At 39.8% G+C, this 60948-nt stretch overlaps 1 protein-coding gene and 1 long non-coding RNA gene across 2 annotated transcripts; one reads left to right on the forward strand and one right to left on the reverse strand.

Annotated features, from left to right (window-relative positions):
* Positions 1-2301: 2301 nt before the first annotated feature.
* On the forward strand, positions 2302-60120 carry LOC129764658 (mucin-2). Its single transcript, XM_055763965.1, has 6 exons — positions 2302-2622; positions 2699-2803; positions 50369-50416; positions 54270-54313; positions 54369-54644; positions 55109-60120. Exons 3-6 carry the CDS (start codon positions 50383-50385, stop codon positions 58793-58795), a joined length of 4041 nt encoding a protein of 1346 aa, XP_055619940.1. The 5' UTR covers positions 2302-2622; positions 2699-2803; positions 50369-50382; the 3' UTR covers positions 58796-60120.
* Positions 45838-46795, reverse strand: LOC129764664 (uncharacterized). Its single transcript, XR_008741188.1, has 3 exons — positions 46564-46795; positions 46104-46420; positions 45838-46040 (listed from the first exon to the last, which is right to left on the reverse strand). It is a non-coding gene; the product is annotated as an uncharacterized LOC129764664 (long non-coding RNA).
* Positions 60121-60948: the final 828 nt, after the last annotated feature.

The following is a 60948-nucleotide window of genomic DNA, read 5'->3' on the forward strand; positions in this document are numbered from 1 at the left end:
TAGTAGTGGTGGATTGAAGTCAGATTGAATGTTCAAGCAACGTTCAAGGGAGTGCTGCGAGTATTGGCTGATGAAAAACGAATTGCAAGCCCGGCTTATATCTCTGAAACTGAATACTGAAAAACGAAAAAGATGTTGAACTGAAAATCGAAAAAGATGTTGTAGTTTCCGGAAAGTTTCTCGTTGTGTAAGCAAACTGTATCGGCTGAGCTAAAAAGTATAAGGGTTTGAACCTAGGGGCCCGGACAGAAGTTTGACGTAGGACTGCGATTGTTCAGAACAGTTGTTTTTGAAAATGTAATTCTTTTCATTGTTCAGAAATCTGTTAGTTCTTTCGAAACCCCAAATAGTAGCCCTGAAAAGGGCCGTTTGTTATATGTACTCATAACCGTCAAACGGTTTGTAACGAACAAAAAAAAAAGAAAATAAGCTTCTGGCAGGAAGTTCGACTGTCTAACTGAAAATGATTAATGAATATCAGTGTGACACATAACAATAGTAGATGAAATATATGTGGATAGGTAAACAAAAAAAAATATCGTAATTGAGTACATTGAAAATGAAGTTTATGGGGAGGAAACAAAAAACAATTTGAAAATATTTACGATTTCGTGATATTTTGAGGTTAAATACACATGAAATCATCAAGTTGCCTTATTTTTAATGGATAACTGATTTTTTCCATTGTCTTATTCTTATTATTAGTCTTATTCTAAGGCATCGGGAGCAGTAGTATTTTCGGTGATATAATGTTCGTTTGCAGACTTTATCAATCAAGTCGTATTGGTTCTACTGCTCAATCCATCATAGAAGGAATTGAGTCATTGAGAATTATGAATATGAGTCATGAAGATTATTATTATTTCATTCGTTTTATTTTTGTGATGCAATGTAATGCCGATCTCGATATGTCCTAGCATGATAATCACTGTCATTTACCTAGTACAATTGCCCATGTTGCCGCAGCTCGAAAGGCACTCGCTTAAGATGTTCGTCACCCCGTCATATACAGTAGTCATTCGCTAACTGGACTATCTTCAACTGGACTTATCTATAACAGGGCTTACGTTAACTGGGCTGCAAAGCAGTATCAGTAATAGATGACATCTTCAATTTGAAGTATTGATTTTGCTGTTTTGCAGTCCAGTTAGCGAGTAAAATTCGATAACATACCTCTCTTATATTTTAAATTGTTCACTTGTTTTATTATTTTCACTGTTGATGTCTCAGGCGAAAAAAATGCTGGATAAATGCATTGCGCAATGCGTAATATGCATTTGAAAACTCTTACTAAAGGTTACATTTTTCGTAGAGTGACCCTCCTATATAGAAATCAAAAACGTATTCCTACGTCAAACGTGAAACTTTCATAACTTCCGGAACTGTGAATTAAAGGGAATTAAAACGGAGAGGTTGTTATTAACATGAGATTGAATGCCTTATCTAACACGACTTTTTGAGATCTGTTGAAAGATACTGTTCGATTTCGATGAGTGCAATTATCCCGTAAGCTTAACTAATTTTTATTTTATTAAGTGAAAGCTTAATCGAGAAATATTGGGTAGTTGTTAAACGGAAGCTGAAGAAGAGTTGTGACAAGGGACGCTTCAGAGATGAAGAGAAGATGGTGGAATAAAATGGTCGGTCAAGTTGACTAACGGTGTGTCCAAAAATTGATGAAATGTATTCAAAGAAAAAAGCGTAATTCATCAAAACTAAGTTGGAATATTTTTTTAATGATTTTTTTCCCTGAATGTGCAACAAAAGATATTTTAAGCTCAGAACATGCTATCAAAGATATCCTGATATAGAGCTGATTATTTGGATTGGGGTGATGCAACAGATACAACTCTTACTTTAGCAGGAAACTCTTAATATTTGTTCCATTCAGAGTATTTGAACCTTTCCTCATTTCCCCTTCTTTTTTGGAAAGAAATGTAACGAGCTTTTTAAAAATTCTTAAGTGTGAGGAAATAATTATTTTCATTATGCTTTGGGATATGTCAAATTACAAATTTTGAGAAAAACAGCTTTTTCAAATCAAAAATCAACACTAAATAAGTGTGAATATGTTTAACCCATTATGCTTCATTTTTTCGATGCTGCGGAAAATCTTCTCAGAAGCACTATCTTTTGAGCGCTAAACTGAATCTCGCTTATTCTCTCCCGCTCTTGGACTTGATGAGCGTTTACAACATCCCAAACAATACCTAAAAGTAAAATGAATGGAGTTAAATGAATAGGCTGCATCGTGAACGAGAAGATTGTAAGATGTGTGTGAAACGTAATTTGTCTGGCAAAAAAAAGGTTAAAGAGTATACGGGTCGATTGTTTTGAAACTACCATCCAATGTAGTTTTTCAAATAAAACATTCTGATGCTGCTTGCGACAGTGTAAAGAGGTTCGTTTCTCATTACTGCTACATCTTTGTTCGAAAGCATCCGACTGTTTATTCGTATCCCAGCCGTCTAAGAGAGACGATCAGTCGAATTGGATGCTGCAGTGAAAAGCACAAGAAACGTTAGTCGGTTTCTCCCAATTCTGGAAGCATGGTTTCTAAGCTGTTTGGATCAAAGTGATGAAAGTGAATAATGCAAATACCTGCAGAATAAAAAAGTGAAAGTAAGAGCTATACAGCATAAGAAGAAGCATAAAGTTTGTGACATAAAACAGCAATCAAAACAATTTCCTGATATAGCCGCTCGAGCGTTCAACAGTTTTAACGGACAATAAGGATAATCGTGGTGTACCATAATTGGATTGTAATAATTGTCTATGCAATAACATCTTGTTTTTTGATTTGGTAAGTTGGAGTTTTTCATATGATAATGCGTTTAGTGTACAACAATATAGCAGAAATATTCACCGATTTTCAAGGAAATACATCCAAATACCATAAACTGATTAATACCAAGTAGCTGGTGAGACTTTTCAATTTAAAAAAAATCAAATACCGGGTTATCCATTTTATGGTTCGGAGAGTGAAGCAAAACAAATAAATGCATATTTGAAATTTGTTTTGAAAATAACAAATCTCAAAATGACATGATTCGGGAATTTTTCGGAAACAGGAAACGCAACCACGGTAGATTCACTATTTTTTCCTTGTCCTCCACAATTGACACTAGTTCTTAGTTCTTAGTTGAAAATTCAATGACGGGTAACACGCCTGGAACGTATTTTAAAAAAGACCCCAAATATACACTTTACCAATACGAGTAGGAGAAATTTTTTGACAACAAAAAATTATCGTCCAGAATGTGAATCGAACCTAAAGCCCTCACAATACGTGTGACGCAACTTCTTTTGTAAAATGTTGAAGAAATCACAATAGAAAATCTGAAATTAAAAATAACATGTTGGACGACATCTAAATTCAGCTGTTAGATTACAGGATCATATTTTTTCGAACCATGAATTGGATAACCTTGTGTTTTAATCTTATTAGAAGCATTACAAATAATAGTACGCGTGACCGAGTCACGCGTGAATGAATGGATACGTGGTAAAATACTTTTAATTCAGAAGTCAACCACTCAAAAAGACGCCCATTGCTTTTGATTGAGGTGGTATTCTACTGTAGAAGCATGAATCTCGGGCGTTTTTTCGAACTCAATGCAAAACAAATTTTGTCTTCCATTATCTTATTATTAGCTTATTAATCTTTTAAGAATACAGCAAGGGTTTTTTTTCAGATATCAGACCTTCTGTTTATCTGAAACAAAAAAAAATTAATTGTTATAAAGTGTGGAAGTAAAAACGTACAATTCCACGTTTTTTCGATGAAGAAAACGACGAATTTCATGCCAACTCGATTGGCTGTTGGCTGCACCATCTCAGATAACAGAGAAACGAAACACATGGGTCTTTCAAGCAACTTTGCATACTTGAAATATTCAAAAAAATATTAGACTACTTTTTGCAACGGGCCAAAAATTTGTTGTTATTTTTTACAAAAAAAATATAACTCAAAAACTAGAATACCTACAAAATTCTGATCAAATAATGAAATTTGGGAAATTGTTTGAATTTTCATAAAAAACGGATTTTTTTTAATGAAAATTTAGCTGGAAAAAAATTGATTTTGAAAATTAAAATTCATTTTACTCAAAAACGTATTTTTTTACGTATATTCTCGAAAAAATTATATGAATAGCCTTTATAATTTCCAACAAATTGTCCATATATCGGTAGATGAGCACTTTACAGGAAAAAAGTTGTTCTAACAACCATTTTATAATTCTTTTTAAAAAAAATACAGCTGATCCTAATTTTGTTTGAAGGCAAGATTGCGATATAGTGTATTAAAAAAAATTTATTTAGATTTCATTAAAATATAACTTTCGTCGAAGACGTCAACTTTCTATCTTTTATAGTTTCTGGAGTATAAGGCATTTTTGTATGTGTTTTGTATTTTGTATAATGTATGTTTTCCTCGTAACATTTTTGTGTGTAAATTCTCGCGTTGACATGTTCTTGACATGTTTCTAAACAGAAAAAAGTTAGCAGAGCATGTAAATTGTGATAATTCATACATGAAAATGTTACGAATTAAACAATAACTAACTGACCCGGCAAACGTTGTTCTGCCACATATTGTATTTCTAGAGAATATTTTTGTTGGTGAAATTAACGAATATACATCAAGAGAGTTTGTATGTTACCGTTCAGATCTGTAAAATTGATCTAAATGATGATTTTTACAGCGAAACATACATATGCATACCTCTTATTTTCGAATTTTCCATTTTTATTTTAAATATCCTTCTTATATGTAAAGATATGCGTAGTCAATGTTTTCGAATTTTTCTAATCATCTCAAATATTTTCCAAAGTAATCTATCATTGTAATTTGGGTGAAGATAAACTCGCAAAATATACGAATGACGCAGATCTGATCAGCCATTCTCCCGTGATGATATTTTACACGTACGTGGGAAAATACAATTTTTATATATAAAGATATACATAGTCAATTCTTTCGAATTTTGCTAATCATCTCAAATATTTTCCAAAGTAATCTATCATTGTAATTTGGGTGAAGATAAACTCGCAAAATATATGGATAACGCAGATCTGATCAGCCGTTCTCCCGTGATGATATTTTACACGTACGTGGAAAAATCCTTCTTTCATATATAAAGATGCATAGTCATTTTTTTCGAACTTTTCTAATCATCTCAAATATTTTCCAAAGTAATCTATCACTGTAATTTGGGTGAAGATAAACTCGCAAAATATATGGATGACGCAGATCTGATCATCCGTTCTCCCGTGATGATATTGTTCCAATATAGTCTATCATTCTAATTTGGGTGAAAAAAATCTCACAAAATATATGGACGACGTAGATCTGATCAGCCGTTCTCCCGTGATGATGAGTTATACGTACGTGGGAAAAACTCTCTTTTATATATAAATATGTGCATAGTTAATTTTTTCGAATTTTTCAAGTCATCTCAAATATTTCCCAAAGTACTCTATCATTCTAATTTGGGTGAAAACAAACTCACAAAATATATGGACGACGTAGATCTGTTCAGCCGTTCTCCCGTGATGATGAGTTATACGTACGTGGGAAAAAGTCTCTTTTATATATAAAGATGTGCATAGTAATTTTTTTCGAATTTTCCAAATCATCTCAAATATTTTCCAATATACTCTATCATTCTAATTTGGGTGAAAACAAACTCACAAAATATATGGACGACGTAGATCTGATCAGCCGTTCTCCCGTGATTATGAGTTATACGTACGTGGGAAAAAGTCTCTTTTATATACAGGGTGGGCCATTTAAAGTGGAAGCATCTGGCAACCCCATAACTTTTGACAGAGATGTCAGATTAACAAATGTCATACCACGTTGGAAGCGTCATTTCAGTACAATTTTAACCATGGAACAATACACACCTAAACAACGCGCTGAAATTGTTCAGCTGTACATTCAAAATAACTTCTCAATTGTGTTAACTAAACGTGCGTGGAAAAATAAAAATAAAGTTAAAACATCGCCTGGAGACAACACTATACGTCGATTATATGCCAAATTTATATCGTCTGGTAGTGTTGGTAATGCCAGTCATCTGTCCAGACAACGACCAAGACGTTTCGACGAGAATATTGATGCCGTTCGAGCCAGTGTTGCAGAGACTCCATCGACATCAGGTCGCCATCGTTCGCAAGAGTTAGGCATCGCTCGAACCACTCTCCGGCGCATAATGAATTGGACAATTACTGGTTCCAACAGGACGGCGCTACATGCCATACAGCGGCTGCCACGACCAAATTATTGCGCGAAATGTTCCCCGGAAGATTAATATCGAAAAACGGCGATTATGACTGGCCACCGAGATCACCTGATTTGACGCCTCCTGACTTTTTTTTATGGGGATATTTAAAATCCAAGGTATACACTGGTAAACCAAGGATCCTGGCTGCGCTGAAAGACAATATCCGACAAGAAATTGCTGCCATATCGGCCGAAACATTGGGCAAAGTGATGGAAAATGCCGAAAAAAGGGCACATTTTGCGGTCAAGGCCAGAGGCGGTCATTTACGAGATATCATAATCAAAAAGTAGTTTGAACAAATCTCCTTGGACCAAAATAAATGAATTTCAGAAAAAAAAATTTAAAATTCCACTTCTTTACTTTGCTATTGCAAAAACAAATCCTTCCACTTTAAATGGCCCACCCTGTATAAAGATGTGCATAGTAATTTTTTTCGAATTTTCCAAATCATCTCAAATATTTTCAAATATACTCTATCATTCTAATTTGGGTGAAAACAAACTCACAAAATAGATGGACGACGTAGATCTGATCAGTCGTTCTCCCGTGATGATGAGTTATACGTACGTGGGAAAAGTCTCTTTTATATATAAAGATGTGCATAGTAATTTTTTTCGAATTTTCCAAATCATCTCAAATATTTTCCAATATACTCTATCATTCTAATTTGGGTGAAAACAAACTCACAAAATATATGGACGACGTAGATCTGATTAGCCGTTCTCCCGTGATGATGAGTTATACGTACGTGGGAAAAAGTCTCTTTTATAAATTAAGAAGATAGTAATTTTTCAAAGATAAACATGAAAAAGTTGTTGTTCGAAGAACCTGTAAAAGTGCCCGATGTATGTGTGACTTATTGGGAATTGATGGGCTATTATATCTATTTTTTTTTCAGAATTAAAAGAAAAACATGTTTTCAAGTAAAAATAATTTTGATTTTCAAAATATTTTTTTTCGATGACTTTTTTTCCAAAATTTGCCTTATATTTCTTAATGAAAATATAAATACTTTCCTACAAAAATTATTTTAATTTTAAAAATAATTTTTTTTTTCAGCGAAATTTATTTATCAAATATGGGAATTTTTTATGAACATTCAAACAGTTAAGGGTTTCCATTGCGTCCTTCTCGGCTTTAGTAGTGTGCGCCGGTCCGTTGTCATGCCGTACTATCGCTTTATCGTATCGTTGTGCCCATTCTGGTCTTTCTTCATCACTGCAAAGTTTAAAATTATCATTTATTGTCGGTAGCAATCCATATTTCTTCGTTTCATCTTGTTTAAGCAGCTCATGGTACACCATAAATTCATAGTTTCCCCACACATAAACAACACACAAATCAAAATCGAAATAGATTGATTGAAACAATTTGGTTTTGTAGTGGATTCGCCAACTACACAAGGTGAAAGTGATGATTTTTTTGCGCTTAGGGTTCTCGAAATAAATTCTTTTTTCGTTGCCAGTGACAATCTGATGCAAAAACGGATTACTTAAAGAAGCATTTCATAAAATGGTTTTGAGATGCTTCATTTGCCTTACGTTCAACTTGTGTGACACCCGTTTTCCAAACTTCTGGATCATTCTCATGGCTTACAAACGTTAGCCATTTTCTGTTCGAGACACATTCAGTGTTTCTGCCAATTTTTGTTGTGTTTGGGTTGGGTCTGCATTCAACAACTCCTACAATGACTCGCCTTCCAACCGTTTCGCTGCACGATGGCCATTGTCCTCCAGATCGAAACCACAACTTTTGAATTGCCAAAACCATCTCTAACATGTTTCAACTGCTGGAGCATGTTCATCATGAGCTTCTTAATGCAATTGATGTGCTTCGACCGCTGTTTTCCTTCAAATGAAATAACGAAGTCAGCGAATGTTGCAAATGCTCTGATAAGTTTTTTTTTGCAAAACATATTTAAATATAACATATTTTTCAAAATTAAAATCAAACAAAAAAAAACATACATTTCAAATCGAAGAAATAAACACAACCCTGTTTGCAATATCTTAAACATCAACCGGACAATTTCAATTCGCACATCTGGTAATTAGTAAAGATGCTGCTACAATATGGACACATAAAAAACAAATTGAGAAAATAGTGCCTGTTTGAAAAAAAATGCACTTAGAGAGATAAGATATAAAGATGTATTCATCACCAGGTTCAAAAAAGTAGGTTTACTACGAGTGTTTACAATTTTGGCTCCATCTTGCTGTGAAGTGATTATTGGTGAACTTGCCTTTTTTATGGCATGTAAAGAATTTTCAAGTATTTTCCGTGTCGTGATAATGAGTTTAGCGACAGTTCCAATTTTGTTGGTGGACCGAATTTAACCAAAACATTGAGGTTTGGTGAGATTGATAGAATAAAGAGAATCTATATATATTAGGCTGTCAAAAAGTCTTGCGGTATTTTTTTCGAATTTTCATTTGTTCATAAAATTAGTTACAATCATCTGTTTTAAGTCAAATATGCGCCGTTTTGTTCGATGACTTGTTCCCAACGAGATGCCAACTTCATAATACCCCTGTTATAGAAGCTCACTTCCTTATTGGCAAAAAACTCGGATAGACAATTTTCACAGGCCTCTTTTGTGGTTAACTTCTGACTACCTAGCTCGTTCGCCATGGACAAAAACAGGTGGTAGTCACTTGGTGCAAGGTCCGGCGGATGCAAAAGAACCTCCCATCCCAGCTCCCGGAGCTTCTGGCGCGTCACCAAAGAAGTGTGTGGCCTGGCGTTGTCCTGATGGAAGACAATGCGGCCTCTGTTTATCAAAGATGGCCTCTTCTTCATGAGTGCTACCTTCAAGCGGTCCAGTTGTTGGCAGTACAGGTCCGAATTGAGCGTTTGGCCATAGGGAAGCAGCTCATAATAGATTATTCCTTGACAATCCCACCAAACACACAGCAGAACCTTCCTGGCCGTTAATGAGGGCTTGGCCACCGTCTGAGCCGCTTCAGCGGGCTTCGACCACGACCGTTTGCGCTTCACGTTGTCATAAGTGACCCACTTTTCATCGCCAGTCACCATCGGCTTCAGAAACGGGTCGTTTTTGTTGCGATTCAGCAGCGATTCACATGCGTCGACACGGTCAAAGATGTTTTTTTGCGTCAACGTGTGTGGCACCCATACATCGAGCTTCTTTGTGAATCCAAGCTTCTTCTAATGGTTAATAACGGTTTGATGACTTTTCTCCCCAGCTCTTGGTCGATGCTACGGCTGCTACTATGCCGGTCTTTCTCGGCTAATTCAGCGATTTTGTCGCAATTTTCGATGACAGGCCTTCCGGAGCGTGGCGCATCTTCGATGACCTCTACACCAGAACGAAAACGTTGAAACCATCGTTGTGCGGTGGAAATGGAAACTGTATCGGGTCCATAAACTGCACAAATTTTATTGGCAGCTTGAGATGCATTTTTGCCTTTGTCATAGTAGTACTGTAAAATATGTCGGATTTTCTCTTTATTTTGCTCCATATTTGCGACACTATAACTCACGAACGACTTAACCAAACAAAACACTGTCAAGGACTATAAAGGGTGTGTCACATCAAATTGCATCACGGAAAAAACGCTGTAGAAATTCGCCCAGTAGACCGATCCTTTTGAAAATTTTAGACAGTAAAATAAAAACTATTAAACAACTTTTGGCATTTTCTTTTTATTCATACTTCGAGCCCAAGCCCGTATGCTCGCACCTTCCTCTTTACCCCGTCCATAAGGTTCTGTACAACGTCAGGTTGTAGTTTTTTTTTAACAGAAATCCATTTTCTCTGGAAGTCCGCCTCCGATTTGACAACTTTTGGGTTCTTCCGGAGGGCCTGCTTCATAATCGCCCAATATTTCTCTATTGGGCGAAGCTCCGGCGCGTTGGGCGGGTTCATTTCCTTTGGCACGAATGTGACCCCGTTGGCTTCGTACCACTCCAACACGTCCTTTGAATAGTGGCACGAAGCGAGATCCAGCCAGAAGATGGCCGTGCCTTCGTGCTGCTTCAATAGTGGAAGTAAGCGCTTCTGTAGGCACTCCTTAAGGTAAACATGCCCGTTTACCGTGCCGGTCATCACGAAGCGGGCGCTCCGCTTTCCGCAAGAGCAGATCGCTTGCCACACCATGTACTTTTTGGCAAACTTGGATAGTTTCTGCTTGCGAATCTCCTCCGGAACGCAGAATTTGTCCTCTGCGGAGAAGAACAACAGGCCCGGCAGCTGGCGAATGTCCGCTTTGACGTAGGTTTCGTCGTCCATTACCAGGCAATGCGGCTTCGTCAGCATTTCGGTGTACAGCTTCCGGGCTCGCGTCTTCCCTACCATGTTTCGCCTGTCGTCGCGGTTAGGAGCCTTCTGAACCTTGTATGTACGCAGGCCCTCCCGCTGCTTGGTCCGCTGGACGAATGAACTGAACAAATTCAGGTTATTGGCGACATCCCGGACTTCTCGGATCACGTCTAAACTACTTAACTACGCGCTTGTGATCTTTTTCACTGACGGAGCATCCATTTTTGCCGTTCTTCACCTTCCGGTCGATGGTTAGGTTCTCGAAGTATCGTTTTAGTACTCTGCTGACCGTGGATTGGACGATTCCCAGCATCTTATCGATGTCCCGATGACAAATGAAACACAAATTTCTGCATTACTCGAGAAGAATCAATCAAGCAAACAAAACCAAATTTGGCATGTGGAGGTTTTAGGATGTAATAAATGTTTCTATGGTATTTCGACACTTCTCCCCTCTCTCTCTTAGGGTGGGCTGTCATACAAATTCTGCATAACTCGAACACTAAACAAACAAATGGAGCCATATTTGGCATGTCAATATTTTAGGTGTCACGAAACGTTCCTATGGTGAATAGACACTCTAGACACAGAAGGGTCTGTCTTTATTCTGTCATATTTTCTTTAACAAACATTTATTTCATGTAAAGGAGAAACATGTTATTTGCAAGTGGTTGAAAAATCTTGAACGAGAATTATGTCTGAAAATAATCTGATATTATAATGATGAGTTTTAGTAGAAATACTACGATTTTTTTTAGTAAAAGGTAAATTCAACGGGGTCGATTAGAAGATCAATCAATGAACAGTTCTGCGATTGAATTCATGAACTTGCGCTTAGTAAGAAAACGTGAATGTTTGAAGGTATTGATAACAACAAACACACGTTGCTGATTAATGGTCAGCTGCATCCCAATAGGAAGTAGCCCGTGTCGGGCACACGTATAGAGCATCGAAGACTGCAACATACCAATTATGAGAACACTTGTAATACTAACCTCGAGCCAACCGCGAGTAATCGGTTACATATTACTAACATAGTTGTAAGACAAAAATTGTCAAAATATTGGACTCCCGGCCCCGTCAGGCTAACGCCACATGTGCCTTAATAAAAAATATATTTTGGAAAAAAAAAACAAACAAATTTTGAGCGGGACGAAGTTTGCCGGGTCAGCAGTAATATATGAAAATAATAGCTTTCAAAGAACTAAATATAAAGAAAAAAATTTCGTTTGTTCAAAGAGCAATGTAGTAATTGTGCTTTAAGGGTGGAATGATCAAAATTCAGTTAAAGAAAAAGGCGCGTAGTCTTTTTTATTCAAAAATCATCTTATTTCTCTTCTAGTATTGGGTGTCCAACTTAATTCGTTCCGTTTTTTGCTCGAAGAACACATTTATTTGGATAATAATAATTATTAATACAAAGTATGGACCATCGGTAGCCACTGATTTCTCCCATCTTCCTGGCAATTTACGGATTCCGTCGCGAAAGAAGCGTTCATCTTTTGAAGCCAAAGAACGAATCCAGCTTATTTTTGGTACCCTGTACTAAAGTGAAGTGTATTTCACTCAAAGGATTTTGTATCGATCGAAACAAATGCAAGATCTGGGCTATAAGGCCCAAATTTCTCTTCCGCTATTTTCCCAATAGTTTTTAACACGAACACTAACATGAGACCGAGCGTTGCCATGATGGAATATGATCGACTCTTATCTGGTCGCATAATCTGGACGTTTTTCGGCAATAGCTCGATTCAAACGGATCAATTGTAGATGTCTCGATTGGTCGTTTACTGGGTTTTAGCAGCTCATAGTGGATCACACCCTTTTGATCCCATGTCGTAGTGAATACGTTTTTCGTACACATTTCCCGCGATCGTAGTTTGGTCGTCATTTCCTGCCTGTCATAGCGATCCGTAGTATGCGTCCTCTTTTAGGACTACATCCCAGTGCATTTCTTTGTTCGATGCACTGTTATATGCGAAACTCCCCAACTTGTACCCGACGTCTCGCATGAGAGTTTGTTGTCCCACTCAGAGGTGCTAGCCACTATTATGATTATCGCTGCCTTTTTCTTCCTGTGATTTCTCCTCAATCCAGGATAATTGGCAATATAGAAATGCTACCCAATCACTTTGATCATGCACGTTACAGTTGATTTGGCCACATTTAAAATTGGATGTCCAACTAAATTAATTAATTCCGTTTCCACAAGATGGCACCAGACGCTATAAATACTTGACGGCGATATTTGTCAACCAAATATTGTTTACAAGTTCGTGAGTTTTGCAGAACATTTCTTTTTTTACTGCATTGAAAACGTTTTGAAGCGCATCAAATGCTTGTGGAAGTTTAGACTGACTCTGCGTCGGGGTTACCCGAAAGAGTGAAATCGTCGGGGTTACCCGAAAAAGTTTGAAGACGAAGAATTATACACATTGCTCAGTCAATATTCGTTTCAAGCGCAAACAGAGCGTGCAGAATCATTGGGAGTAACTCGATAAGCTATTTCTAATCGACCCAAAGTCGCAGGATACATCCAAAAGCAAGGAAATTATGTTAAAATGTTCACGATGCGCGAGTAAAATTTTCAAGCGTTGTGCCTCTTGCTTGGACGCTATTTTGAAAACTGAAGAGCAAAATAAAACAGAGGAATTAATCTACACACACCCTACTACAAAATGGAAGTTGTTCAGGTTTATTAAAGGCAGGCTCAACATAAATACTTCAAACTTAAGTTGACTAAATTTTGGTCGTTCCACTCTTTATTATTGAAAAACATTCCTCTGAATTAATCATTCTATACTTTTTTCTGAGGCGAACCAGCTCAGGAGGCTGAAAGTCTCAAAAATAAAGAATTAAATCTATCTATACTTGCAATTATATTCAGTAGTCAGCACATGGTTCATTGGAAACATATTACTATAGATTCGTTGACTGAACTGTTTCTTATATTTGACCTCAAGGAACAAGATAAATTGAATAGATTTTTTTTTCATCTTAAGAGTCAATCGCTCGTTTAACACCAGGTGTTCAAAAGCCGAAACTGTGGCAAAGTACTAGAACATTGCAACATACTTATATTTACCAGTGAAACCGAATTGTACGATCATCAATTTAGCTTTCGAGGTACTCAGAAACTATGAGGTAAGTAGGTGCATGCCATTCGTGGGAGAACAATTTCAACAACGTCGATGGGGAAGATCGCTATTATAAATAAGTGTAACAAAGCATAAAGAAAATATGTATGGAAATTAGGAACTCTGTTGTTGAACTCAAATAACAGTGTTCGTTACTTTATTCAACGAGTTTTGATAATATAGTTAACAAACCGAATTTCGTTCGTTTTTGTATTTTCCCATCCACACATGTGTAACTCGGGGAGCAGGCGAGCTCGGATTTCTGCTCTTTTTTTTTTTAATCAGCGATAGCATTACGGCGGATTTTTGATACCTTGATCACGCCTGCAAATGCCATATCACTTGATGACGAAGGCAACAGGCAACTGGCATTTGGAAACAAGTCTGACAATGGAACGCATACCTTTTTTTTCATTGCTGGCAAGACTGTAAAAAATCGCAAGTTCTAGTTATCAAGGACATTTTGTGCGGTCTTCAGTGAGCTATAATCAAAAATCAAAGTGGATACTTCTTGTGTTTGTGGGCATAATTGATCAGAAATACAAGAAACTGAGCTATGCCCTAATGGGAAAGAATTTTCGAAGATAATTATAATTGAAGAATCATCAAATTCCAAGATTTTTTTTCCCAAATTATATAGTCTGAATGTTACATCAGTTTTAGCCATAATAAGTTAGTGCCTTTATTTAGAATTATTTTGTGTTCGTTTTCATTCAATCGAAAGCAATGTTGAGTAAACAGAGTATTTACATTTAGCAAGTCCAATAGCATCCAACAGTAAAGGAAGGAATTCACACACATTCGGACATCAAGTTTTGTAGTAGGTACAAAGTAAAGTTCGAAAGACATTCTGCTCCAAACACACTATAATTTTTTTTTAAATCAAATGAGAAATAGAAAATATTAACTTGTGATAGCATTATTTTTGCCTTGAAAAGCTGTTCATTTACGAAAAAATATAGGTACTAGCACTTTTTCTGGAACATATTTCACAGAAATTGCTTTACCACATGATTCTTAACGGATCTTCACTTCTCTGGCAGCGCTAGACTTGTAATTAATTGTAAATTTAGGATATCATGCAAACAAAAATAAAATATCCTACTAGAGACAAATATAAGCGATGCAGGCTATAGATTAATAAAATTAGTTGAATTTTCTCGTCAAATGCAACCAGTAGCATCTGTATTCATTTATTTTCCAAAAAGTTATGTCTATTGGTTTAAGTCCAGACCAATTCCCTTTTGTTTCCTATCGTTATACATATTTAACAAACGCGTTTTTTTAGGTCTTATTTTTTTTCCATCTAGTACAACATAATTTATCAAATATCAATTTATTCTTATTCTTATTCTTATAATACACAATCATTTTTTTTATAATTCGTTTATTTCTGCAGCCTCAGTTTCATAGGTTCTAGGAACCATATTCTTACCTATTTTTTATAACTACTAGCTGACCCGGCAAACTTCGTCCCCCCAAAATTTGTTTTTTGTTATCAATACCTTCAAACATTAACGTTTTCTTACTAAGCGCAAGTTCATGAGTCCAATCGTAGAACTCTTCATTGATCGATCTTCTAATCGACTCCTTTGAATTGACCTTTTACTAAAAAAATCCTAGTACTTCCACTAAAACTCATCATTATAATATCAGATTATTTTCAGACACAATTCTCGTTCAAGATTTTTTAACCATTTGCAAATAACATGTTTCTCCGTTACATGGAATAAATGTTTGATACAAAAATTATGATAGAATAAAGACGGTCCCCTTTTCTTTTCTTAGTGAGGGGGGAGGAGTGTCTATTCACCATAGAAACGTTTCGTTCCCCCTAAAATATTCACATGCCAAAATTGGCTCCATTTGCTCGACTAGTTTTCGAGTTATGCAGAAATTTGTTTTTCATTTGTATGACAGCCCACCCTAAGAGAGGGGGGAGGAGTGTCGAACCACCATAGAAACATTTATTGTATCCTAAAACCTCCACATGCCAAATTTGGTTTCGTTCGCTTGATTTATTCTCGAGTAATGCAGAAATTTGCGTTTCATTTGTACGGCAGCCCCCCCCCCCCCCTTAGAGAGGGGGAGGGGGGTGGAGTGTCTAACCACCATAGAAACATTTATTGCACCTTAAAACCTCCAGATGCCTAATTTGGTAGCATTCGCTTGAATAATTCTCGAGTAAAGTAGAAATTTGTGTTTCATTTGTATGGCAGCACCCCCAAGAAAGGGGGAGGAGTATCTAACCACCGTAAAAACATCTATTGTAGTCTAAAACCTTCACATGCCAAATTTGGTTTCGTTTGCTTGATTAATTCTCGAGTAATGCAGAAATTTGTGTTTCATTTGTATGGCACCCGTGCACCCGTGGCCGAGTGGTTAGCGTCTCACATTATCATGCCGGGTGTTCGGGTTCGATTTCCATTCAGGCCGGAGTATTTTTCCTTCGAATTGTACTGTGGTACAAGTAACACGCCTTGAATGTATTCAAGAGCTTGCCCCTCGGAATACATTCAAGGCGTGTTATTTGGCTTAAGAAATCTCAACTAAGTATTAATAAATGACGCTAGTTAATGCATACGTTGAGACGCCAAAAGTTCCACAGGGAACGTTAACACCATTCAAGAAGAAGAAGTTATATGGTATAGAATGCGGTCGATAATCACGTACAAGCGAGCCAACAACATGTTTGTTGTTGACCTTCAGTACAGCACTCTGCCGAAACGTTGTTCGGACACGTATTCCAACCATGCATCACATAAGCGGGTGGAGCCCGACCACCGGCGCACTAAAACTGAATGAGTCTTGTATTTTTTTTTTTTATATAGAGGTGAGGAACGCTCTACCAGCCTTATCTGGGAAGGGTTAACCCAGACGTCGAGTGGGGATCGCACCCACAAAGACCAAGCCCTCTACTCGTTGCCTTATTCCCCCTGGGACCACACCTAGGCGACTACTTCAGGGGGCGGCTGTGCTCATGCACTCTTCGAGTTTTCAACGCTGACTAGCGTTGTCCTTCCCTTTTTCTCAACATTTTTTCTCTCTATTCGCTTTTCATTCCACTGCGCTTATGTCCTCTTCGCAGGCATCCATTTACCCGTCGAGACGTGTACCGATTAGGAATTGCCCTCCAACTTGACGCGCAACCCGTCACAGTCACCCTCGCGGGATTTCTCACCTGTCGAGACGTGCACCGATTAGGAAGCGCCCTCCAACTTGATGCGCGCCCCGTCACAATCACCCTCGCAGGATTTCTCTTCCCAGCGGAGTGCCGATTAGGTAGTGCCCTCCTACATGACGCGCACTCCGTCACAGCTACTCTCGTGGGGTATACACCATTTTGATCATGGCTTCATCCTTCGCGGTGTTTCTCCATCCAGGCCACGATCAGGCGTTGCCAGGCAGGCATTTTTGCTGTTCTCCGCGGCAGTATCCGGTTACCTGTCGAGACGTGCACCGATTAGGAAGCGCCCTCCAACTTGACGCGCGCCCCGTCACAGTCACCCTCGCAGGATTTCTCTCCCAGCGGAGCGCCGATTAGGTAGTGCCCTCCAACATGACGCGCACTCCGTCACAGCTACTCTCGTGGGGTATGCACCATTTTGATCATGGTTTCATCCTTGATGCTCGCTCCTTCGAGCGTTCGCGGTGTTCTTCCATCCAGGCCACGATCAGGCGTTGTCAGGCAGGCATTTTTCAGTCATTCGCGGCAGTATCCGATTACCTGTCGAGACGTGCACCGATTAGGAAGCGCCCTCCAACTTGACGCGCACTCCGTCACAGTCACCCTCGCAGGATTTCTCTTCCCAACGGAGCGCCGATTAGGTAGTGTCCTCCTACATGACGCGCACTCCGTCACAGCTACTCTCGTGGGGTATACACCATTTTGATCATGGCTTCATCCTTCGCGGTGTTTCTCCATCCAGGCCACGATCAGGCGTTGCCAGGCAGGCATTTTTGCTGTTCTCCGCGGCAGTATCCGGTTACCTGTCGAGACGTGCACCGATTAGGAAGCGCCCTCCAACTTGACGCGCACCCCGTCACAGTCACCCTCGCAGGATTTCTCTTCCCAGCGGAGCGCCGATTAGGTAGTGTCCTCCAACATGACGCGCACTCCGTCACAGCTACTCTCGTGGGGTATGTACCATTTTGATCATGGTTTCATCCTTGATGCTCACTCCTTCGAAACGTTCGCAGTGTTTCTCCATCCAGGCCACGATCAGGCGTTGCCAGGCAGGCATTTTTGCTCTTCTCCGTGGCAGTATCCGGTTACCTGTCGAGACGTGCACCGATTAGGAAGCGCCCTCCAACTTGACGCGCGCCCCGTCACAGTCACCCTCGCAGGATTTCTCTCCCAGCGGAGCGCCGATTAGGTAGTGCCCTCCAACATGACGCGCACTCCGTCACAGCTACTCTCGTGGGGTATGCACCATTTTGATCATGGTTTCATCCTTGATGCTCGCTCCTTCGAAACGTTCGCAGTGTTTCTCCATCCAGGCCACGATCAGGCGTTTTTGCTCTTCTCCGTGGCAGTATCCGATTACCTGTCGAGACGTGCACCGATTAGGAAGCGCCCTCCAACTTGACGCGCGCCCCGTCACAGTCACCCTCGCAGGATTTCTCTTCCCAGCTCTCGGGGGGGGGGGGGGACTATCCGGTACTACAGCCGTCTCGATTGTTCATCTCTTATGGTCAGGCGTTATCCGCATGCTGGTCGGTCCTTCACTTCCGCTGTAGCTCGGACATGATATGTACGATTGCACTGCTTACTGCGTTCCAGGTGCCCTCGTCACGACACATTTCCTCCACGATGTTCCCAGCATGAAGGGTAGGCAGCCCCTCGCGCACTGTGGTGAATCTGGGACATTCGAATACGATGTGTTCCGGTGTTTCCTCCACATTTCCACACTCCGGACAAAGAGGCGATCTTGCGTGTCCGAACCGGTGCAGATACTGCCTGAAGCAGCCATGACCAGACAAAAACTGCGTTAGATGGAAATTTACCTCTCCGTGTTTCCTGTTCACCCAGCCCATTAGTGTCGGTATGAGCCTGTGCGTCCACCTGCCGTTTTGCGCCGCACTCCATTCTTGCTGCCACCTAGCCATCGACTCCACCCTCATTAGCTTCCGGATTCCTCTGGTTCCCCTCCTCCTATAGCACTCGCTGTCCTCCGCCAAGATGATGTCTATGGGGACCAACCTGGCTATGACGTAGACCGCTTCTGTTGACACGGTTCTGTACGCACTCGCGACTCGCATCGCCATGAGCCGGTACGTACTATTCAGCCTCTTCGTGTTCCGCTGAGTTTCTAACGCCGCGATCCAGGCTGGACCACCGTAACGTAGTGTCGATGAGGAGACACTAGCCAAGAGGTGCCTCTTGCTGCTGCTTGGGCCAATGTTGTTGGGCATGATTCGTGTCAGTGCATTGATTGCCTTCGTTGCTTTTTTACAAGCGTAGTCGACGTGACTGTTGAAGTTCAGTCGATCGTCGATCTGCACCCCCAGGTATTTTAGGTCACGCTTCGAGGTTATCGAGTGCTCTCCAATTGTGATTTCTGCACGTTGCACCACTCTGCGGTTGCTGACAATCAGCATTTCCGTCTTGTGGTGGGCTATCTGCAGTTTCACACTTTGCATCCACCTTCCGATCATGTCTATCGCCTCGGTCGCGAGCATTTCGACCCGTTCCAAAGATTCCCCTGTCGCGAGAGTAACGATGTCATCCGCGAAGCCAATGATCTCCACACCTCTGGGCAGATTCAGTTTTAGTACACCATCGTACATACTGTTCCAGAGCGATGGGCCCAGGATAGAGCCCTGCGGAACTCCCGCCGTAGTTTTAATCTGCGCCTGGCCCGTATTTGTCTCGTACACCAGCACACGGTTCTCGAAGTAGCTTCTCAGTATTCTACACAGGTAGTCTGGGAATTTCATCGTGTGGAGCGCAGTCGTAATGGCCTCCCAGCTGGCACTATTGAACGCGTTCTTAACGTCGATCGTTATCACTGCGCAGTATCGATTTCCTCTGAGCTTCTGTTTGGATGCTCTGTTGGCTCTTTCGACCACCATGCGAATGGCATGTACCGTGGATCTCCCTTTCCGAAATCCGAATTGATTATCGGACAGTCCACGAACTCCCTCCGTGCATTCCGTCAGCCTATTAAGGATGATTCTCTCCAAAAGTTTCCCAAGAGAGTCCTACAGGCTTATGGGTCTATACGATGCTAGACCACCCGGCGTCTTTCCTGGCTTGGGCAGTAGTACTAGCTGTTGTACCTTCCATCGATCCGGAAAGTAACATTCGTCTAGACACTTCTGCATGGCTGTCCTGAACATATCAGGGAATGCTAGGACTGCCGCTTTCAAAGCTACGTTGGGGATTCCATCTGGGCCAGGCGCTTTCTTCGTTTTTATGCGTTTGATAGCTGCAACTAGCTCATCGTTCGTCACATCTCTGCGTTCGATGCTATCCTCATCCTCTCCATATGGCGTGGGTGGCCAGGTCGTTGGGTCGTGCTGCGGAAATAAACCTTCCACGATAATTTTTAATTTTTCGGGACACATTTCGGAAGGTGTCGTTGGGCCCCTGAGCTTCGCCATCACCATTCGGTAAGCATTGCCCCATGGATTGACGTCCACGTCCCGACATAACTCCCTGAAGCAATTAGATATGCTCTGCTTAATCGCCCGTTTAAGAGTGGAGCCTCTCTGAATTCCACTCTCCGCTCTTCTCTGGTGTCTATGCTTGACTGTTCGAAACGTCTTCTGGCGCTAAGGCAGTTGGCCCGAAGCACGCCAAGTGCCTCGCTCCACCAATAGGCTGGAGGTCGCTTATACCTGGGTCCCCTTTTTCTTGGCATTGTTATATCACATGCTGTTGCTAGCGTTTCCGTCAGTTCATCCGCGTTCATGTTCAAGACGTCGCTTTCCACGCGTAGTGCTTCGATGAAAAGGTCCTTGTCAAAGGTTTTTGTCATCCACCTGCGCGGGCATGTCCTATTTATCCGTACTGCCACGGAGTTTCGTTGGCCAATGGTATAACGGATGGCTTGATGATCACTGTGGGTGTATCCTTCACATACCCTCCACCTCATTTTCGTCATTAACGACGGACTGCAGAAAGTCAAGTCGATGATGGACTCTAGACCCTCTCGGAAGGGTCTAGAAGGTACTAGTGGTGCCCTCGTTGCACAGGGTAACATCCAACTTGGCTAGAGCTTCTAGTAAACTAGTCCCTCTCGCGTTGGTGCATCTGCTTCCCCACTCTACTGCCCAAGCATTGAAATCCCCTCCTATAACGACTGGTTTTCGTTCGGCGAGCTCCTCGGTGAGGACATCCATCATATAGTGGAACTGGTCCATCGTCCATCTGGGAGGTGCGTAGCAACTGCAGATATAAATTCCGTTGATCTTTGTGATCACGAAACCTTCGCGAGATCTCGAGACTACCTCCTGAATGGGATATCGGCCATGACCTGGATGGCGGCCATTCGCACTTTATCCGTCACCCAATTGCCGTTACCGGGGGGAACGCGATACGGCTCCGCGATAATTGCGACATCACATTTTGTTTCTGTTGTTGACTGCCACAACAATTGCTGTGCGATGTCACAATGGTTGAGATTAATTTGGGTTATCTCCATCACTGTTGGCTTGCCCTCGCCTGTTTGTACACAGGGCAATTAAAGCCTCCCGTCATATGATCATTACTGTCCTCTTTTTCGCAGAGCATACACCTTGGTTTTCCCTTGCAGTCGCTGGCAAAGTGTCCCTCTATTCCGCATTTCCTGCACAGTTTGGATCTATCTGGCCCCAAGCAGCCTTTCGCCAGGTGGCCGAAGTTTAAACACTTGAGACATCGCTCCAGTTGCTTGGGAACAGGCGGAATGATTCTAAAACGACCCACAGCCCAGCAGACGTTTATACTCTCTAACTTCAGCAACTTGTTCGCTGCGTCCGTTGAGAGACGAATCGTTGCGGTCTGCGTCCCGCGATACGCCTTTCGTAGTCCGATTTTCATCGGAACTTTGCCCAGGATGTTTTCCTCCTCCAACTTCTGACGTAGGTCTATCTCGGTGGTGAACAGACTGAGGTTCCTGCATTCTATCGATGCCTCGGAGGATAAGGCCCTTACGTTCGCTCCATCGCCGAGAACCCTTTCTACAAGATCCTTGAATGCTGAGCTCCTGATTTCTGGGTCTCTCTTCAGCTCGAACAGCATTTCGCCGTTCTGGGTGCGCCTGGACTTCACCATGCTCTCCTCCAGTTTCTTGAGGCCAGGATCCTCTCGCATTTTTTTAAAGATATCAGCGTATGATACGTTGCCCTTCGCTTCGACGAGGAGTGCATCGCCTTTGTCTCTCGCCCGCCGAGGATTAGGCTTCTTGTCTTTTGGCCCCTGCCACTTTTCATTCTCTTTCTTATTTTTTTCCACTATTTTCACTTTTCTCTCCCTCTCTTTTTCTTCGTTCCTTTGTTTTTTCTTGTTTCTTTTCGTAACCGTGCTCCAGTCGTTTCTCTTGCTATCGGTGCTGATCTGGTTATCGCTGTCACCCAGCTCTTCGCTGTCGCCCTGGGCGGCACTATCGTCTTGATCATCGTTGTCGTGATCGTCCTTGCGTTTTTTGAGCATTTGTTCTTCTGCTGGTGAATCCTTTTTTCTTTTTTCCGAACGGTTTCGACGAATCTTTGGCGTCACCTGTCCAGCTGCAGCTCTTTGCAACGCTTCTGCGAGTGCCTTCTCGGCGGTTTTCGTCCTTTCGACGAGTCCATCGTGCTCCTTCAAAGTTCGTCCCAAGAGAGATCTTATACCCGACATCCTGGTCTTGATCTCCTTATGCACGTTGGGTTTGTCCTGCACGAATGTGTCTTTGACCCTCAACATGATCGTGCTCAGGATGCTATCTCCAGTTGGCCCTCCTTCCTGTGTTAAACTACCGCTGGACTTTGGCAGGAACAGGGGATTGATCCCCCGACTTTGCTGGGTCTCAGGTATTCCTCCATTACTGCCGCTAGGGCCTGGTGTTTCCACTTGTTTGAGTATTGGCGATCGCAGAAGCTTTTTACTACGAATGAACGCATTGGCTTGGTCACCTGTATCCATCATACTCTCTCTTCGTTCTTCGTTGGTTTTGTAGGTTGTCTCCATTTTGGTTGGGTCCCAACTTCGGGCCGCTATCTCCGCTCGTTGTACATAGTCGCCTTTTTGTGATCCCATGGTTATCTATGCAAGCAGTGAGGCCATGCAGGGGTTGACACGGTCCTTTATGGGGACCGTGTTCAGAGCCGGATCAGCGTAAGTCAGGAATGTGACATCTGATGCCTAGTACCTAGTGCCAAGGCCTAGACGAGCATCGAACGTACCCAAAGACTTGCCAAGTTGTTACCGGGACGGGGGCAACCGTACTATTAACCCACACGCCATTTCAGGTAGGTGTCACCCTTCCTTACTCAGGGAGCAGAATAGCACGACTGTCGGCTTTTAGCATCGCATGTTATCCGTTTTCGTGTCTTGTCCGTTTTCCATGTCATACCAGTATGTCGTAATCAGGATCTTACTGGCGTCGATCCTGATGTGCTCGGCACCCTCTCGTTGCTCCTGTACACGATATTTCCCCCGTGCATTCTCCATAGGCTTTACCGCGCCCTTACTCGCGTTGTCACCCGAATTGTCGCCTTCTACGACAGGGACAGGGACGTAGACCCGAAGTGCTATTCTAGGCCGGCAACTCCACGGCATGAGTCTTGTATTCACATGAGGCTTTACACTCATATACGAAGGTGTAATGGGTGATATCACTATATTCACAATACCGTACCTCTCATATGAAGAATACGGCCGGCGTAAAGTTTGACATCACCTTCTTTATAGTCCAGTACCTCTAACACAGAAGGTATGATCAGCATGACTCATATAAGGCTTACCTAACCTCTACACACTACAATACCTCTTACACGAGGGTTATAACTCTGATTGATGAAATATCAACTGGAATTTGGAATTGGTACAAGCAGTGGGACCTCGTGTTAACAACTCATCATTCCAGTTCGGATCTAAATAGTGTAAAACATCTCATCGGCCAACGTCTACTCGCATAGCTTTTCATTCCATGTTGATCACTTCAGATGGGAAGGCTCACTAGACTTGTACCGCTGGCCGGGATATCTTGTTCGATCGAAACAGAATTTCACAGAAATCAATACCAGATGGAGAGCTTAGGGGTTTCTTCGGTCTTGGGATATTGGATTTGGACTCAATGTTTATTCAATAGTTAGCACCAGCAGCGTAGTGTGCGGGTGGCAAACCCGGCATTTGCCGGGGTCTCTAAAGATTGAAGATAGTTTTCAGCTGGAGGTTATCTCTGTATTCGAGAAAATAATATTGCAGTTGGAACAGCGTGGATGAGCTATAGCCGATATAGCATTAGATTTGGAAGTATTCTCCAGACGTTGAGACAGAGGATTCCTGACTCAGATGAAGGACCTATTCCCTGAACTGAACTCTTCGACTCTTTTAGGCATCTTGAACATTATTTTCAGATGTTCTCTCGATGCAATTCATTCTAACATTGAGACGGCACCACGAATTTTCCTGAGACTTCCAGTTACAGTGGCATCGCGCAAACGCAGTTTCAGCAAGATTAAACTGATTAAAAATTATCTGTGTTTTGAAATAAATCAAGTCCTACCCAATGGCATAGCAATTCGTTCGATCGAGAAAGAATCGCTACTAAAGCTTGATTGAGATGTAATTGTGAATCATTTAACTAGAGAATAAGCGAAGCTAGTAATGATATTTCTGGCCTTCTAAATACGAATAAATTGCTTAAAGTGAACATTGGTATAAGCGAGTAGCTTTCTCAAAACATCACAATCCCAAAACTAGTGAAAAGATCGAAAAAGAGGGTTTTTGGGGCGCCATTTTCATAGTTTGCCGGGGGCCTGTCTACCCTCACTACGCCGCAGGTTAGCACTAATGCTATGTTGCACACATTGTGGTGCAAAATGCTTTATTGAAATAAAAGAAACCGGGAGTTCAATATTTTGACATTTTTTTCTTATTATCTATGTTAGTAATATGTAACCGATTACTCGTGATTTGCTCGAGGTTAGTATTACAAGTGTTTTCGTAATTGGGATGTTGCTGTCTCCAATGCTCTGGTCGTGTGCCCGACACGGAATACTTCCTATTGGGATGCAGCTGACTTTCAATCAGCAACGCCCCCCAGGTCTTTACCCCATATCTGGCGTGGTGCGTCTTCTCGACTCGAGGAATCCAGGATAGAATGGTCACTAGCCGGCACAATCATTAGCTCGTGTAGAGTTGTCATGAGCAGTACAACCTTTGACTCTTGTTGAATGATCAGTGGACAGCACAACCTTCGGCCCGTGTATCTGTAAAGAGTGTGTGTATGTACTGCCGCGACTAAGTAAAAGTTTATAGATCGGATAGGAAGGATATGAAACAGGGACACAACGAAGGAAACATCATTAAACGTTGACATCGGCGTTTCTGAGGAACAGGTATAGGTGAAGCAGAAGATTAGGATCACGGCTACCTAAGATATCCCGGACGATGATATCTGCTTGTCTGACTTGTACTCTCAATGCTCTAGAGAGCTGACACAATGCATCATGAGACAGCAGAATCACAGGTGCTATGCGAGGCGAATGAATAATACTCAGTTATCACAACTGTACCTGAAACAACTGTTGCGTTGAGTGTTCACAAAGTGATTCGCACGGCACGTATTTCGGATGTCAAAATTGAGAGCGAATTGGGAGCGAATGAAGAGCGAATTGAACTATCGACCGATAAACAATAGCAATCGGGAAGCCTACACTTAGAAAAATCCTTGGTCGAAAACTACCAAATACATTTGGTAATGCAAACATTAGTTGAATGTACTTTTTTTTTTGTACATATTGTCAACAAACCCGCATCCCTACCAGAGGTTAATATATTTTACTCGATAAAATTAGTAAAATTGGATGTTGTCAAATCTTAAAAGCGCGTATTAACCATTTCTATTGTTACCAATACGGAGGTATAATAAAGATATAAATCTAATACGTGCATTTTCAACGGGAAAGTGTAGCCGATATTGGGTTTACGAATCATGATTTTGCTTGACGTATATGTTTATTAGTACGGTCGAAAATGACTAGAGATTGGTAGCTTTTACCAAAAAATTCGTTATATTTACTCAAATCAAACTTTTTTATTAGCCGGTACAGAATCGGTGTAGTGTGCGCAGATGCATATCGCTCCATACTGATTAAGTCGTCTGACCAATCTATCGGCCGACAAAAGTCTGTAGGAGGCTCTGAAGGTGATCTACGATAACTAGAAGGAGATAATGTGCACGGTTCAAAGCTGTATGCTTTCTTTGAGTGTGGTGTTCGTTGATAGGTTCAGCTCGGATATGCAATCAACAGGCTTCGTTCTTTCCATCGTTTATTCACTCAGTGCAACACAGGTAAGTACTCTCATTCGGTCAAGTATCTGAGTCAACCACTCATTTTCGGTTATATATTCGTGGATGAACATGTTATGGCTTATTGTAAATTGACACACTTCCAAACACTGCGAGCAATAGATCCATTGGTACCCTTTTAATTGAGATATTGAACCTGCCTAACTTATTGGACACTATACTTTACTGATGACGATACCGGTGGCGATTGACTGACGGCGGCTACTGTGTCCAATAACTCTGAATAAATAACGTCATGACATTTCCAAAATATGCATAACATGGTGGGTAGATAATTTCGGTTTTTTAAAATTAAATTTCCATGCCATACGACTTCTTATTCAGTGATGTTCTCTGTATGAGACAGAAATCAAAATATTCGATACAACACTAGTTACATGCCTGGAGAGCAAGTTTTCAAGTTCGTTTCTCTCCTGCTTAACTTGAGACAATTCTTCACGTTTCATAAATTTGAACAATTGAATGTTTTGATATCAAATTCAGGTTTTGATCAAAGTCCCTGTAAGTTCTATCTAATTGGAACAAATGTATAACAAATAGCAAATCGGTTCGTAGGTACGGCTTCATTCACCGCATGACCAGAGTCAAAGTTATATCGTAAACTATCCTCATTTCAATTCTGATCAAAGAATGCTGCAGATTTGTGTTCGACTATTCGATCTGGGATTGCGGTTGGAAAAATCTTCACCTTCTTAGGCTACTTGAGGTCCGCTAGTGGCTGGATAGACAACAGCCCCTCCTTCTCAAGGGCACTGCCTCAAGAAATACACGTGAAGGTGATTTCGTCAAGCCGGCGCCACACGATGCTACGAACACCCCCGGATATTGGACGCTCGATGGTTCGACGCATCTTGTAGTCGATGGACGAACCACGAACCTTCAATGTAGAGCTCCGGATATTCGCGTTGAAAGGTAATCCGTTCGTTGTGGATTACCTTCCAACGCTATTGGCACGAGTTAAAAGATTTTTGTCATTCGTTGATTCGACACTTGATGACATTCGATATTCCGCTACACAATTCGTTCGAATCTATCTTTGACAGATTGGTTTGTTTACAAGTTGTAGATGGAGTAACTATAAAATTGATTCATAAAATTCAAATTCAAAATATTCGGCAAAATATTGCAGTTTGATAATGTTGATTTCAAGCATTTTTAATTTAGAGCCCGATATCAGTACAATTGCTACGGCAGCAATTTCAATACTCGCATCGTCATCCAGTTTCCAAACGTTTTTGATGGTAAATAAAAACAATAAACGTTCGATCCAAATACTCGTCCATCGTTTGGACCGATTGCATTGAATTGAACATTCACTTCATCGTGTAGCAGCACATTCGTCACAACATTAGTCGATTCATCGAGTCAAATGTTTGAGTCCAACATTCAAGTGAAACGTTGGACGAATAGTTTCCGTTCAAAACCATCCACTGTCAAAACCTCGTGCAGTCGCTGGTTTCAAGAACGATTCACTTGTTTGAGCTTGTTGAGCAAACTCTTTAAACAGCATACCTTCCCTATCATACCACTGACGATGAACCCGGGATCTTTAACGTTGCCGCTCAGAAATGCCGTTTTCACTCCGAAGTATAATATTTCTCACATTGTTCATACGCCAGTATCCCGTACTATCAGTACTCTTTTTATAATATACTCAATTTCTACACAATTTCTTGAATCGACAAACACTTCATTCAGTGCTTTCATGTGAATGGTTTTAAAGTACCGTCAATGAGGGGTGAGAATGGGTAAAAAATGTAGTTTTCGAACTTTTTGTTGAATAACATGTAAGTGTCTTGAAAGATTATTTGAGTTACGAAAATAGTATCATTCTACCTAGAAGTGCAATGGAAATGTTTATACAGGGTTTTCCATTTCGGGCTTCCGAAAGTATACAGCCCTGCGCTGACAACCGTTTGACATAGCTGTCAACCAAAGCGTCATATCGTTAGTTGAATGTCTGCCAATTTACAATATGGATCGTTTTAGCATCGCACAACGTGAAAATTTTGTTAAATTATACTATAAAAATGATGAAAAACCGGCAAATGTATTTCGAGCATTACGGACGGATTTTGGTTGTCATGGACGGCCTACAGAGCACACAATCGCTAATGTAGTGCTTAAATTCGAACAAACTGGATCCGTAGCGGATATTGTGAAACCTGTGCACCATCGTAATGTGCGTTCGGCCGAAAATATTGCTGCTATTGCTGCCAGTGTGGAGGATGATCCGAATGTTTCGATTCCACGGCGTGCTCAGCAATTGGGCTTGTCAAACACATCATTGTGGCGAATTTTGCATTTGGACTTGCATCTACATCCATATAAAGTCCAACTGGTACAAAAATTAGAGAGTGGTGACCATGGAATGCGTTGGGCATACGTCGATTGGGTGGACGAACAACAGCAGCAAAATGCTGAGTTTTCGCATCAAATTTTCTTCAGAGATAAGGTACATTTCGAGCCCGGTGGCTATGTGAACACCCAAAATTTCCGTATATCGGGCTCAGAAAATCCACACGTGATTGCGAAAGACCGTGTCTATGCCAACTCTCCGCAAACTCTTGAACATTTGAAAGACAACATTCGTAAAGTTATGACCGAGATACCGCCCCATATGTGCCGAAAAGTCATCGAAAATTACCTGTTCCGGATCAAGGTGTGCGAGGAAGCCCTAGGTGGACATTTGAATGATGTTGTATTTCACACATAATGGCATAAACCAAACTTTAATTTGAAATAAAAGTTTTATCGAAATTCGAATTCTAAGTGTGTTTTATTTCAATTTACTTTCGGAATTTAAAGTTGGAAAACCCTGTATATTAATATTTTTCTTAAATCTGTCGTCGACGATGTCTTCTGCTGTGATGCTGGTTCCTGGAAAGATATCATACTTCTTAAGTTACTTTCGTCCATTCCTCGTCGATTATTTGCAAGAGACGGACACACATTGTCCGTCCTCCGCTACAATATCGAAGCTGGAAAGTTTTTTTTTTCTCCTCCACCAAAGTGATTTTTGGTTCGTTTTTTTTCTTTCGCCTATTGGTTAAGAAACAAGTTAAGTGCCAAAGCATCTAGAACAGCGAGGAAGCAGCGCCTCTCCAGCGACGCTGGACCGGTGATCTGTGAATTGGTTCCATTGAGCGTCACATCTGTATCTTCATCAAACATCAAACAGAGAACTACAAAAGAATAGTTTTTGCCGTCACGCTATTGTGCTTATACCATAGCGTGCGGCGCTGTATAGCTCTCCGAATAGGGTTGTTCAGTTGTTCGGACTCATCAGATTGATTTTTTTTTCAAGTTTTTATTATTATTTTTTTTTCTTAAAGAAATTATTGTTTTTTTTCAAGAAGATTTTTTATTTGAACTAATTTTTAGTTTAATTTAGTTTTTACTCTAAGTTAGTTTTAAGTTGAGTTTTTGCGCGAGTGTGTGCGTGTGAGTGTGTGTGTGAGTTTTTTTTTGTTTGTTTTCATAGGCGGTTGCGCACCGTCTGCGCAACCGTTATGGCGTCCGCTGATGCTATTGTTGCGCGGACGCGATATTACCAACAGTCCTCAAAGGCACCATGGGTTGTTTTCTTTCGGCCCAAAGGGAAACCGTTGAGAACTCTTGACATTTCAAGAGATTTGCTGTGTAAGTATCCGGATGTCTTGATACGTAAAGAGAGACCGGACAAACTGTGTGTAGAAGCACCGACTTTTGATGTGGCGAACAAGATTGTTGACCACGAGATTTTCAACAGGGAGTACCACATTTACATCCCTTCTCGAGATGTGGAGATAGAAGGCGTAGTCTCCGATGCGAGTCTGAGTGTTGAAGAATTGAAAAAAGCATCGGGTGGTTTTAAAAACTCGCTAATTGGTGAGCTTGTGAAGATTCTGGATGTTAGGCAACTACATGCAGCATCTTTGGAAGACAACCAAAAAGTTTATAAGCCTTCACACTCGTTTCGGGTGACTTTCGCTGGTTGTGTTCTCCCGAACTATGTGAAAGTAGAAAGTGTTTTTTTTTTCCGGTGCGCTTGTTTGTACCGCGGGTCTATAATTGCACCATCTGTAAAAATTTGGGACATTCTTCCAGCCATTGCGGCAACAAGTTCCGCTGCGGTAAATGTGGTGAAAAACACAGTGAGGATTCTTGTACACAAACAGTTGAAAAATGTATCCACTGTGGCGAGAATCCTCACGCATTACAGGAGTGCCCAAGGTACAAACAGCACTCCGATAAAGTGAAGCGTTCTATCGCTGGACGCTTCAAGGGGACTTGTGCTGAAATGCTCAAGGCCGCATCAGCCGCTCATGATGAAAACCAATTTTCGGTTTTGTCAACTCAAGAATTGGGCTCTGATTCTGATGAGGATCACACTACGGTTGCACCAGAATCTTCGACAAAGGATGATTCTCAAAAAAGAAAACTCTCTTCACCAATGATGCACCGCAAGGAAGCTAAAATGATCCTCAGAAGATTGTCTAATTCCAAGGGTAATGGTAAAAAAAACGAATCCGAAGACTCCTTCTCAGCCAGTTCCTGGTTGCAGTAAGGATTATACGCCGTTACCCAGAAGAGAGAGAAATAAAAACGATGCCCCTCGATCTTCTCACAGAAAATTCGCGTCCAATCGAGGATTGATAGCTTTTTCGGACATTGTGGACTTTATATTAAACACCCTCAATATTCAAGACCCCCTTAGAAGCCTTATTTCTGCCTTGCTTCCATCTCTGAAGTCTTATCTTAAGCAATTGACTGTTTCATGGCCCCTCCTTGCATCAATCATATCTGTCGATGGATAATTCGCCTAACGTAGTAGAAGATATGATCAATGTGCTACAATGGAACTGCCGTAGTCTAGTGCCTAAACTAGACTCGTTCAAATTTTTACTTCAAAATTATGACTGTGATATATACGCCCTTTCTGAAACATGGCTTTCTTCTGATACAGAACTCAACTTCCACGATTTTAACATTATTCGCCTGGATAGAAATGATTCTTATGGAGGAGTACTTTTGGGGATCAAAAAGTGCTACTCTTTCTATAAAATTGCTCTCCCAGCTCTATCAGACGTCGAAATTGTCGCGTGTCAAATAACGGCAAAGAATAAAGAACTTTGCATAGCTTCAGTATACGTTCCTCCAAATACTAACATTAGCCGTAGTCAACTTTGGAATCTAGTCTCGATTCTCTCATCCCCAGTTCTAATACTGGGTGACATGAACTCCCATGGTACTGGGTGGGGTGATCCTTATGATGACGCTAGAGCGGCTATTTTTTACGATTTATGTGACGATTTCAATTTAACTATCTTGCACACTGGTGAAGTGACAAGAATTCCAAAACCTCCGGCTCGAGAAAGTCGACTCGACCTATCTTTTTGCTCAAGCTCGCTATCATTAGATTGTCAGTGGAAGGTCATCAATGATCCCCATGGTAGCGATCACTTGCCAATCAATATATCAATCAAGTGTAGCCCGCAATCCACTGAATCATCTCGAGTTCCATTTGATCTAACAAGGAACATCGACTGGCAAAAATTTGCAACGGCGGTAACAATTGGTGTCGAATCAATAGATATACTTCCACCATTGGAAGAATATCGATTCTTCGTCGATTTATTGTATAAAAGCTCACTGGAAGCACAAAAAAGAAAAGTTCCAAGTGATTCATTTAAAAGAAAGCCACTCCTGGCTGGGACGATGAATGCACAAAATTGTATTTGAAAAAATCTGATGCTTTCAAAGCTTTTCGCAGACATGGAACATCCACACACTTCGAGGAATATTCAAAGCTTGAAATACAGCTGAAACAATTAGTTAAAGCAAAAAAACGCGGTTACTGGCGCAATTTCATCGAAGGTCTTTCTCGTGAAACCTCAATACGTACCTTGTGGAGGGTAGCTCGCAACATGCGTAACCGCTCATCTACCAACGAGAGTGAGGAATACTCCAACCGATGGATATTCGATTTCGCTAAAAAGGTCTGTCCAGACTCAGTTCCAGCCCAACATATTCTTCGAGAAAAGTCTCCAAGCGGTGGATCTCTGGACAGACCATTCTCAATGCTGGAATTTTCTATGGCTCTTCTTTCATCGAACAACTCTTCACCCGGAAGCGATATGATTAAATTCGTTCTTCTAAAAAATCTTCCCGATATCGCGAAAAGACGCTTGCTAGACTTATTCAATACCCTACTAGAAAACAATATTGTGCCACCCGAATGGAGACAGGTCAAAGTAATAGCAATTCAAAAGCTTGGCAAACCAGCGTCTGACCATAACTCATACCGTCCGATTGCTATGCTCTCGTGCATAAGAAAATTGTTGGAAAAAATGATCCTTCGAAGACTCGATCAATGGATCGAGACATTTTGAATAACTTTTTGTACAATTTGTTGTCAGAAAAGCAAATGAACTTCACCCTTGGACAACTGACAACTTCCAGAAATAGTTATATGGGTCTACCCCAAGGCTCATGTCTCAGCCCCCTTCTTTATAATTTTTATGTAAAAGATATTTACCTTTGTTCGGCAGAACAATGCACGCTAAGACAACTTGCAGATGATGGTGTGGTTTCCGTCAGAGATCCCTATGCCGAAAACTTGCAAAGACCATTGCAAAATTCCCTAGATAACTTGTCTTCTTGGGCAAGGAACTTAGGGATCGAATTCTCGCCGCAGAAAACAGAACTGGTAGTGTTTACTCGAAAGCGGTTCCCAGCCCAATTGCAACTTAAGCTTTTGGGCAGAAGCATTACCCAATCATTGACCTTCAAGTACCTTGGTGTCTTCAAATTCAAAATGCACTTGGAATACCCACATTACGTATTTGAAGCAAAAATGTCAAAAGAGGGTCAACTTTCTCCGCTCGATTTGCGGCACGTGGTGGGGAGCTCATCCGGGAGATTTCATAACGCTTTATAAAACAACTATTCTATCTATTCTGGAGTATGGCTCTTTCTGCTTTCTCTCAGCAGCTAAAAGTCACCTTCTAAAATTGGAACGAATTCAATATCATTGTCTGTGTATAGCTCTCGGCTGTATGCACTCAACGCATAACATGAGTCTCGAGGTTCTGGCAGGAGTAACTCCTCTACAGAACCGATTCTGGGAACTTTCTCTCAGAATACTGGTGAAATGCGGAGTCACGAACACACTCGTGATTGAAAACTTTGAAAAAATTCTTCATCTAAATATACAATCTCGGTTTATGAGAATTTATTACCACTATATTTCGTCGGATATTTGTCTTCCATCGTTTACTCCAGACCGTGCTCACTTCACCATCAATTGAATACGATCTGTCGATGAAACAAGCAATACTTGGGATTTCAGATCAGCTTCGACCAATTTTCATTCCCCGTATTTTTAACCGAAAGTACCAAAAAGTTAATTGCAATAAAAGATACTTCACTGATAGGTCTCGCCTCAATGGATCCACTGGCTTCGGTGTTTTCAATGAAAATTCGAGCGCCTTCCGTAAACTGCAGGAACCTTGTTCCGTTTATGTTGCTGAGCTGGCAGCAATCGACTTCGCATTGGGGATGATCTCCAACAAGCCTGCAGACCATTACTTCATTTTCTCGGATAGTCTCAGTTCGCTTGAGGCTCTCCAGTCGATGAAAACTAGTAGGCACCCATCTTATTTCCTCATAAAAGTGAGGCAGCAGATGAATGCACTGATCGAAAGATCTTATAAGATAACCTTTGTATGGGTCCCCTCTCATTGCTCAATTCCTGGCAATGAGAAAGCGGACACTCTCGCAAAGGTGGGTGCCCAGGAAGGCGAATTGTTTGATAGACAGATTTCATACGATGAATTTTTCCAATTACTACGTCAGAGTTCTCTCTTGAGTTGGCAAACCGATTGGAACACTGGAAGTCTTGGGCGGTGGTTATATTCAATTATTCCAAATGTTTCTTCGAGAGCGTGGTTCAAAGGTTTGGACGTAAGTCGTGACTTCATTCGTGTAATGAGTAGACTTATGTCCAACCACTACTCGCTAGATGTACAACTCCACAGGATAAATCTTGTTCAAAGCAATGTCTGTCGATGTGGAAACGGTTACGATGACATCGATCACGCAGTTTGGAAATGTACGGATAATTACGCAGCCAGAGAGTACCTTTTGAATGCCCTTGAGGCCCAAGGAAGACAACCCTATGTTCCTGTTAGAGACGTGTTGGGAACTCGCGACATCTGCTATATGCAGTTGATCTATATGTTTGTGAAACGGTCTAGTATAAAAATTTAATGCTGTTGTGTTTTTCTTTTTCGTTATTAGTTTGTTTGTCTTGTACCCTCATCTCACCGTTGCCCACCCTCGACAGCCAGTCGAACACCAGATGATATCCCTGGTCATTATGCACAATGCTACAGTGCGTGTGGAAACCCTCTGTTGAGACAACGGTACTCTTTATCCTAATCCCTAACCTGTCCTGTCCCAATGAAATTGTTGCCCTTTTAACCTCGAGTAAACCGCGAGTATTCGGTCGAATCCTACGAAACATAGCAATTAGTTGAAACTTTGTATAAACAAAACTTGAATTAGCGGCTCCGCAAAGCTTATGCGATTGAGCCCTACAAATAAATGAATTGGAAAAAAAAAAGAAAAAAAAGTTACTTTCGTTTCCCCCATGAGGTAAGGTCCCCATGGCCTAGTGTTTTTAGCGTGGCATTCGCCAAGTTGGGGGCTTTGGGGGACAGTGGGGGACAGCAGTATCACGATGGTCCTCCTGCGAGGCCTTTACAAGTCGCACCACAAAAACACCAAGCAATGAATGATACATAAGAGATAGTGAACCAGGCAATGTTGTGAACACGTAAAGCGAAAAAAATAAATAGTATTTAACTCAACCATTGTCAACATTTTTATAGTTTTCACTACTGAAAGAGGTGAATAAATAACATGTTAAATATAAAATTGCACAGAATTAAACTTCTAACAAACTCATCGCAATCAAATAATCTTTTATGATTTTAACATTGTAATTTATGGAAAGAACTACAAACCTTCCATAAGCTCACATGGCAAAATTTAAAACCATCATCACTTTCACCGCAGGAAATTCGAGAGCACAATCAAACACAAGCAGAAAAATACACGATTCCTGCATGTGAGAACTACCTTGGAAAGCCCGGAAGTAAAATATAAAGGTTGTGTCACATCAAATTGCATCACGGAAAAAACGCTGTAGAAATTCGCCCAGTAGACCGATCCTTTTGAAAATTTTAGACAGTAAAATAAAAACTATTAAACAACTTTTGGAATTTTCTTTTTATTCATACTTCGAGCCCAAGCCCGTATGCTCGCACCTTCCTCTTTACCCCGTCCATAAGGTTCTGTACAACGTCAGGTTGAAGTTTTTTTCAACAGAAATCCATTTTCTCTTGAAGTCCGCCTCCGATTTGACAACTTTTGGGTTCTTCCGGAGGGCCTGCTTCATAATCGCCCAAATTTCTCTATTGGGCGAAGCTCCGGCGCGTTGGGCGGGTTCATTTCCTTTGGCACGAAGGTGACCCCGTTGGCTTCGTACCACTCCAACAGGTCCTTTGAATGGTGGCACGAAGCGAGATCCGGCCAGAAGATGATCGGGCCTTCGTGCTGCTTCAATAGTGGAAGTAAGCGCTTCTGTAGGCACTCCTTAAGGTAAACCTGCCCGTTTACCGTGCCGGTCATCACGAAGGGGGCGCTCCGCTTTCCGCAAGAGCAGATCGCTTGCCACACCATGTACTTTTTGGCAAACTTGGATAGTTTCTGCTTGCGAATCTCCTCCGGAACGCTGAATTTGTCCTCTGCGGAGAAGAACAACAGGCCCGGCAGCTGACGAAAGTCCTCTTTGACGTAGGTTTCGTCGTCCATTACCAGGCAATGCGGCTTCGTCAGCATTTCGGTGTACAGCTTCCGGGCTCGCGTCTTCCCCATCATGTTTTGCCTTTCGTCGCGGTTAGGAGCCTTCTGAACCTTGTATGTACGCAGGCCCTCCCGCTGCTTGGTCCGCTGGACGAATGAACTTAAAAAATTCAGCTTATTGGCGACATCCCGGACCGAACTTCTCGGATCACGTTTAAACTGCTTAACTACGCGCTTGTGATCTTTTTCACTGACGGAGCATCCATTTTTGCCGTTCTTCACCTTCCGGTCGATGGTTAGGTTCTCGAAGTATCGTTTTAGTACTCTGCTGACCGTGGATTGGACGATTCCCAGCATCTTACCGATGTCCCGATGTGACAACTCTGGATTCTCGAAATGAGTGCACAGGATTAATTCACGACGCTCTTTTTCGTTCGACGACATTTTTCCAAATTTACGAAAAATTGACAGTGAAGCATGGCCAACGTGATCTGTACACTCTTATCTGATTATAAGCAAAAGCTGAAGATATAATTCCTAAAAATAAAATTTCTACAGCGTTTTTTCCGTGATGCAATTTGATGTGACACATCCTTTATGTGATTTGTTTTTGAGTGTTAGGTTGTTTTTGAGTAGTTAGTTACATGATGGTCATGTAACCTAAAACTCAAAAACAAATTGAAGAATTTACGTTTAAATAATAATGATGGAAGTTTTGTTTTTTTTATATGAAATTCGTTCAAATTTTCTAGAAAAATCAGAATTTATCTTCAAATTTCCAGATTTCATGTATTCTTTACACGCTGAAAAGGTTAGAAAATCATCATTTTACAATGTGCTATGTACATTACGAGGAATGGCTTGTTATAAATATTGTAACTTTATTTTTTTTCAACTAAGTAAACGACGACACACCCTATGTGCGCTAAAAATACTGCAAATCCTTCTCGTATCGGCTCCTACATAATCAATGATATCAGCCAATTTGATATGATATCGATTTCATCTCAATTATCCATAGTATCAATAACCGGTATGAATTATCAAACTTAAAATTTTCGAAGATTATCTATGACTTTGGTCAAATCGCGTGTTGAAACCATCGTAAATATACAAAGCTCCAACTTTCTTACCATATACTGACGAAATTTAATGGCTGAAATGAATCTAAATTGAAATAAAATAAAAAATCAATCTTGCTTTTCAGTGGGTAAAATAAACAGACTCCCTCACTTTTGTGGTTCTGAGCTCTAATGTAGATGTCGCATAATGCATACCGGTTATTTATACTATGGATAATTGCGATGAAATCGATATAATATCAAATTGGCTGATATCATTGATTATGTAGGGGCCGATACAAGAAGGATTTGCAGTATTTTTTAGCGCAAAACACCCTATTTATCGTTTACTTAGTTGAAAAAAATTACAATACTTATAACAAGCCATTCCTCGTAATGTACATAGCACATTGTAAAATGATGATTTTCTAACCTTTTTAGCGTGGAAAAAATACATGAAACCGGGAAATTTGAAGATAAATTCTGATTTTTCTAGAAAATTTGAACAAATTTCATACCAAAAAAAACAAAACATCCTCATTTTACTCACTCGCCATCTGGTTGTAAATCCAACGTAAATTCGTTAACGAAAACTCTTACTTTTTTCCACAGTTATTTTGCGCAAATGAAACATAGATGGCACTGTAAAAATTTCGCCCAAATAATGACACTTTTTTTTGTAACTTTTTGTAACTGAAGAATTTTAATATGAACATGGCGTAGCGAAACGACGTTTTGTAACTGAAAAAAATTACGAACATAGCGTTTTTTTTATCCAAAATATATATTTTTATTAAGGCTCATATGGCGTCAGCCTAACGGGGCCGGGAGTTCAATATTTCGACAATGTTTGCTTACAACTATGTTAGTAATATGTAACCGATTACTCGCGGTTGGCTCGAGGTTAGTATTACAAGTGTTCTCATAATTGGTATGTTGCAGTCTTCGATGCTCTGTACGTGTGCCCGACACGGGATACTTCCTATTGGGATGCAGCTGACCATTAATCAGCAAAGCCCCCCTAGTTTGTACCCCATATCTAGCGTGGTGCGTCTTTCTCGACTCGAGGAATCCAGGATAGAATGGTCACTAGCCAGCGCAATCATCAGCTCGTGTAGAGTTGTCATGAGTGGTCTTGTTTGGCTCTTGTTGAATGATCAGTGGACTGCACAACCTTTGGCCCGTGTATCTGTAAAGAGTGTGTGTATGTATTGCCGCGACTAAGTAAAAGTTTATCGTTTGGATAGGAGGGATATGAAACGGGGACACAACGAAGGAAACATCATTAAACGTTGACATCGGCGTTTCTGAGGAACAGGTATAGATGAAGCAGAAGATCAGGATCACGGCTACCTAAGATATCCCGGACGGGGATATCCGATTGTCTGCCTTGTGCTCTCAGTGCTCTAGAGAGCTGAGAGCGAGCAGTATGGAACCGGATACACGACCAGACAACATGCTCGATGTCGTGGTAGCCATCGCCACAATCACAAAGATTGTTTGCTGCGAGCCCAATGCGATAGAGATGCGCGTTTAGGTTGTAGTGATTGGACATAAGCCGAGATATCACGCGAATGAAATCACGACCTACATTCAATCCAACATAGCGTTGTAAATGATGATGTACTCCTAGCATGAAACGTAAGAAACACAGTAACAATTAACGCCCACAATATACGAATCTATTTCACACGTTATAGCTAACATCGCCTTTCGTTATATTTAAGACAAATTGGACAAATGAGTTACCTCACAAAATGGAATTCGAAGGCGACTAACAATTCTGTTTCAGATGCTCACCGTGGTAAAACATAATCAAACTATCACGTAATTTTAAATTTATTTATATTATTTGGTGTGAACTAACAAACAAATTAAACAATGCTTCTGTGATACAATGATCGTGCGAATTTCACTCCCGCGTGTTTCATACTAATGCCATTGTTTTCATTTGAAAGCATGCAGCATACTTCGCTGTTTCGTTGCGGCGAAATGAACTAAAATATGATTTATGTATGTTGTTCAGTATTGACTTCATTTTCAACAAACATTTTGTGAGGAACGGAGTATCAACGAGTACTATCGTTACAACCTAGGCAGCGTTGATTGGTGGCCGGCATCCTTGCGAGATGTCGCATAACTTAGAGTGAAACATGCGTTCTGAAGTAAAACCGAAGAATTTATAAGTAGTACACGAAACTCGTCTGTGAATCGTGTGATGATCAAAATTTTGTCAACGAAAACGTAAATTTATAAAATTTTTATTTAAAGAAGCAAATAAAGTTTTTTTTCTAAGTCGACTAGTATAAAATATGGAAATACAGACGGATTTCGCCATCATACTATGTACAGCCAGCTTCTTCTCGCTTTCGACAGTTTTTGGGTTTTCTTCAGGTTCCGCTTGACAATGGTCCAAAATTCCCCGATTGAGTGGTGCTTTGGCGTGTTGGAAGGGTTCTTATACTCAAGGTTGTTTATTAGTAGGTACTCCAAAGTTTCGCCAAATATTTAAACAAATAACGAACGATTTTAAATCTAGTTTTTTCTTTTTGTAGGGAGTGTTTCGAAAAGTAATCTCAAATTTTGGAATTGGTTGTTGAAAGTTTTGGTTAAACACGTTCTATGATTGCCAGAGTTGAGGGGCCAGGTCATGCTTTCTATACAATGAAAGCAATCTCTTCATTTGTCCAAATAAATTAGAGAACTTATGGTAACTTTTGTGAGTAAAGTAGAAGATCGCAAGCTACGTGTGCAAATGGCTTGTCAGACCAGCACCTTTTGACCGATTTTCTTTCCACCAGAACAGTAGTATCCGTAGAAACTCTTCCCAACTGATTAATTGTAAAACTGAGGCCCCGGCAGCGTTCTGTTTCGTCATCCATCAAAATGCAGTGGTTGGGATTATCCAGAATCCGCTCATAGAGCTTTCGAGTCTTGTTTTAGCACGATGTTGCTGCTCCCCGGATGAAATTCGCGTAGTTATGAATATAGCGGCAAAACAGTCTGCGTGTTGGTGAAGGATGTAGTATTCTTCCTCGACAATCGGCCTAATTGTTGGAGAGCGTTTCGAAGTTTCACCAGGTTCTTTTTTCGGTTGAACTGGAACAACGTATTTCTATTAAAATGATTCTGAAAACTTTGCTAAACTATTAGTTTATAATAATTCAACCATTGCACTTACTCCACAGACACGGGTATGTTCGTTGTCGTTTGTCGTCTCCACGAAAACCGACTCAGATCGCATACGAGGGGAAACAATGGAAACTTATGCGAATATTTTTACTCGTATTCGGACAGTCTTTCACTGAACAACGCTTTTTTAATCAAACTAAAAAAAAAATCTGCTTGGGACACGAACGTAAATGAGTCCGAGTCATGAAAACGTCTGTTTCTTTGATCGGAGATTCATTTGACAGATAGGGTGAGGGGATAAAAGTCCCAAGATAACCTTTTTTTAAGCAAAATGCAATTGAAAAAATATTTCATTGACTCCACATGACCCAGGGTTATAATAATAATTATAAGCTTTGTAAATAACTGTAAGAGTAGAGTGTTCATTTGTTATATGCATATCATAATTTTAGGAACCGTAGTATAGTGTAAATATTGTGAGATTAGAGAACTTGTGAGATCTCAGAATAAGCTTGAAATATAGGGTTGGGGAAAAAGAAATGTCGTATTTCTGATCGAAATTTGACGCTTTATTTAAAATACTTAAAATTATCCAATTTAAGTCAAATATTCGCCGTTTTGTTCGCAAACTTGTTGCCATTTAGGAGACAACTTCATTATACCCCCCTAATAAAACCTCCCTTCTTATTTGCAAAAAACTCAGACAACCAGTTTTCGCAAGCCTCTTTTGAGGCCAACTTAGTATCACCAAGAGCGTTTTGCATGGACCGGAAGAGATGATAATCACTTGGAGCCAGGTCCGGATTATACGGTGGGTGCAATAGGACATCCCATCTGAGCTCCCGTAGCTTCTGGCGGGTCATCAAAGATGTGTGAGGCCGAGCGTTGTCCTGGTGGAAAACAACACCATTCCTATGTATCATTTCTAGCCGCTTCTGGTCAAACCACGACTTTTTTCGCTTTAGGTTGTCGTACGTGATCCACTTTTCATCACCAGTCACCATCTTCTTCAAAAATGGGTCGAGTTCGTTCCGTTTCAGCAGTGCATCGGAGGCGTTGATTCGGTCTTTTGCGTCAACTCGTGTGGCACCCATACGGAGCTTTTTTTGGAATCCAATCTTCTGCAAATGGTTCCAAACGGTTTTATGGTCTATATCCAGTTCCTGGCCAATCGAGCGAGTGCTCACATGCCGGTCTATTTGGATGATTTCAACGATTTTATCGGTTTCCACGACGATTGGCCTACCAGTACGGGATGTATCTTCGACAGCCACTACACCAGAACAAAATCGATCAAACCAACGCTGTGCTGTGCGAATCGTTACAGTATCGGGTCCATAAACTACACGAATTTTTTCGGCCGCCTTTGTTGCAGTTTTACCTCGCAGGTAGTAAAAACGTAAAATATGGCGAATTTCTTGCTTGGTGGACTCCATCTTTGACACGCTATAACTTGCGACTGAAAAGGACAATCACTATAGAGGCGAATGAACTGCAAAGTTTAAAGCCTCTTAAAAACAAAGAAAGAAGAAGAACAATCACTACACTGTCAAAACGACACTTGTAGCACAGATTGTCGTCTTTAAATTGCCGTATAGTACAACCCTATGTGAAGTACAACACAAGATATGTTTAAGTGTTGCTATATATTGATAGTATACGACATTTCTTTTTCCCGAACCCAATATATAGGTATGCTAGAACCAATTTGAGCAAGCGAAACAGGAGACACATTTAAATGAAAGCATATAAAAGCTGTAGAGAAATTGATCAAATCACTTACACCCCGTTCATTCTAAGCCCCTCATGTAACATTTACCCTGTTCTAGTCGAAGCCGCGATCGCATTACCATTTCTAGATAACCCAATCATATCTATTTAATTTATACGATTACTTGTGTCTGGTAGATGATTGCGACTAAGTGTAAAAGGAGAGTCGACCATCGAATGTGGAGCATTTTTCTTCATTGTAGTAAAATTCACGTACTGGTTGAGTTAAACAGCCATCCAATACAACTTAACCGGTAAAAAAATATAACGCTGAGTATAAACATTACTCTACAGTTGCTGAATCATAATAAGAATTACTTTTGCACATTTACAGATCATATAACAGGACACTATCCGGGCAAATACCATGGCATTCCCAGATTCCCGGATTTCCAATTTCTTCAGCTCACTCAACACTGATCAACACTTAATCATAAATTACACACATTATTTCTCGAGCAGTGAAGGGAGAGCTTGAGTCGCGTCTTGCAAGTTCATCTGCTAATTCAACTCCCTTCAAGTTTGTTTCTTCAATTTCTGCAGAAACTGCTAGTCATTGGCTTCTTTTTCCCAGTATCTGTCCATTGAACTTGTATTACTGTCCATTTTCATACTCTTCTTCAGTTAAGATTTGGTGATACCCCAATACTTTTCGATTGGGCGGAATTTCGGGCAGTTTGGGGGGAATTTCGTAATCACGATTCCACCGTTGCGTAAAATCCAGTGAAAATTCCGGGACTCCAATGGCGGAATATTCTGGTCACAGCAGTAGATTCCCTCCCAGATCATGAGTTTACCGGTAAATCTTGTCCGCAAAAATTTTTTTTGGGAATATTTCTGTGAACTTTGGCATAAAATATAAAACTTCTGACCCGGAAGCTATTCGAAGTCCGAATTAACATATGTTCCATCACCCTTTATCGGTCTTCATGACGTTCTGACGCAGTTTCGGTTCACTGTACCGCTTAGACGCCTTAATTGAACCTTCCGGGAAATAGACAAACGTTTCTTGAAACGTTTATGTACTGCACAGACAACCATTTCAACTACTTTGCGATCCTTTTTGATTTATTTTTTTCTTCCATTCCGACGCAATTTGAAGAAACACCTGTGTTTCAAAATTTTTGCACATGATTCAAGAGAAAGAGAAATACTTTCGCTTCAAATTTCTCTGCTGACAACAGTCGCGACTTCACTGACTGAACTAATGGATGTACTAGGTAACAACTAGTTATCCTTTAACCCTCCTGTACTCGCGTGCAAAATCATAACACGTATACTCGCGCACGGTGTCACAGACCGAAAATTGAACTTCTCTGAAATGTTGCCATTGTGTATTTTTCAGGCTCTATTGGCATTTCTTTAAAGAAGAGAGTATGATTGTATGAAAAAACTCCAAAACATATTTTTTCTTCGTCTTTATTATGTTTTAATAGTCATCTAATTCAGCCTCCTCAAAACAGAGTAATTTTTGATACTCCAACACAAATAACGAAATTCGAATTTTTCCCTGTTATTAATTGAAAGTAAGCAACTGAATATAATTCATGGAAGTATAAAAACCTATAAAATAACATAAAACCGTATTAATCGATTGTGGTTTCATTGAAGTAAGAATCAGAATTTCTCTGAAAGTTATATTTTCATTTTTCAATCTTTGGCAATGGTTTTGTTGGTATTGGTGAAAGCATCGTTATTTTTTCGACACTAATGCCAGACAACATCATCGAAACAGCTATAAAAACCACTCAATAAAATGTTATTCCTGAGTCATAGCGTTTCATGTCATGAAAATCAATAAAATAAAATTGTGTTGATATCAATACAATTATTATTTTTACGTTTAATGGGTCTATAATGTAAGTTTTAGCAACTTCCACATTGGGTAAGAAAATTGTATTGCAGAGCTCGGAACGCTGCCACGGCTGCCCATGCTTTCAAAAACAGTAATCGGAAAAGTATTACATTCAATCAAAATGCCTCGACCAACGAAGAGAAGGGTTAAGGCTCTCCAACGTGAATATGTAAAAACAATACAATACGATCAACGAAGGAAAATATTAAAGAATTATCAACATCGAGTTGCTATGCGAAAGAACTTGTTAATACCAAAAGAGCCCCAAGTCACATGTATGTAATATATATATATATATATATATATATATATATATATATATATATATATATATATATATATATATATATATATATATATATATATATATATATATATATATATATATATATATATATATATATATATATATATATATATATATATATATATATATATATATATATATATATATATATATATATATATATATATCTCTAGCGCAGTGGTGCAAAGACAACGGCATGCGTGTGAACACAAGTAAGTGCAAGGTGATCACCTTTAGTCGTTGCTACGAGCCGATATACTACCGATACAACATTGACACTCTTTTCTTGGATCGTGTACATTCTATCCGTGACTTGGGTGTTATCATGGACTCAAAGCTATGTTTCCACGATCACATCTCAGCTATCACCTCCAAAGCATTCTCTATCCTGGGATTTATACGTCGGAATGCGTCACAGTTCACCGACGTATATGCACTTAAAGCTTTGTACTGTAGTTTAGTGAGGAGCAACTTAGAGTACGCTGCACCGGTCTGGGCCCCATACCACGTTTCCGAGATTGTACGTATCGAGCGTGTACAGAAAAGTTTCATTCGATTTGCATTGCGACATCTCCCGTGGAATGATCCCGTCCATCTTCCCCATTATTCGGAACGTTGTCGTCTAATTGACTTGGAATTGCTCACGGCAAGGCGACTGAAGATGCAACGACTGATTGTATTCGACATCCTCAGTGAAAACATCGAGTGTGCAGATCTTCTTCTGAATATTCCAATAAACGTTCCTCAACGTCAGCTGCGTTTCTCCACATTAATTGCTGTTCCCGGACATAGAACATGCTATGGCTACAATAATCCATTCAGTTCCTGCCTTCGAGCCTTCAACAATGTCTGCCAAATTTTTGATTTTAACATGACCAAAGATTATTTTAAAGCTAGGATTAAGAATATATCATAAGTATAACCAGTCTGTACGATACTCTCGAAGACGATGAATAAATAAAATAAAAAAAAAATTAAAAAAAAAAATATATATATATATATATTTATATTTGCATATATATATATTTATATTTGCAATTGTTCATCGGAACATATCGTTCATACATTTTACTTTAGTATTGAATTGTATTTTTTTTTTCAAATGTATTCAAAGACTCAATATCAATGTCAATGAAGCGCCACACAGTCTGATTAGTGAATCAATCTATTTACGTGTGCTTTGCTCTTTTCTCACAAACACTATTATTCCATTTTTACACGTGGGTTTACCTATACTGCTACAACGGCTAGCTTCCTTCACCTTAATGATACAATTTTTGTATCGGTTACTGTTGTACTCATCCGTCTTCGAACATGCACTGAGAGGAAAATTTAGTAAATATGACGAATTTTTTGGTACATGTTACCAATTCTCTAGTCATTTTCTACCCTACTAATCATTGGTACATGTTACAAAAAAAGAATGGTAGGCACATATGTCAAACAAACTACAAATTGTTGGTCCAACATTGGTGCAATAACAGTGAAGATTTTGCTTCATATTTGTTAGAGGTAATCATGAGGGATAATGACAATATTTTTTAATAATTATTTTTAATTTAAAAAATTGTATTCGATTGCGTTTAATTCTACATACTTAGAATACATTATACTAATGACTTATTCTATAAACAACATCAATAATTCTCGTTGGAATCATTCTATAAACTGCGTATAAGAGGCAAATTTTAATCGCAGCCTCAACCACCTCAATTTGATGAGCATTTCCAAAGCAAGTTCCCGTTCCTCTTCCTGCTGCATCGCTCTGATTTGCATTAGCTGATTAGCAGCTGATTAGCAGAGTGACGGTAGAATTAGCACGTTTCATCCGTATTTTGTTCTCTCGTGTCCCTATGAAGAAAAGAAATACATATGTTGATGATATTAAATATGCAATAAATTATGTATGTTCACCTTAAGTTTTTTACGGTCGATGATGTGTTGAAGAAAGATTCCAATCTTAGCGACAAACTCGCCGTTACCTTCAATCCCATAGCTTGGATGGTTTTTGGTAAACAAGTATTACGAGTCTGGGATCATGCCAGCTGTAAAGACAAGGAAAAAGGTCAATAGTGTTGTAATGTATAAAATATAACTGATGTTTATCCTTGGCGGGAATATGAAAATAGTTTCCCGACCGAGGTGACTGATGTAATGATGTAAAAAAAACGAATACTTATCTCCGATTTGTTTATGATGAATGCATATACTGCATATAATTTTAAGGCCAACTAAAAAAGAAAAAAATGGTATTAGGTCAATTATGTTAATATGGATCAAAATTTCTTATGATATTTTCCCCGCTGAAAATATGAAAACAAATTCTCGGGGGAGTTGAATGCATAATTGAATTCAATAAAAACAAAGTGCTTACCTCCAAATCGCTTCGTCTCCAAAAGACAAAAGACAAAGTGCGCACATCACAGTTGTTAGGTATGACAATAAAAACAAACTTACTAATGGTATGAAGTAAAATATACGAATTCCTGGTAGGAACATTCATTGCGTCTGACATCTTTTTTACGCAATTTTAGTAATATTTACAAAAAATGTGTATATTTTATCAATGTTTTTGCTACTAAAGATTTGGTAGCTGCTTTTACTAAACTATTTCTCCAGTGTGCTACTGAAAACACAGGAGATCAAAACCACAAAATGCTTTCGATTTCTGCTCCATTATGAAAAATTTAAACATGGAAAAAAATATTTAGAACCCCATGAACCATTTTTTTTATAATATAGTCTGATTTCTATTGCCTGCATAGATAGGTTGTAGTCAGTTTGTTCAATTTTGGGTAGACTAAAGGAATTCGAGCCTGTCTAATAAACAGTATGTATGACCTCGAATGGTGAAAAATGCTGATCAATAACAATTCAATTCATTCGAATATCCTATCGTAAAATGTCTCGTATTGCAAGCATAAAGGTTTTAGATATCTTATTCTGAATAATTAGTTTGCAAAAAAAATTGTACACATTATGGTGTAGTACACGTTACTTATTCACAAATAACAAATAACAAATAACAGTACGTGGTTGAAATAAATTAAAATTTATTCTTGTTCTTTCTTGTCAACATCATTTATTGAACTGACTTTTGCTCGTCGTTATTTTATTATCTCGTTAGTACTCAATATGATACCAATTTTCAAGCAACACGATTGACAAAATACGCATGCAACAGAGCAAAGCAGTAATGTGAAGTACACGCGACATACCATTACACCATCACTCGAATTTACTACTAGTTTCAAAGCATGGTAGCTTGCTATTTATTAAAATAATCATTTGTGCATTGCGACCGCTCACTTTGCTTCCCATGCCACTTCTGACCATGATGCGCTGAACTTTAGCATCCGCGCACAACTTTCATTTTGCCTTTCAAACCAGAATCACAACCGTCGAATATAACGAGATGAAGATAACCTTCTTTGGTGCATCATATAATAGACAGTAACGTGTATATGTAGAAGCCGGAATTCTCATCCTCATCAATGATTCGAATTTCTCGGAACATCGGAGGTATAGGAGACTTTCCTTAATGGGCTTTCCTGTATTGAGAAGAAAACTAAATTTTCATTTTTGTATTTTTTTCACGCTCATCATATCACGTTTTAGTATACATTCCGATGCGTCTTACGATGGTTTAACATGCTCAAATATTACATTACAGTAGTTACACGTTTCCTTAAGTAAGCGCAGTACCCATCCTGCTTCGAGCTGTTTTCATATCACTTCCTTTGTAAAATGTTTTTTTTTTTGTGAAATATTTGAGTAATCAGTATGAAAAACGTGTTCAATATACGTTTTTCATACTGATTACGCAACAAACTAATTTAAAATTTTCCCCCTTTTTTCAAAAATGACTTATTTCAAAATTCATAACTATTAAACCACAGAACCGATAAAGGTGACCAACATATCAGATTAAAACATATTAGCTATCCTTTCTTGGAAAAATATTATGTTTGCAGAAGATTTGGATTTTGTTTTCGTAATTATTGATTGTATTTGTTTTTTTTTGTAGTTTTCATGTTCTCGGGACCAAGGGCGCTATATTTTTTCATACTTTTTCTTCAAAGCTGAGGATTTTTTACGTTACATGTGCAGAAATCAGAGCGTTATTTTTTGTTCTTGAGTTATGATTTTTCAAAATTAATTCATGGTCCTAAAAACAATTTTTCTCCTTTTTTCCAAAGAATACTTTTTCCAAAAAATCATAACTTTTGAACTTTTTTGTTCTTGAGTTATAATTTTTCAAAATTAATCCATGGTCCGAAAAATCATTTTTCTCCTTTTTTCCAAAAAATACTTTTCCCCGAAAATCATAACTTTTGAACTGCTGATTCCGATTCAGAAGGTCGATTTATCAATTTAAAGCTAAAGAGTCCTTTTTTGAAAAAAAACCATACTTGGATTCTGATCGTATAGATGTAGTCTAGTCGCAAAGGAATATGGAAAGAAAACTGAAGCCATGTAAACTATGAAAAATAATTGCAATCAATAATTACGAAAATACTTTTCCCTGAAAATCATAACTTTTGAACTGCTGATTCCGATTCAGAAGGTCGATTTATCAATTTAAAGCTAAAAAACCATACTTGGATTCTGATCGTATAGATGTAGTCTAGCCGCAAAGGAATATTGAAAGAAAACTGAAACCATGTAAACTATGAAAAATAATTGCAATCAATAATTACGAAACCAAAATCCGATATTCTTCCCAAGTGTAACATTTTTTCAAACAAGACTAGCTCATTGGCTTTAATTTGATATGTCAATTACCTAAATCGGGGTAAAAATTGATTTTTCGGACCATTAGACCATCATTTTTGAAAAATCATAACTCAAGAACAAAAACAAACGCCTCTCTGATTTTTGGATATATTCTGTAAAAAATCTCATTCATTCACATTCATTCACAAGGCGTACAAATTGTTCAATTTTTTACTTTTTTTAACGATTTACTTCAAAAGAAATTATGATCATGGTTTGTTCACCTCTGATCATGGTTTGTTGGAAAAATTATCATGGTTTGTCCGATTTTAAAAATCACCACTTTTGAATGAAAAAAAAATAGAATTTTCAAGCAAATATTACATTTCCCATTGCTCGAGTTTCGTGCCATCATATTGATCCATTAATAATTTAGGCTTTCTTCAGGATATTGTCTTTTCTAGGGCATTTTAAAGGTGAACAGCACTCAACAGAGATAAACTTTATTATTGTTTCGCGCGATGGACAACAAAACAAAGCAAACAAATTGCAGCGCGCCAAGCTGCCATAGTAATCATGTGGACAAACCAACATCAGTGAATCGCACAAACCATGATCAGAATGCAGTATGCAGTACACAAGACATTGAGATTCTACAATCTTCGACCACTTTTTGAAGTACACCATTTAGTATAATACGTAACAAACAAATGTAACATGTTGCGAGCTCTGAGCTTTTATTGTTCATTCGAAACAAATTACGGTGGTTTATAGGGGAACAGAGTGTAGAGGAGGAGTCAACATCTGTAGAACGAAAAGCGAAATATATAAATTTATTAGCCCACCCGGCAAACGTTGTTTTGTCATAAAATTATTTCTAGTGAATATGTTGGTTGTTAAATAAACAATAACTAATGTATTGTAAGTGTGTTCAAATGTTTTAACGATCTGCCACACACGTGACTCTTGTGTTCATACTTGTGTTTGACACACCGATAAATAAAGTGATTGTTACCGATAAAAATTTAAAAAAAAGACAAACCATCCCTTTCCTTATTCGATGTATTTCATTAACGAATCTGACATGTTTGTTCTTTTGAACACATAACAGATCTAAATTTCCTTTATAATTTTTGTTTTAAACGCGTGTTTATTTTACTTCACAGAAATGGAAAACGAAGCTCAATGACGTCTATATCGCATTTCATTTCGAGGTTGCCACATTTGCACGATCTGTCGAAGACGTGATTTGTATATATAAATTAATGTTTACCAGCTCCGGAACTATATTTCGTTTTAGTATTTGCGAATCAACTTGGATATCAACGATTCACTTATGATATAGCAAAGCATATCTTTAATTTAAGACAGTTATGAACTTGTAGGAATCTGAAAATGTGTATCCCTTTATCTTGCAAATTTTTAAACATCAAAATATTATAGAATTGTTATTTTTCTTCCAGATTATTAGTTTAAAATGCACAACTGGCGTTCCATCATTTTGCAAATATGTAAGTATAATAATCCTACATCATCAGTAATTCATTCTCGATCCATTAAAATCCTGCAGTTTTTCCCAAGAGGAATGAGATGATTTTGATTGCTGATTTTCGATTTTGACATTGGCAGTCATTTGTCTTCAATAAGGCTTGCTGCTTAATGTGCGCTACACACACAACGTCACGCCACCGTTCCGTAAACTATTCTCTTGGACTTATTTTGCCAGCGGCGAACTTGCCGTTGCTGGTGTAGGTGAATGTTTCCATAAGAATTGCATGGGAGAATAATTGACGTAACGTGACGTAACGATGGTGTGAGTCGGCTACCGTCGATGGTGTTTTTCCAATTATGTCCACGTCGTCGGCGAAGCAGATACATTGATTAGACTTGTTGAAAATAGTGCCCCGCGTGTTGAAGCCCGCTCTCCGCATAACTCCTTCCAGCGCCATGTTGAAGAGCATACAGGAGAGTCCATCGCCTTGTGGAAGTCCCCTGTGAGTCTCAAACAATTCCGACAGCTCACCTGACATCTGCACAACGTTCATCGTTGCCTGAATCAGTTTTGTTAGCTTTCGAAGAATTTGTGTTCGTACATGATTCTCCAAAGCTGTCGTCGGCCGATTGTATCACATGCTGCCTTGAAATCATGTGGAACGTAGGAACCGCGGCACTTTTGGAAGATCCGCCGCAGTGTAAAAATCTGATCTGTCGTCGAGCAACCGGGGATGAATCCGGCCTGATAACTTTCCACAAATCTACCTACTGTTGGCGATAGACGAAGAAAGAGGATCTGAGACAGAATTTTGTAGGCACCATTTAGGATTGTGATGGCACGATAGTCACCACAATCCAGCTTGTCACCTATTTAAATAGATGGCCAGATTACCCCGTCCTTCCACTCCTTCAGTAGATGTTCTGTGTTCCAGATCCTGACTATCAACCGGTGCATACACTCTACAAGTTTTTCCGGACCTCCCTTGAAGAGCTCCGCTACGAGGCCATCCTTACCAGCTGATTTGTGGTTCTTTAGCTGATTAATGGCCTCCTTAACTTCACCCATCGTCGGGGTAGTGCGTCGTCGTTGTTCACTGCACCGATGTAGTCTTCATCAATGCCTTGTTGGTCTCCGTCTGCGCGCTGTAAAGCCTGCATTTTTTGTCATAGTCCTGCTTTGGATGATGATTGTATCGACATCAAATACTGAAGAGAGATCATCACGCGTAAGCCACAGATTTTGTGCGTCCTAGTTGATATAGTCAATCGAGTTGGCGGGGATAGGCACCATTTGTCGCCTCCTGTTTCCAAATCGCCTCTTTCTAAGTTGAGTCGTCGAAAAAACTTGTATCGGTTGTAGCTGGCGAATGTTAGGGGGGTTGGCAGTACAACGTTTATTTTCGACCGGCCCATCTCCTCCACTGTTTTCATGGCATAATGAGTCGAGATCACATTTTTCTTCACGTGATACCTCTTAATAAAGGCGGTAACTTCCGGCAGGTACTTCGTACTGTACATCTGTAACAAACGTTCCCTGACCGTGACAAGCCACTAACGCCGCGGAAGGCTGTTACCAGACAGAGCTTCGGCTAGAGAGGCCCTGCAGGGGCGGACTGTTCACGAGTCTCAAACATCCTCTTCCATGCGTGTTCATTTTACAAGGACGTTCGTACCCATAATGAGGCAACTCGAAATGGGGGGAAGGACGATTTTTAGGGGTTATGAGCTTTTTTTGATTACTTCTAAATGAAGGTAACTCGCGGCACTCCGGTAGAGACTACCAGTCACCGGATGTTGCGGTCCACTACGAAATTCGGGGAAACTGACACTGCGCCCTTGAACTCGGTCCTCCTGTAGGTCCTCCTGATCGAGTGGGAAACTCTCACACATTTCGCTCGGGTAACACTCCCCATTATAGGCATTATCACAAACACACGGACTCGGACCTTTTTTTTCTACGCGGCGACTTCTTTTTACTTCCGTCACGTGCTTCAACTTCTCACCACTCACGGCTTTGACACTCCCCACCAGAATGCTTGGCTTTGCAATCTTTTCTCCCGACCTCTCCTTTTCTCTTTCTTCCAAACTTGTTCTCCCTTTCCCACTTCTTTATCCACCTCTTTATTTTCTTTATTTCCGTAGGTTCGCATTTCCGTTCAACGTAAACATCGCAGGGAAGATTGAGTGGAGATTGGAATGTCTCAAAAACGAACTGATGCAACTTCCCCGTCGACGTTGGCGCTAGTCGCATGCTGTCAGTTTCTGGGGATAACACTATGTTACACATCTCGCTGCATCCTTCGTTGTCTAAAGATTGCATTTGAAATCACACTTCTCTTATAAGTACTCGCTCATTTGCGGTACTTGAGCAACACATAATGCGGAATGTTAACGATTCCAAGTAACGATTCCGTGCCTTTGTAGTATCTCCAGTGCCGATTGAGGATGGTACATTTCAGCTTCCTATCTTTCTATAAAGATCTTCGAGACTAGTTTTGCTCCATTTGCTCCAACTGATGGTCGGCAGGGAAAACGTGAAGGTGTTGACACCACTTTCAGGGAAGTGGTCAGGACACATCCATACACTCAGTTTGAGGATTGAGTTTGTACGACCTACCCGGCGACATTACTGTAGTTGGTCGGAACCATAGTCATGTTATATATGAATGTCGGCATATTCTTCAGCTCTTTTGTGACCTTGTCCGACAGCTGCCTCTCCGTTTCGGCCCCGAAGTTATTGGAGTAGGTCTTCATTTTGAGGTCTTCGCCAAGTCTTCGGTACAACGTCCTCTTCAGCCGATTGGTCCCCTTCAGTGAGCTCTTGGCATAATGGGCCGTGACCAGAAAATCACATTATCCTTCGCGTGATATTCCTCATGAAGCAACATCCGGCAGACACTTCTTAAGCTTCATCTTCTCATTCACCGCAATCCCCGAAGTAAAGAACAGCGGCCTTCTCGCTGACCATCAGTCATAGAAGGACTTTCTTATTTCCTCGTCTGAGAGACATATTTGACGTTATCGCTTACCTTATTAAAGGGGGACGTAAAGTACTCGGTCCCCTGCCAGTCGTTACTGTCCAACGTCATGTAAGTCTTGCAATCCATTATGACAAAGACATCGCGCTTCGCCGGTAAGATGTTTTTCACGAGCACCTTCAGCCGTTCCTTTTGAGCTGCTCTGACACGACCGGCCTCGATCGACGACTCCGCATAAAAATATCCATTACGGCCAGTTATTTCTTCACCGTTTATCCGGTTACCACGACTTCCCAGTCCAAAGCGAGGCACCCTCGCTCTTGGTCTCCTCTTTCAGCTTCTTTACAGTTGCACAGTATCGCCGGGCGGCCGGAATCTGACTTCTGTTCGACGCTCTCACCTTTCTCTAGAAGTGAGAGGATGTTGTAAATGTATCGTGTACAGCGTAAAGGAAGCCGAACTTCCACAGTTCGAACAGAGTATCGAGCGTAGTTACTTTAAGGTTTTCACCATGACTGATAGTTGATTAAGTGATGTCAATTTTTTATCTATATACAATAGGGTTGCTGCGATTGGCGATGCACAGATGTATCCACAACTAGATGGCAACATAAAAAATCGCTAAAATGAGTCCATTTTTATTGCATACATTATGAGGCATAAACCATAGAGATCTTCAATTTATCTTATCATTCATCTGTTTGCTTCTTCTGGGATTTGTTGGAGGTGGATGACTGTGTCAACATGGGTAACCGCTGGATTGTGCTGGATTGTTTGAGAAAAACTGTGAAGAAATAAATCCTAATCATACGCTGTTTCTCACAGCGAACAAATTATTCCAAATGTTATAAAATTAGTAACTTATTTCTTATATGTATTCATATATTTACAGGTATTATAATCACGTGCTATACTCTTTTGAATGTATGCTCAATGGTAAGATTTTACCTATTTCTAGCGTTAGTTACTAAATCTTTTTTTATTATTTAAGCGTCTCACTATGCCAGCTCGTATGCTAGCAGTACAAGCAGGTGCTACACGTTTCCAAGAATATGCAGAAGAGGAGAAACATCTCGGTAGGAGTGAACAGAAAACGGTTCAAAAACGATTTATTCTTAACAGCGCCGATAGCAATCCAGACAACTATCAGGGCGTTGTTGGGCGTCCCGGTGTTGATTTCCCTATTCTGACAAGGATTCCAAACACAGAATTCAGCTGCCAAAACCACGGGAATGGATACTTTGCGGATCTTGACACAAAATGTCAGGTACTTTTTCGATGGATAACTAAACTGTAAAATGATATAATTCAAAACACAATGCCGGCCAAATGTCGACCCGTAATATCGAATATGATACTGTAGTTGAAGCGCATGAAGTGAATATTTGCCATTCCACATTCCCTGATCTACGTCCAAAAGACTATAGATATCGTTCTATACCCAGCCCTTGCTGTCCTATTTGTTGGATTGAATTAATGATAGCGATGATGGTCCTAACGAGCGTCATATTCAACCTAACGAAGTCATATTCAACTGAGGATAGTCAGGGAAAATGAATAAATTCGCTTCCGTATTCAATTGATTTTGACGGACGAAGGCTCGGATACAGAATTACAATTTTCAGTAGATGAGGATGATTTCAGTATATTTCCAATAATTTCATAGCATAGATTTATGCAGAGATTCTATCTCTTATTACATTGAATTGACCTTGAACTATTCTTTTTCAGGTTTTCCACATATGCGATGAAGGAAAAAAGATATCATTTTTGTGTCCTAATGGTACGATATTTCGACAATTGGATCTTATTTGTGATTGGTGGTTCAAAGTGGATTGCACAGCGGCACCGAATCATTATGCGGAAAGTTCGGAAATGCTGGCACAAGCACAGCGAGCTAGAGTTCAAAGTAAGCATCCGGTAACCCAGCCAATCAAATCCCCTGAGCAATTTTCGCTGAACATACAACGCAAACATGCTTTATTGAGTAATTCATTCGGCCCAAATCTAGAGGCATTGGCAATTAATAGACGTATGGACTCAAGCGTAGAACATTCAAATGAAAGTATTGACTTTGAAGATATATCTATAAAGCAAAACAACTTTAAAAGGAAGAACTGGGCTGCCGGATATGTTCAAGCCAGTTCCAAAGAAATACAAACTGCTGCCGAAACAGGTTCATTCGTACGAGCAGCTAAACTATTGAATGGTTATAATTATCCAACGCCAGACAAAAAATTGAACAATTTGAATTTAAAGAACGACGGATCAGGACTTAATCAATCCGCCAAAGTCGTTAGTAGACTGGAGAAAAATCAGTTTGCAGTATCTAGAACTCCCAAAATTTTCGAAAAAACTTTGAATGAGTTTAGCACTAAGAACTCATTGGCAATTGATGCAAAGCCGTTTATCGTTCGTGCCACTGAATCGTCGACTGTAGTTACGTCTACTTCTTTGAAACAATCTTTACTAACTGGCACTGTTGCATCAATGATCAATCGTGGAAGCACAACGTATCAAACCAGTACATTGAATCAAAAAAGCAATCGCAAACCAAATATCTATTCAGACATCAACCATTCACCAGATTCAGAATCTATAAAAGAAAATTTTAACCAACAGCAATACACAACAGCGAGGAAACTCAGTACAAAAACGAAAGATAAACCCTTTTATACTCCAACGATTCCAACAGTGACAAATAGAATTGTGACCGAACAAAAGACTCCAGTAAATCCAACCATTGAAGCTGTTGCTGGTGCATCTGAGCATGCTATCGAGATGATGAAAACATTACAAAATCTTGAAATGCCAGGACTTGAGAACAGATCAGCAGTGGAAATCCCACCATCTTCCGGACCAAGTGTGTTGCATTCCTTAGCTCTCTATTTTGCTAGTAACTCAGGGAATAATGACACATCAGCTACCGTACCTGTGAGGACCCGAGCCAACACAGACAAATCACAATTAGCGAATAATCAGCACTCAGTAACCCTACTCAGTCATAGAACATTGACTAAATACCAACAGTTATTCAACCCAGTGACTCCAAGTGCAACAACAGAAAGTCTGGATATCGAAACGCGCTTAGAAGATGACACAGGCAATGATCTGGAACCCCATTTCTCAACGCATTCACTTTTTAGTACCACCGGATCCTCACAAATCCGGGAACTAGCTCAAGTATTTACTCATGCATTATCCGCGTATCTACAGAACCCAGAATCATTCCGTCGTATTTTGTCCGATATACGACCGAAAGCTCCTCCACAATTAATTACATCTAATCGTATTGACAACAATATGCTCAGAGATGATGATATTTCTGCAGAACACGCGTCTTACTTTTCTTCCAACGAACAAATTACGCCAGCTCCTCAAACAACATTGAATGATGAGTTGGAAGTACTCGATTTCTCCGATGTAACGCTACCAACAACTGTCAAAAGAGAAATTACTTTCGGAAACACAGACGTCACGACGGAAACCCCCTTTACAACAACTGTTTATCCTGTACTTGCATATGCAAATAGTAGCGAGCAGCTAACAAGGACTCCGGCTTCAGCGTTGATTTCCGAAAGTTTGGAAGCTTATGCGTCAGCTTACAGAGAACGTCAATCAAAAGAAATAAAAATGCGCAGTCAATCCGATGACAAAAATGACCTTGCAGACGAAGTAAACAAAGAATTGGGTGCTATAAAACCGCTCAAATTCAAAGCTATTGAAAGTATTGAGCAAACTTCGGATAGTTTAGATAATTCAAGTTATTTCCCGATGTCTAATCAATTTAATAATCATCGTTCTCCATCGTCATACGGCAAGGGGGTCAAGCCTGCAAATAGTGTCCCGATTTTTGATACTTACCCAACAGCTTTATCGGATGTACAGGCCGTGCCACTACTATGGGGCGAAAAACTTTCTGCGCAAACAACTACAACAGCTTCTTCTCCAACTGTCTACATCGATCTATTGCCACCACATTTTGAAAATTCAAATTTATTAGTTTCACCGTCAGCTGGGGATGCACTATCAGACGATGACGAACAACTACAACGAGCTCAGAGCCAGTCAGTTGTTCTCAGTCGGAATGATATTAATAGCAACAAGAAGTCAACGACTAAGTACAGTTTTTTGAGCCTAGATGAAGCCGTTGAACGGAAGAACAATATAACGTTTGCTGACTCAGTTGTTGTGGAAGACAACGCTACACCAAGTACAACACAAGGACATTATATCACAAAACAATTTCGAAGCGAAAGTGAATATTCGACCACTCTTCCCGAAGAATTGGTTACGTCTACTATTCCTGATATAGGTAAAATAAGTTCCAACTCTCGATCAACGCTTTCATATGCGGTATTTCTTAACCCACTTACCATAAATGACGATTTATTGAATATAGACGGAGTAGATGAAACTACGGTTTCGAATACTGAACCTTATCTTTCAAGGATCAATACTAAAACGACAACTCCCAATACAAGTCCCGTTACGCCAACGACTATACTGTTTAGAAATTCAAATGTTGTTTCCAGTAACACTACCGATATGAAGAATAAACTGAATGAGAGAGAAAGTAACGAAAATGAAGTCATGGAAACAATGCAGAAAAAGGCAAATCAAATGTTTGGCGATTTGAATGATTCTGAGGCTGATCATCTCATGAACGTTATGAAAAAGGCAGACACAAATAAATCTGTGCGACGGTTAATTCTATTGCTGATACAAACATGTGACGATGACTTTAACAGGACAGTAGAAGATTCCAGAAGAACGCTACTGAATGCGTTGATAAATATGGATAGCAACGAAAACGAGAGTAGCGAAATTCGCATCGTAAAGTCGAAAACCAGCAGAAGTAGAAGTGTAGAAACTGATACAAAAGAGCATCCTACAAATTCTCATCAGTATGAAAAACTCAGAGACACAACGACCGACATTAACGTAATCAATAGAGATAATTTTGAAAGCAGCGAAACAACTTCGATACAGAGCCATACAGATGCAAAATCGACCTATTTGGACAATCTGATCGAAACTACGACCAACCCGTTCACCAGTGAGGAAGTAGAAACAACCACTACAACAAACATCAACTTTCCAGAACAATATACCACACCAAATATATTAACAACTGATTATGACACAACAATAACTATATTAACAACCACCGAAATTCCAACTACCACCGATTTTTCCACTACATCGTCCCTGGACAGGTCGATAGAAAAGACATCCACCATCCCGACGTTTATTTCCCAGATACAATCTAATGTTGGTGATCGTATACAGAAGAGCCTAGGAAGTAGTATAGAATATGTTTCAGAATTGAAACGACAAGTATCCAATCAACACTCCGACACGAGGGCACTGGAATTACTCAGATCGCTGTATTCACTGGCATCGAGATGGGGTTGAACATGACTTAAACCCTTGCGTTTCATCATAAGACATGTTCCCTAGCATTGAATAGAAATATACCAATCAGGATTGCTTAAATTATTTTTCATTAAATTGTTACTCGATATCAACACATACGCCATATTTATTTTACTAGATTTAATATTTCATTATAGTTCACTGTATAAATATAACAAAACGGGGTTCGTTGCTGGATTATTTTTTCAATATGTTGTAAGGTCCATAAAAAGAAATAAGGCCACATCACATTGTATGGTAACTATCATCGTATCAATTGTGAAATTGTATATTTGAATGATGAATATATTGTGAAATACGAAAAAAAACATCAACTCCAATATTAGCTTCCATTATTTGGTCCCTGTCGTTTGCATAAAATTATATAAACAGCAAAAAAAATTACTAATGCATACTAACAGCAAACAAACTTTCATTATTAGCTCGTATACTACTATTAGGCCTCTTGCATGTTTCAAAACAGAAATTGTATGATAGCGTATTAACACAAATCAACATGTATGCAAATAAATTGTAAAATATAAAATATTATACAAATGTGTTCATAATTATGGGACCGGTGATCACACGAACTTAGAGGTATTTCTTACGTTGTGAAGAAATGAGGAGTAAACGTAATTGTAAATATAGAGTCCACAGCAACAAGCTTTGCTACATATCCTGAAAAAAAAACATCAAACATTGTACAGATACAATATTTTGATAGTTAGCAAAACATTTTTGAGATAACACGATCTTAAGTTGTTGTATGAAGTATATGAGGAGTTTCTTGATAAGTTGAAATAATTGAGGAAGATCATTTCCATGCAGAATGGTGGTATTAAGATGTTTGTGAACAACAATTTGAAGCAAATGCCATACGCAAACTCATTTGATTTGTCAGTTTTCTACCAATTTGCGAAACATGCATCACAAACTCAAATGAATTGACTATATTTAAGTATTTCACTGTTAAACTAAACATCAAAAAAATATTTTATATTGGGACCTTGAACAATTTTTACTGGTTTTCATGGAAAAAATATAATTTTTTAAAATCATGATAGACAAGTATCGTCTATCGCGTCGGTAAAACAACTTTTTTTTTCTTCATGCTTAACATCAAACGTCATCTATAAAACATAGATAATCATTTTGTGAATCATCAATTTTGGATATCTCGAACTGAACTCAAGCTTATTTACAAAACTGACCCAAAAGATCCCCCAGCGTCGAGATATCTGTACTAACTTACTCAAGCTCCCAATATTCATACAGGATTTTGTAAATACAGTCAATATAGCCTGAAATTTATCTTAATAAATTACTTTTTTCGAAAAAGTGTGTGCCCTGGTTTAGTATTTACTTATTCTATCGTGTTCCCTATTCATAGGAGTTCTCCTGAATATACTGCTTCTTCAATTCAACCAGAGAGTATAGTGATTTTTCTGAAAAAAAAACATCTCTATGTTTCCTCTAAGCCTAATAAATTACTTTGAAGATTTGAACGGTTCTCTTCAGGCCTCGGTCTTGGTATTCGGGTTTAGTAATTTCACCACCTCACCTGAGTTTCTATCTGAAAAAGGCTGAGAAAAAGCATCAATTAAAACCAATTTGTACAAAATACGAAAGTATCTTCCATCACTTACTACATCTTGTTTTCCAAATAAAATGTTAAATAAAAAAAAACTAACTCATCCGAGATGTGACGAAAAAACTACAGAAAAATACAATCAACCAAATTTTCATTTCAATCCTACGTTTAGTCAAGCAACTACGCTTTGGTCGTACCGCCAGCTCCCCCCCGTAGCGAAAAAGTTGGAGGACATCGTAAGGTACTCCATGCCCGCCGGATATAGCCGATTCGGCACTTACAACATCCTTTTCCTTCTGGAGAAAGGCGAGACCGCCGAACGGAAGCTGCTTCCGGCCGCAAAATGGTGCTGCGTGACCGTAAAGTGCAATAGAAGCTGTACCTTTGGCCGGAATGTAGGAGCCTCTGGTCAAATGGTAAAGAAGGATCTGGTCAAAATGTACTATATGAGCTGAAAAGCCCCGGGATTTTTAATGAAAACAATTGATTTTTGAACAAAGCTGTATTTATTTCTCAACATAGTTTCCTTTGATACACTTGTTATAGCGAGTTTATAACA

The sequence above is a fragment of the Toxorhynchites rutilus genome, chromosome 2, assembly GCF_029784135.1.
Source record: "Toxorhynchites rutilus septentrionalis strain SRP chromosome 2, ASM2978413v1, whole genome shotgun sequence".
In the NCBI taxonomy this organism is placed as follows: domain Eukaryota; kingdom Metazoa; phylum Arthropoda; class Insecta; order Diptera; family Culicidae; genus Toxorhynchites; species Toxorhynchites rutilus.

Excerpts from the sequence above, each read along its gene's own strand:
- LOC129764658 (XM_055763965.1), top strand. The coding sequence starts at position 50,383 with ATGCACAACTGGCGTTCCATCATTTTGCAAATAT. Across the intron at positions 50,417-54,269 it reads TTCCATCATTTTGCAAATAT|GTATTATAATCACGTGCTAT; the intron begins GTAAGTATAATA and ends ATATATTTACAG. Across the intron at positions 54,645-55,108 it reads ATCTTGACACAAAATGTCAG|GTTTTCCACATATGCGATGA; the intron begins GTACTTTTTCGA and ends ATTCTTTTTCAG.